The sequence below is a fragment of the Nicotiana sylvestris genome, chromosome 8, assembly GCF_000393655.2.
Source record: "Nicotiana sylvestris chromosome 8, ASM39365v2, whole genome shotgun sequence".
Taxonomy (NCBI): Eukaryota; Viridiplantae; Streptophyta; class Magnoliopsida; order Solanales; family Solanaceae; genus Nicotiana; species Nicotiana sylvestris.
Window position 1 is genome coordinate 171,201,887 of NC_091064.1, and position 72,089 is coordinate 171,273,975.

At 38.4% G+C, this 72,089-nt stretch overlaps 1 protein-coding gene and 1 long non-coding RNA gene across 2 annotated transcripts; one reads left to right on the plus strand and one right to left on the minus strand.

Annotated features, from left to right (window-relative positions):
- Positions 1-23,721: 23,721 nt before the first annotated feature.
- Positions 23,722-25,083, minus strand: LOC104235253 (uncharacterized). The gene is made up of 3 exons (XR_713145.2): positions 24,994-25,083; positions 24,648-24,700; positions 23,722-24,076 (listed from the first exon to the last, which is right to left on the minus strand). It is a non-coding gene; the product is annotated as an uncharacterized lncRNA (long non-coding RNA).
- Positions 25,084-46,747: 21,664 nt separating this feature from the next.
- Positions 46,748-50,636, plus strand: LOC104235254 (mediator of RNA polymerase II transcription subunit 10b-like). Its single transcript, XM_009788975.2, has 5 exons — positions 46,748-47,200; positions 47,288-47,368; positions 47,450-47,552; positions 49,072-49,161; positions 50,270-50,636. The coding sequence occupies exons 1-5, from the start codon at positions 46,956-46,958 to the stop codon at positions 50,339-50,341; spliced, it is 591 nt and encodes a 196-aa protein (XP_009787277.1). The 5' UTR covers positions 46,748-46,955; the 3' UTR covers positions 50,342-50,636.
- Positions 50,637-72,089: the final 21,453 nt, after the last annotated feature.

Below are 72,089 nucleotides of genomic sequence, written 5' to 3' on the forward strand. Positions count from 1 at the left end.
GGATTTTGGATAGGGCTAGAAAGAAAGGGTATTAGCGGCTCAAAACGAATCAATTTGGGTTCAAAATTTACAACCTTCGGAACCAGATTTCTTTACATCAAACACAACTTCTGCCCCAGTTTCTTGCTTGGGGATTTTTGATTTTTTGTTATACTATGACCGAGCCGTGAAGCGCCTACGTATCCTCTTTGAGGAATCAGGTCAAACGTAGTTCCCAATTCCTTTTTTGTTTTCCTTTTCACTTATTATTATTTTCTTTTCTTTTTCTTTTTCTTTCTCTTTTCTCCTTTCTCCTTTCTCCTTTCTCTTTTGTTGTTTTGTTGTTTCTGTTGTTTTCTTTTCCTTTTTCTTTTTCTTTCTCTTCCATGTTTGTGTTTTCTAATCTTTGCTACTGATTTTGAACGAGGGGTAAGAAAGAAAACCAATAAGGCTCAAAGGGTTAACGAAGGATAGAGTGTTTAGATAGAAGAATAAAATGTCTTCGTCATTCCAATCTTCAAAACATGCCAAGCACAAACAACACAATTAAACATTCGCCACATCTTCTGATTGTGCCAGACTTGATAACCGTATCTTTTCATTTGTCATTTTTAAAGCACCGTTAGGCAACACTCTCACTTTCGTTACCATGAACGACCCCCTTGTCAATATGGCTAACTTGCTTTTATGGTTTTCTTTATGTTTTACTTGTCCCAATTTCACGTGGCTCGGGCTTCAAATGATTTCAAGTTGTTCCTATTTCCCTTAAGTGTCCCGATCATCTCCCAATGGCTTTATAATTTAACTTTTAAGATTAGGCCTAAACTATGCGCGCATGTCATGTCACTAGAATCGACGTTTGAATAAAAGAAAACACAAAAGGCTAAAAAGAACTAAAAAAGAAGATGACTGGAGGTAACAAAAGACCAGAATTTGCATTATACAATCGGTGAAACGGTTCGCACAACAAGACGAGTAAAGCAACTAGAGTACAACCTTGGAGCAAACCTGCAACAAACCTGGACAAAACTAAGCAAACTGCTATGAAAAAATGGAAGGATAAGAGGGTTTGACCCAAGACAATATTTGTATCACAACCCTACAATAACCCGGATAACATAAATGACAACAAAATAAGCCACCAAAATCTCTACTCCGGCTGACCCAGGAATGGAGCGTTTTCCCGATTATCAAGCACGGCATTTAGCCACTGAGCTTCGTATCAATATTGCCAAGACCACTATCCACTTCAACATCTTTAGCTTTAGTCAATATCCTAAGAGGGTTCACATGCTCTTTATTACTGTCGTCGATCGCAATCACTCCTTCGTGAATCATTCTTTCTATTTCCCTTTTCAACAAATGACAATTCTCAATGCTATGCCCTGGGACATTAGAGTGGTATGCGCATCGTGCAGTAGGATCAAAGCTTCTTGCACGTGGATCTGGAGTATATCCGGGGAGCGGCTCAATCAGGCCAGCATGTTTTAGCCTTTCAAATAGACTTGCATAAGATTCTCCGATAGGGGTGAGAGCCCTTTCTCGTTTCAGCAACCTCTCGTTCCTAAATGCCTGATTTGGCCTAAAACCTGATCCATGGGGTTTCTGGTGTGCTCGTGGGAGTGGATAGGCATTTTGTGGAGCTGGGTACTTGGAAAGTGAAGCATGTCTTTGGGAGTCCTGTGGAGAGAAATAACGTTGGGGAGGGGAATAGCGTTGGAAAAATATAGTTGGACAACGAGTGATGGAACTACTCGGGTGGCTGGGAAAGCTGTCATAAGTGGGTAGATATGGAGAGTATGGAGGATCATCCGTTATTGTGTTAGGTGTTTGGGTAAGGATGGAGTTCAGGAAGCTAGGCGGTGGCGGGGGTGGTGATTTCCCAGTCATCCATGCCCGATACATGTCTGCCACATGTTGTCTCAACATTTTAACCTCTTCTTCCAACCCGTAGCCCTGTTCGACCAGCTGTTTTCGGGCATCGGTACCAACCCGCTTAATTCTGTTGTTCTCTGCAATTGTATTTTGCCTTTGTGTTGCAGGGAAACGTTACTTTAGAACCACAACCAACCACCTTTCTTAATTGAAAGAGAACAAAAAGGGAGCAACCTGTTAGTGTTAGGGTTTTCAACAGATAGGAAAAACACACATTGAGGATGCAATGCAACTAGGCAGTTAACCCTTTCTATCATGCATTTGCTTCAGTTACGTGCGTCATTCCGGCTTCTTATAATTGTGCTCCTTTTGAACGCCTTCCTTTATTTTTTTTTGTTTTCTCCTTTTTTCTCTTTTCTATATATATGTATATTTTTTATGGTGGTCGAATCTTATGTGGATTGCCTACGTATCATGTCCCCGCATGAATCAGACCGTGCGTAGTTCTGACCACAAGTGAAAGAAGCAAAGAGACAATTTTGGGACATTTCTATTTTTCATTAATAAACATTCTATTATAAACCAGACGCTTTTGGAAAGGAAAATAACAGACTCGAAACCAAACCAAGTACGAACTCAATAACTTCGGACAGACTCTGATGCGAAAGAAAAAACAGACTCTAACAGACAACAGACTCTAAGGAACAAGAAAAATGCAGATTCGATCTATGAACACATTAAAGTTTTAAATTTGGGTGCCCGTGGGGCATCATTCGGCCTCGCCGCGGGCTTAGGTGTAAGGCCCCTCTCCAGCTGTTCCAATTCATACATGATTTGCTTCACAAATATAATCACCGCCAAGAAGAAAGTAGTGCGGGTCATGTTTTCACACACCCGACATTTCCTGGTAATAGCATGAGCAATAGTCAAAATCTTGTCCCTGGTTCGGTCTTTCTCTAGGAGTAGGCGTTCTATCTGATCCCCTCTAGCCTTCAAAACCCGAGAATCATGCAGATGTTGTTTCTGTAACTGCTGTATTTCATCTTCCATCGAGGCCATTAGATTATAGCAGTGTTTACTTTCGGTTTCAAAAGCCTTGGCTTGTTTAGCCGCCTTCCTCTCTAGGGTGGTCACCTTCCTTTTTAGACCGGCAATGATCTTTTCATAATCTTTCCTCGCCTGCTGTAAGTACTGTGTGCGCTCTTTTGTTCTTCTTGCCCATTGTGCCTGGAGTTAAGCTATGGTACCCTCAGATTTCGTCAAATCATTCTGGCACTCACTGATTTCTTTTTTCAACCCTTTTATTAATCGCTCATCCGATCGACTTCTTTGTTGGTTGTCAGCATCTATCCTTATTTGTCAGATTTGGGCTTTCAGCGCCTCATTTTCTTGGGCCAATTTGTTCTTTTCTCCCTGATCGGCATCAACTTGCAGACTATTTTCAAATTCCAGGTCTCTAATCTGTTGCTTCAGCTTGCCTATTTCTGCCCTGTAACTCTCTTCTTTTGCTAACCAACCCCATTGCTCTTGTGAATCATTAGTAAACTGTTGGACATGGGCTCTTTTGGCGGGCCTTTGGAGAATCTGGAACCTTTTCCCAAACCACGCATTATACTTCGGGTCCACTCACCTTTAGCCAGATCTCGGACCATAGTCTTAGGCTCGAGGAACCGGCATTCGTTCCACAATTTGCGAATTTTATCTTCCGGGAATGTGGCTCTCGGCCTTAACTCAATGACGTGTTTGCTCAAGTCTTCATCTTTGGGGATGACTTGAAACCTTCCCAGTTGGCGTAGTACCCGATGGGGAGCATACGGTTGGATACTCCGAACACCCATTAAAAGAATATGACACTCTCCTGCTGACATATATAGCACCTCGGTAATGGGCAACCACCCAAATGCCTATTCAATTTGATCGGCAGTCAATGACCTCAGTCGTATGAGCCAAGCTTCGGTACCCTCAGGAAATTCAATACCCCTTACCCGTTTTTCAAATTCTTCGATACAGCTTAACCCAGTCAGCCCATAGTTTATGTACCCCACCCGGTGGCACAGATGTTCTTGCATCCACAACTGAAGTAATAAATTGCAACCTTGGAAAAAATGTCCTCACTCCCTGCAAACAGTCAATGCTCGGTAAATTTCTGACAAAATCAGGGGAACTATAGTGATATCTGCCCTTTTAATTGCAACATCAACCATCCCCACGAGACCTGTCTCTATTTTCTTATCTACTCGTGGACAAATCACGATTCCCAAGAATGTCGTTATGAACACCAAGGTTCGTCTTGTTTCCCACTTACTTCTGTTCCTAGCATGGGTTAGTCCCAGATTTGGTTCTTCGAAACTTCGAGGATTACCATAACGCTGATACAGGAACTGAAGAGTGCAACATCCTCCCGACAAATCATCATTCTGAACACTCCGGCTGATGTTTAGCAAATCTAAAAATTTATACGGAGATACCGGTCTTGGTGACAGCAAATATTGACCCCTCATATTTCCATTTAGACCCGCATAACCCGCGACTTCCTCCAGCGTGGGCGTAAGCTCAAAACCCCCAAAGCGAAACACATTGCGGGTCGGGTCCCAAAATGGCATTAAGGCCTCGATGACATCCGACTTTGGCTTGACATTTAGTAGACCGACAAGACCTCCCAGGATTTTAGCCACTATTTCTTTGTTGCCTTCCCCCAGATCATTCCACCACATGTGGAGCTGGAGGGGGACCTCATTAAGTATGGTGAAAGATTCATTTGCATTTGTGCTCATCCTGCACATTTATTAAGGTGATTAAGAAAAAGGTAAATTTATTTGATTCAAAACAAAACTACTATTTCTTTTCAAACTAAAATGAAAGACCCGGCTTTTCAAACACGGCCTTTCAGCACTTCGGAGACGAAGATTTTAATGCTGTGTGGATTAACCGATCGAAATCTTAAAAATGACCAAAGGTGGCTATTTATGCAAAATCGGCCTTCCGGCGTCCCTTTTGGGAACAATCGGCTATTTTTGACAAAAACGGCATCACCCGACTTATTTATGACGAAATTAAAATTTGACATTTTTTGGCTATTTTTGCAAAAGGAGAAGTTGGACCCGATGAGGGTTGCCTACGTATCTCACATCCGGTGAGAATCAAACCTGCATAGTTCGGGCAGATAAAACAAACTTCTTTTGAAAACAAGACTCTTTTTCATTGGCAAATAAAACTATTTTTCATTAAAAAAATCCTTCTTTTTTTTTCTTTTTCTCTTTTTTTTTTCTTTTCCTTTTTTTTCATTTCTTCAAAAATTCGGCAGAATTTCGACACTATTTGAACATTGTTTTTTTTTCTTTTTTTTTTCAAAACATGCGATTAACTCTTTTAACCCTCGTACCTCTATCTCTCCTTCCTTAAAAATATTCAAAAGTCGTTCAGCATGTAATTTCGAAGCAAACAAATGCACAAGTAGCAAGTAAGATGCATCAGGATGGTCTTTTGTCATTTTTGGTACCCCTGTCCTAGACAGACCCAACCCCTGTGTTGAGCCTCCGAAGTCAAATGCACGTGATGCAAATAAGCGTTCCTACTAGGGATCCGTCATGAAGTTGAGTTATTCTAGGTTCAGAACCTGGGTGTTTGTTCTAGACCTGGCTTACCCGAGCGGACAGCTCGAGCCGAGGGGCAGCGTACCGGGAATACAGAAGCTTCACCGGCTTTGCAACTTGTCCGAACCTCGTTCCAAATATGGAATATGATTCTAACAGAAAAGAAGTCACACGAAGTGCACACTTCTTCATGATTTAGAAGACTCAGAGAGAAGAGGGATTTCGCAACAATTTATATACAGTTCACGGAATATCAAAGCGGTAAAAGCAATCAATTAGCACATTAGGCCCAGATCATGTAACAAAATCAAATAATGGATAAAGCCAACTATAACAATTATTCTAAGCTCGAATTCTTGAACCCTGAACCAGAGATTCTGGCTTTGATCCCCAGAAGAGTCGCCAGAGCTGTCACACCTCCTTTTTACGCACTACACCCCGCAGATGCATAAAGGGAGTTTTTCCAATTAAAGGGCAATCGAGACAGGATTTTATTTAAAGATTCAGAGTCGCCACTTGGGAGATTTATGGTGTCCCAAGTCACCGGTTGAATCCCGAATCGAGGGAAAAAATGACTCTGCATTACAGTCCGCGCACCAGAAATCTAGATAAGGAATTTTGTTAACCTGGGAGAAGGTGTTAGGCATTCCCAGGTTCCGTGGTTCTAGCACGGTCGCTCGACTGTCATATTCGGTTTATTTATCTGATTTTATACATGTTGAACCTATGTGCGAATTTTAACTTTTTATCGCTTTTGTTACTATTATTTTAAAAGGGAATTGCAACGTCGTGAAAATGCGTCTCAAACTGCACCACATAAATGTACCTGTCGTTATTGACACATTTCGACTCCGTTGAGATTTGGATTTGGGTCACATAAATGCGCACCCGAGTTTAAGAGAGTAAATTATTAAGAGCGCGCCTAAAGTGGCTAGCACGTTATTATTTTGGGGAAAACCGTGAAATTCGCTAAACGGCCCGTCCCGAAATATAAGTATTTTAATATATACATTTAACGAGAGCCCCGCGATTGTAGACACGTGATTTTTGACCCTCCCCGAGAATTTTCACATTTTTAGCGTGAATATGTGAAATTAGGTCTAATATAGCTATTTTGACTACTTTTACTTTATTTCGTCGCAAAAGGAAAAAAAAAATTACAAAAATATATATATAAATTTTAGTTTATGTATTTCTCATAAACTTGAAAAAATACAAAAATTGTACTTTATTTTTGTGCTTTATATAATTTCGAAAATTACCAAAAATATAGTTCTATTAATGTTTTGTAGTCATTTTAATTTTTGAAAAAAATACAAAAATATTACTTTATATTTTTTCTTTATATAAAAACAAAAATTACAAAAAAATAGTTTTATTAATATTTTGTAGTTATTTTAATCTTGAAAAATATTTAAAAAGATATAGTTTTGTTTCAAATATTAGTCTTTTGGTAGTTATTTTGCTTACATAGGAGTAGTTGAGCAACGTCGTGTTCTTAATCTCGGGTCCGGGCAAAAGAATAATATTTGGGTTTAAACTACCCGACTTTAGGCCTAATTTTCGGGCCTAGCCCATAATAATCCGAGTCCACCACACATGGGGGACACGCGTGGGGAACACGGACGGAACCCCACACACGGGGAACCCCACCACGCGTGGGGGACACAAGTCTTGAACCCCACCACGCATGGGGGTCCATTTTCTTGGCAAAGGGGTACAAAATACACGGACAAAGGAGGGGAAGAGGGGAGTTGGACAGATTTTTGAAAGGAGGGGGCGGGCATTGTGGATTCATCTTCTTCCTCAAGAAAAGAAGAAGAGAAACCCTACTACAAAAAACCCTAACGGAAACCTACCCCAAAACCACCCTCGCACCCCCAGCAACGAACCAAACACCACCTCCAGTCGCACCTCCCCCCGACGCCGGAACCACCATCAAACGACCCTTCCATCAGCTCATTCACCATCGTCATCACTGCCCGTCGACCACCTGGTGAACCAGCAAAACCCATAACCATCGTCACTCCTCCTCCTCCTAGCTCCATCACCCCGTCACCATAACCACCGCCTGAAACCTGCGACCACCATCCAGCGACGCCAGTCCGTCGCCTTCCCCATCGCCTACAACCACCGGCAGTCCTCCATTACTGCCTTATCGCCCACCAAACCTCCAGCTCAACCTCACGCCACAACCAGCCTCCCCGTCGTTTCCTCGCGCCCAGCAGTGGATCAAACGACCACTGAACTCTGCCTTTGCCAAACGACCCTCAATCGGCACTCCGTCGAACCCAGCCCTGAAAAGTAACGAGTGTCCAAATAACCATCTGGAAAAACCAGTAACAGCCATGGCTCGTTTTCAGTCCGTTCGTGTTCGAGTTTCTGGCGCGAGCTATTCCGTCTGAGCTTTGATGATCTTTTCTATGGTTTCCCGTTCGAGGTTATCCGTTGAGGTCGATGTTGAGGGCTGGTCCGTGGCTCTATCCATTTATGTTTGTTCAGGTTAGTAAACCTCAAGTATTAAATAAGGAAACGTTACGTTGAATGTTCAAAGATGCAATATAGAAATTGGTATGGAAATTTTCTGCCTATGTTTCACTGTATGCATTTTGGTTCATTTTTATGTTATGTTATTCTTGTTTATTTGATGTCATTTAATTAAGTTGGACTAGTTGTTCTATGACACAAGTTTGACGTTAATCTGTTCGTCCTTTCCTTTGCTTAGGTCATTCGGACAAAATTAGTATTAGTGCATGATGTTACTACTCCCGAAACACTCATTCGCTAAACTCCCTTTATTAAATTTTCTAACAAGTTATGGGATTTTAGTTGTAAAGAGGCTGTAAAGTTTAGTATTGTTAAAGGCATAAAAATGGCATCCTTTTAAAATAAAAATAAAAAAAACGAGACAAGCTTCGCCAAATAAAAAATGTACAGATTGCGGAGCCCTCACAAAAATATATGTATTAAATACTTAGATTCCGGGACGGGCCGTTTAGCAAATTTCACGGCCCTACCTAAAATAACAATATGCTAGTTCCTTTAGGCGCGCCTTTAATAATTTATTTTCCTTAACTCGGGTGCACATTTATGTGACCCATATCCAAATCTCAGCGGAGTCGAAATGTGTCTCTAACCACGGGTATATTGATTGTGATGTGGTCTGAGATGCAGTTCCATGACGTTGCAAATTAAATAAAAATAATGGATGAGACGAGCCTCAACAAACAAAAAATGCACAAGCTGCGGGGCCCTCTAAATGTATATATTAAAATACTTAGAATTCGGGACAGGCCGTTTAGCGAATTTCACGGCCCTTCCCAAAACAACAATACGCTAGTTGCTCTAGGCGCGTATTTAATAATGTTATCTTCCTAAACTCGGGTGCACATTTATGTGACCCAAACCCCAATCTCAACAGAGTTGAAATGTAGCTCTAACCACGGGTACATTGATTGTGACGTGGTTCGAGGTATGTTTTCCAAGATGTTGCAATTCTTGATAAAAATAACAGTAAATGATAAAAGCGGTAAAAAGATAAAATTGGCACATAAGTTCACATTTGTATAAAATCAGATAATCAAGCCGAATATAACAGTTGAGCGACCGTGCTAGAACCACAGAACTCGGGAATGCCTAACACCTTCTCCCGGGTTAACAGAATTCCTTATCCGGATTTCTGGTACGCAGACTGTAATATGGAGTCATTCTTTTCCTCGATTCGGGATAAAAATTGGTGACTTGGGACACCCTAAATCTCCCAAGTGACGACTCTGAAATAAATAAACAAATCCCGTTTCGATTGTCCTTTAATTGGAAAAACTCCCTTGTACCCTCGCGGATGCGTAAAAAGGAGGTGTGACAGCTCTGGCGACTCTGCTGGGGAATTTGACCCAGAACCACTGGTTCAGGGTTAGAAATTCGAGCTTAGATAAATTGTTATATTTGGCTTTATTTGATTTTTACATATTTTGATCCTAATGTGCTAAATGCTGCTTTTACCGCTTTGATATTATCTGAACTGTATATAAATTATGCCGAAAACTTTCTCTTCTTACCTCCGGGGATGTGCTTACTGGTTGAGACTCCCTATTCTGTTAGTGTCATACCTAAATAAAGAGGCTCGGAAAGTTTCTAAGTCGGCTGGCCTTTTGGTTCCCGGAAAGGAGCTCCTTCCTCAACTCGAGTTGTTCGCTCGGGTACACTGTCTAGAACACCGACCCAGGTTTTTGAACATAGAATAACGTGACTTCATACCAGATCCCTAGTAGGAACCCTTATTTGCATCATGTGCATTTGACTTAGGGGACTCAACACAGGGGTTGGGTCCGTCTAGGACAAGCAACCTGAAAATAATAGACCATTTTTTTTGGCATCCTATGTGCTACATGTTGTATTTATTCAAGGATGAATGGGTTATTTGGCGGACCAATGATAGTTGCGGACAAATGACACACCTGGTCATGCTGATCACGTTAAATAAGAAAGTTGCACGGTTTTTTAGATAAGCATGATATTATGTTAATTAAGCACATGAGGAACATTTGTGGAATTCAAGAAGCCTTGGTATTCCATATGTCCCCCACACTTCATTTTTGGGAAAAGCACATGGAGAACATTTGTGGAATCCAAGAAGTCTTGGAATCCCCTATGTCCCCCACGCTTCATTTTGGGAAAAGCACATGGGGACCATTTGTGGAACCCAAGAAGTCTTGGAATTCCCTATGTCCCCCACGCTTCATTTTTGGGAAAAGCACATGGGGAACATTGGTGGAATACAATAAGTCTTGGAATTCCCTATGTCCCCCATGCCACACTCTTGAAAATAATAACAAAAATAATAACAAATAAAAAGGAGCATTGAAAATTCAAAAAGATTTTATATGTTGTCATCATTCTCCACAAATTAGAAAATCGTGCAAAAGAGGAGAAAATAATAGTGTAGAGATATAACTACTTATTTTTAGAAAAAAAACCAATGTCCAAGTAGTGTTGAAACTCTGCCAAAATTTGAAAAAAGGAAAAAAGAAGGAATGTTTTATGTTTTTCGTTAGTTTGTTTTGTTTGTTATGAATGAAAAAATAATAGTTTGTTTGATTGTTGTGAAAAAAAATAATAGAAAATAGAAAAGGGTCTTCTCAAAAATAGTTTATTTGCCCGAACTACGCGGGTTTGATTCTCACCGGATGTGAGATACGTAGGCAACCCTCATCGGGTCCAACCCCACCTTTTGCTAAAATAGCCAAAACAAATAAATAATAAATAAAAAAACAAAAACATGTCAAATTTTAATTTTTGTCATAAAGAAGTCGGGTGACGCTATTTTATCAAGACATAGCCGAATGTTCCCGAAAGGGACGCCGGAAGGCTGACTTTGCATAAACAGCCACCTTTGGGTCATTTTTTAAGATTTGGTCCAGTTGACCCACACAGCCTTAAAAATCTTCGTCCTCGAGACGTTGAAAGGCCGTGCTTGCAATGTTGAGTTTTCTATTTTTGAAAAATGATAAAAAGAGTCATAAATAAGTCAGGGTGATGCTATTTTTGACAAAAATAGCCGAATGTTCCCGAAAGGGACGCCGGAAGGCTGACTTCGCATAAACAGCCGCCTTTTGGGTCATGTTTAGGATTTTGGTCCAGTTGACCCACACAGCCTTAAAATCTTCGTCCCCGAGGCGCTGAAGGCCCGTGTTTGCAACACCACGTTTTCATTGTAATTTGAAAAAAAAAAACAAAGAGTCAGCGGTTAGGTGAATACCGTTTGAATTTTTAGTCAAAAATAAGTCGAGCCAGCTTCGGCCGCGTCTTAAATTGTTCTTGCCGAAATAGCCTTAGAGTATCTTTCAGTTGTCGAAAGGCTATTTTCGTAAAAGAACGGACAAGTTTGTAAAGTGTCATAAAATAATCCTCCCCGACCCCAAAATTCATGTGAAATTTGGAAGGGGTCACATTTGCAAAAATAACCGTTTGGTTGCATTTGTCGAACAGAGAAAGGGAGCTAGCCTTTTGTTTTTGAGTTTATAAATCTCTTGATTAGAATATATGGGTTGTTTGATTTTCGAGTTTGTAGGTCATCTTTAAACTTTTGAAACCCAGTTTGTTTTATTATGCAAATTGATAAGAAAAAATGTTTATTATTGTTTATCTTTTATTGGTCCGAACTACGCAAGGTCTGATTCATGCGGGGTCATGATACGTAGGCAATCTCCATAATATTCGACCACAACAAAAAAAAGAGCAAAAAAAAAAGAGAATGAAAAAGAAAAATGAAAAAAAATCGAAAAAAAATCGAAAAAAATCGAAAAAGAAAAAAAAGAAAAAAAAATTGAAAAAGAGAAAAATGAAAAAAAAAGAAAAAAGAAAGAAAAAAAAAAAGAAAAGAAAGATGTTGTTAATAATGAGGACTGACTTAGTCCATTCTAACCTCTTTGTTTTGCAAAGAAAGTTAAGGTGGTTGGTTTGTAGTAAGCCAGACAATGACACCCAGAATCCTTTACTTGCACCTCATGATACACACTCTGCTATGATCAGGCCTGATAACAGAAGCACTCGAATCCTATTGGGGACTTGTTGACTAAGGTTGATGATATTGAAGTTGGTAATGGTCTAGGCAATACTGATGCGAAGCTCAGTGGCTAAGATGCCAAGTTTGATAAAATGGGAGGACGCTCCGTTCCTTGGTTAGCAAAAGAGAAGCTGGTGGTGGCTTATTTTGTTGTCATTTCTGTTGTCCGGATTATTCTTAGGGTTGTAATCCGAATATTGTCTTGTGTCAAACCTTCTTATCTTTCCATTTTGTCATATCAGTTTGTTTAAGTTTTGTCGAGACTGTGTTAGGATTTTATTCTGGTTGTTTTGTTTGTTTTATTATTCAGACCATTTCGCCGGTAGTCTAATACAAAAGCCGGTCTTTTGTTTTTTCCAGTCATCTTTTTGTTTAGTCCTTTTTTCATTTTTGTTCAATGCCGATTCTAGGGACATGACATGCGCACACAGTTTGGGCCTAATCTTAAAAGTTAATCATAAAACCCTAGGAAGGTGATCAAAGCGTTTAAAGGAAATAAGAACGGTTTGAGATTATTTGGATCCCGAGTCATGTGGAACTGGGGCAAGTAAAACATAAAGAAAACCGTTAAATGCAAGATTCGCCAAATTGGCATGAGGGTCGTTCATGAGAGTGAGAGTGTCGCCCAACAGTGCTTTAGAAATGACAAATGAAAAAGCAAATGTTTAATATAATTGTCAAGTCCAGCACCATCGGAAGAGGCTACAAATCCTTGTTTAAATTGTGTTGTTTGCATTTGGCATGTTTTGAAGACTGGAATGGCGAAGGCATTTTGTTCTGCTACCTAAACACTTTATCCTTCGTTTACCCCTTTTGAGACTTATTTATTTTCCTTTCATACCCCTCATTCGGAATCGGTAACAACAGATTAGAAACACAAAACATGGAAGATAAAAAATAAAAAAAATAAAAAAAAAAGAGAAAGAAAAGAAGAAGAAAAACGACGAAAAAAAAGGAGAGATGAAAAAAAAATGATAACGAAAACAAAAGAAAGTCAAATGAAACAGAGGAATTGGGAACTACGTTTGACCTGATTCCTCAAAGAGGATACGTAGGCGCTTCACGGCTCGGTCATAGTTTTGAAAAAAAATCAATCAATTAAGATATCCCCAAGCAAGAAACTGGGGCAGAGGTTGCGTTCGTTGTAAATAAATCTAGTTCCGAAGGTTGTAATTAATGACCCAAAATCGATGAATTTTTTGAACCTTTAATACCCTTTTTTTTTTCTAGCCCTATCCAAAACCCACATTACGGTCCAAAGAAAGACCTTCTGATCAGTCTTCAAAAGATGACAAGTCAGACAAATGAAGAGTCTTACCGGCGAACATAACATTCTATTCCACAGCAGAAATGACTCTAACCTCCAGCAGAAAGAGTCATACCGGCGACACTCCAAATCCCAGCTGGGAAGTGATACAAATGAGAGAGTCTTATCGGTGAAAACCTTCACGGGCACCATAAGGCGATGAAAGCTGAGATAAAAACCAAAAATGAGAGAGAGTTGATAGTGAAAACCCTTCGGGCACTACAAGTCGAATAGGATTGAGACTCAGATGGGGAATTACCAATTGAAGATCTTGAAGGATGATTGGCGGTAGAGGATAGGCCATATGTGCATGTCATGACCATTAGAGTCGGTATCTGCATTTGATAGGTTTTTATTCATAGTTTCTTTTGTTAAAGAGTCATCTTTTTCCTTTGTCTTTTTATTCTGTCCTCTTTTATCTTTTTCCTTTCATAGAAAAATCCCCAATAGAGTCTGTTTGGTCAGAACAAGTGTGAATTGACTTCAAAATATGCCATCAGCTTTCCAAATATGCAAGATGAGATCTGACTAGTACATCCAAGTGGTATAGTCAGCAAGGAACAAGCGCGAGGCCAGTGTCAAAAAAGATATCCCCAGCAAAAGGGAATTGACAAAAAGATTGACAAGTGTCAAGAGGGATACCCTTGCCAAAATCAAAGGTTATAAACCTCAAGGCCAAAGCCCGTGGGCAAATCAAGGAGAGCAATGAGCATGATTTGGGAAATTCATACTAGACTAAAAGGTCGGGGAAATGCCAGTTTCCGAGCTATGTCACAAAAGAATAGGGATATCCCCAGCAGGAAGGGATTATCCCCAGCACATAATATCATCCCCAACAAGCTGTGGAACGCAGAGCAAAGAAGGAGAAAGGGAAAAGCCATCCCATTAGGAGTATCACAACCAACCACCGCGTTTTAAACTAACAAATTTTGTTTGATTTGAAACAGGTAAAGGAAACGGCATTGATTCCAGAAATGCATGCACCGGGATATTATCAAACTGGGGAAGAAAATTTTCCTTCCATTTAGAAAATTTTCTGGAAGTCAGGTACCCATTCGGGGAAGAATAAAAGATAACGCCAGTCTCGAGGGAAGTGGTCTTAGAACCAGTGTTGCCCCCAACATAATAAGTTTCAATGGAGGAAGTTGTTCCCCAGCAAAGAGATGAAACTTGAGCTCAGAAAAAGAAAGAGGCCAACATCATTCTCAACAGCCTTCCGAAGAGTGAAGCACTAGTTCTGAAGGAATCAAAATCCCCCGGCAGTGTTATCCTCAACAGCGTTATCCCCAGCTGATAACATTTTACCCCCCAACAGGTAAGTAACTAATTCCCCAATAGTGTTATCCCTAACAGTTTCGAGGAGTCCAACACAAGGTTGGAAAGTCGGTATCCTTAGCGGTTCCTTTCGGGGAAAGGCAAAACTAATCTCAAGGGAGGCAATCTTCGAAGGAAAAAGCTATGCAAAAAAAAAAAAAGAAGAAAACAAAAAGAATAAAAAGTATATATATATATATATATATATATATATATATATATATATATATAAAGGGGAAAGTCATCCCCATCAGAAAGAAGGAAATGGTTCACGCATAGGAGACGCACTTCCTAAGTGAATTTTTCATTAATAGGAGACGCACTTCCTAATTTGAAATCATTAAAGTTTTACCCATAGGAGAGACATTTCCTCCTGAGTTTGTTTTAGTTTCACCCATAGGAGATGCATTTCCTCCTAAGTTTGTTTTGCCCATAGGAGATGCATTTCCTTCTAAGTTTGTTTTCCCCATAGGAGATGCATTTCCTCCTAAGTCTAGTTTTCCCCATAGGAGATGCATTTCCTCCTAAGTTTTACCCATAAGAGACGCATTTCCTCCTAAGTTTGTTTTAGATTCACCCATAGGAGATGCATTTCCTCCTAAGTTTACCTTTACCCGTAGGAGACGCATTTCCTCCTAGGTTTAAGTTTTACCCATAGGAGACGCATTTCCTCCTAAGTTTGTTTTAGTTTCACCCATAGGAGATTAATTTCCTCCTAAGTTGTTATCAAAATCTTAGTCTGATGAATCTTTCTCCTAAGATACCAAAAAAAGACCTAGTCTGATGAACCTTCTCCTAGGATCAAAATCTTAGTCTGATGAATTTTTCTCCTAAGATAGAGACCTAGTCTGACGAACCTTCTCCTAGGATCAAAATCTTAGTCTGATGAATCTTTCTCCTAAGATACCAAAAAAAACAAGACCTAGTCCGATGAACCTTCTCCTAGGATCAAAATCTTAGTCTGATGAATTTTTCTCCTAAGATAGAGACCTAGTCTGACGAACCTTCTCCTAGGATCAAAATCTTAGTCTGATGAATCTTTCTCCTAAGATAGAGACCTAGTCTGACGAACCTTCTCCTAGGATCAAAATCTTAGTCTGATGAATCTTTCTCCTAAGATACCAAAAAAAACAAGACCTAGTCCGATGAACTTTCTCCTAGGATCAAAATCTTAGTCCGATGAATTTTTCTCCTAAGATAGAGACCTAGTCTGACGAACCTTCTCCTAGGATCAAAATCTTAGTCTGATGAATCTTTCTCCTAAGATACCAAAAAAACAAGACCTAGTCCGATGAACTTTCTCCTAGGATCAAAATCTTAGTCTGATGAATCTTTCTCCTAAGATAACAAAAAGACCTAGTCTGATGAACCTTCTCCTAGGATCAAAATCTTAGTCTGATGAATCTTTCTCCTAAGATAACAAAAAAACAAGACCTAGTCTGATGAACCTTCTCCTAGGATCAAAATCTTAGTCTGACGAATTTTTCTCCTAAGATAGAGACCTAGTCTGATGAACCTTCTCCTATGATCAAAATCTTAGTCTGATGAATTTTTCTCCTAAGATACAAAAAAAAAAACCTAGTCTGACGAATTTTCTCCTAGGATCATTTGAAAAAAAAACGTTTGAATTTGAAAAAAAAAAAAGAGTCTTTTTTTAGTTTTCTTAAGACAATCAATGTTTAGTTTTCCTAAAGCCAGGCGCCCACCTGTATAACGAGAGGAATATATTTCAGTCTTTTCATTTCAAGTGTTGAAGCCAGGCGTCCACCTATATAACGAGAGGAATACTTTTCAGTCTTTACATTTTCATGCTAGGCGCCCACCTGTATAACGAGAGGAATACATTTCAGTCTTTTCATTTCAAGTGTTGAAGCCAGGCACCCACCTGTATAACAAGGGAATACGTTCCATGTCTTACCAATAGGAGGCGCGCTTCCTAGCTTGGCTTTTTCAGGTTATATTTTATTTTAGGAGACTCACTTCCTAAATTGAGATTTTTACTCGTAGGAGATGCACATCCTAGTCTAGTCTTTAGTTCACTCTCAGCATTGCATCAGTAGTGTCGGTGGGTTACGATTTTGCTAACGACTCACAAACCTTCCCAGTGCAAACTGGGTTAGGAAATTTCATTTGTGTTGTTTGTTTTGGTTGTCAGGAGTCTGCCTGTAGAGCGGAGGTTGTTATATGTCAAAGATTGAAGAAGTTAGGGGTCCGCCTGTAGAACAGAGGAACATCGTTCAAGGTCAAGCCGTAACCCATTGGAAGGCAGAAGGCTACAACAAAAATCCCCAGCATTCAATCCAAGTTAGAAACAACAAGAAGCTCGCCTCAAGAATGCGAGTCAACAGTCTGAGATAGTCAACAAAAGCTAGTCACAAAAAACAAAACAAAAAAAAGATATCAAAAAGAAGAAAAAGAAAAAGAAAAAAGAATCCAAAGTACAGAAGGGGAGAACATATGTGGTCTGCTCAAGAACTAGCGCCTACAACTAGCAAGTATCAAGGTTCAAATCCAAAGTCTGTATGAAGCACCATTCAAGACTCAAGATCAAGTTTCAGAAGACTTACAGATAGGAATCCTTGTAACTAATAGCTGATAGGTTTAGTTAGTCTTTCTCATTTTTCATTTTTGATGTAATGACAGGACCACGGACCGGAACATCAACGGAACGGCCCCTCGATCGGCTCTTCACCTCGGTACACTCTACCATCTCTCCCATATCCGAACTACACGTGGCATGATTCCTGTATAACCAAGGATATGTAGGCAGCTCGGATACCAGGGCTCGGTCACATCCCCTTCCTTTCCTTGGTATAGTCCATCCAAATAATGATCGGGTCAAAAACATGTCTAGTCGTTCTTTGTCGGAAAACTCTTCGTGTTTCCAGTCAAAGAGGGGCAGCTGTAGACACGTGATTTTTGACCCTCCCCGAGAATTTTCACATTTTTAGCGTGAATATGTGAAATTAGGTCTAATATAGCTATTTTTACTATTTTTACTTTATTTCGTCGCAAAAGGAAAAAAAATTAAAAAAATATATATATAAATTTTAGTTTATGTATTTCTCATAAACTTGAAAAATACAAAAATTGTACTTTATTTTTGTGCTTTATATAATTTCGAAAATTACCAAAAAATATAGTTCTATTAATGTTTTGTAGTCATTTTAATTTTTGAAAAAATACAAAAATATTACTTTATATTTTTTCTTTATATAAAAACGAAAATTACAAAAAAAATAGTTTTATTAATATTTTGTAGTTATTTTAATCTTGAAAAATATTTAAAAAGATATAGTTTTGTTTCAAATATTAGTCTTTTGGTAGTTATTTTGCTTACATAGGAGTAGTTGAGCAACGTCGTGTTCTTAATCTCGGGTCCGGGCAAAAGAATAATATTTGGGTTTAAACTACCCGTCTTTAGGCCTAATTTTCGGGCCTAGCCCATAATAATCCGAGTTCACCACACATGGGGGACACGCGTGGGGAACACGGACGGAACCCCACACACGGGGAACCCCACCACGCATGGGGGACACAAGTCTTGAACCCCACCACGCATGGGGGTCCATTTTCTTGGCAAAGGGGTACAAAATACACGGACAAAGGAGGGGAAGAGGGGAGTTGGACAGATTTTTGAAAGGAGGGGGCGGGCACTGTGGATTCATCTTCTTCCTCAAGAAAAGAAGAAGAGAAACCCTACTACAAAAAACCCTAACGGAAACCTACCCCAAAACCACCCTCGCACCCCCAGCAACGAACCAAACACCACCTCCAATCGCACCTCCCCCCGACGCCGGAACCACCATCAAACGACCCTTCCATCAGCTCATTCACCATCGTCATCACTGCCCGTCGACCACCTGGTGAACCAGCAAAACCCATAACCATCGTCACTCCTCCTCCTCCTAGCTCCATCACCCCGTCGCCATAACCACCGCCTGAAACCTGCGACCACCATCCAGCGACGCCAGTCCGTCGCCTTCCCCATCGCCTACAACCACCGGCAGTCCTCCATCACTGCCTTATCGCCCACCAAACCTCCAGCTCAACCTCACGCCACAACCAGCCTCCCCGTCGTTTCCTCGCGCCCAGCAGTGGATCAAACGACCACTGAACTCCGCCTTTGCCAAACGACCCTTAATCGGCACTCCGTCGAACCCAGCCCTGAAAAGTAACGAGGGGATAAGGGTTAGAGATTCGCAACGGGGAGATCGAGGGGAATCAGTGGTGTAAAGATGGAGTCGTTTGGACCATCGGAACCGCCGTGAGGCGATTTTCGGTGGGCGGAGCACGGTGGTAAGGGGCGGAGCATGTTTGGTCTCTGAAAAGAGATGGGTGAGGGGGGAGAAGGTTTTGAGGGGGGTGGGGTCTGTTTTGCAAAATATATACTGGGGGTGAAATTAGATCCAGACCGTTCGATCAAACTAGATCAATGGCTTGGATTATTTGATTAATTTGAACGGCGTCGTTTATTAGGCTTAGAGGCTGGATCGGGTTTAAAGGGAGTCGGTTCAGGGTCGGGTTAAATGGGTACTAGGTTGTATCTTAGTCGTTGGATGTGAGGATTGGAAGGTTGAGATTGGTTGACACTGAAACGACGTCGTTTGAGTCGTCTTTGAGGCCTGAATTGAACGGACCGGGTATGGCCTGGGTTTTGGGCTGGTTTTAGTTAGGTATTAGGTGTATTTGTGTTTGGGCTTGGGATTTAAATGGGATTTTAGCCCAATTTTGATTTCCCCCTCTTTCATTAGTCATTTTCATTTTCTTTTCTTCCAAAATTAAAGCTAAGATCCTAATTAAATTTTAAAAAACCTAATTAACTTAAAAAAGATTAATTAACTTTAAATAATACCTATCACAAATAATTGAACACCAAATTAAAATAAAATAAATCACAAAATTTGACATTAAACACTAATAATGCACAAATACGTTATTTTTTATGAAATTTTCATTTTTGTAAAACAACAATTTACTTAATTAATGTAAAAATGTAAAACTAAATTCTAAATGCAGATGCTATATTTTTTGTATTTTCAATGCATTAATAAGATTAAAAAAACGCATAAAATATGCAAACAATCAGGAAAATTGCACAGTAATTCCTAGAATAACACATAATTAAAGAAAAGGACCTAATTTTGAGAATTCTTTTGGAGTAATTCATGTGAGGCAAAAATCACGTGCTCACACTCATAATTTTCAGGCATAGCATTAGACTGTAAACTTAAATTCACTGTTGTAGCAGCTATGGATTTTTGACTTTCATCACTCATAATCATGGAATATGCCTTATTGACTGAAGGTAAAGGATACATCATTAAAATTTGACTTCTAGCCTAGAAATAAGACTCATTTAATCCCATCAGAAATTGATACAATTTTTGCCTTTTCATATGATTCACATAATCCCTAGACTTTTCACAATCACATGGAGCTGGGATTAGTGCTTCAAACTCATCCCACAGATCTTTCAATTTCGTGTAATATTCAGAAACAGAAGATGTACCTTGATACAGTGTTGCAATCTCCATATGTAGGTTGAATGATCGAGAGCCATCAATTTTGTTAAATTTCTCACGAAGATCTTCCCACACTGCATGTGTATCAGATCCATATACTACTCCTCCAAACAACTGTGGAGTTACAGCACTCATAAGCCAGGAAAGTACTATTTTCCCATTACTCCCACAGATTTTCATGAAATTTCTCTTTTTTCCATGTTCCTTCTACAAGTCCTAGCTTGTTCCTCCCGCGTAAAGCTATTCTCATCGAGCGATTCCACAGAGTATAATTGGCCGTACCAGTTAACTGAAAGGAAATGAGTTGTGCTCCACTTGTATCTGAAGGCCCGAGATACAGAGGATAATTATGTGGCAAATCAACTCCAAATTCATTGCAAGCTTGAGTGCCAACACTAGATCTACTTGTTCCTGTAGCTCCAGCTCCAATTATTCCAGGATTTACAGGTGTATCTGTAGGTGTATCTCCCATGGCTGCTCTGCTTCATTGCTTGAAATTTTGAGGAATTGAATTCTTCAAATTCTGAATTCAATTACTCTTACTCTGTTCCAGCTTCGACGAACAGCTTAGATCGAGTCAAGGATCTCTAATCCTGCTCTGATACCATGCTAGAATTGTGAGTAGAAGATTAAGAAGAAGAGAAGAGAGAACATGCAGAGATAAAGGCAACAATGGAGAGAAATTTTCTATGTATATTTCTATGTTCAAAGCTGTATATACAAGCTACAATATAACCGCCTCTCTTACCCTCTTAACAGTCCGCTAACTGACTTAGTATAAATAGACTAATCTACCCTTGTCTAACTAACTAACTTAAAGTAGTGTCCTTAGTCTCAACACAAAAACTCACCGACAGGGTTTGTCCAACAAAAAATATATGTACGATTAATAATATCTATAAAAAAAATTCTTTGAGATATATTTACGATTGGGATCGGATATTAATTAGAACTCTCTCATAAGATGCGTCCTGCAAATAGATAAAAAGAAATATTTTCATTCGATTAGGACAAGAATCTGAAAAGTGTTCACAGCGTATTAAACAATCCAAAAAGTATTCTTGTAGTCTGAAGTACATTCAATATTGCTAATTTTGGTAACCTTTTTTATTCATTTTACATTTTATCACAATCTCATTCATTAGAACTCAAAATCAAACTGCACTCTTTCTCATACTTCCATCGAAATATGACGACGTAGTGGAACTAAACCTCAAGATGATATTCAAGTTGGTACGACAGTGATTCTTTCGCAACAGTCAAAGTATGTTTTGCTATTAGCTTAACAAATCAGTACCTTTTTCCCTAAGGGAAGAAGGGTAAGTAGCCGGAAAAAATTCACGTGATGAACGAATCACGTAAAATTCTAAACCTACTCATGCATATCTGTTATGAACAAGGTAGACCAAACCAAATGGATTGGATTTGGGAATTGGTTTCGCGTGGGTCAGAAGCCCAAAAAGAGGTTATTAGACTACAATTGGGACCCAGGTTGAGGTACATGCATGTTCCAATTGTAGCCTCTAAAGCTTTACTATTTCAGTCCAAAGTTCCTATAAAATTTTGGGGTTAAAATAGCACGGTATAGTTAGTTTTCGGACTGGTCATTCAAAAATAGTCACTGTTTACAAAGTTAATGAAAAATAGTCACTATTTTGCTGCAACAGAGACCGGTCCCGCATAATATACGGGAGTTCGGTGCATCTGTGTACGAACTCCAGCATATTATGCTGGACCGGTATACTTTGCTGACTCTTGTATAATATACGGGAGACTGGAGCACCGATGCTCCAAACTCCAGTATATTATACTGAATATTTATATTTGCTGGAACTCCAGTATATTATGCTGGAGTTCTAGTGTACTTATGCTGGAACTCCAACATATTATGCTATGCTGGAGTTCTAGTGTACTTATGCTGGAACTCCAACATATTATGCTAGAGTTCTGACATAGTTATCCTGGAACTCCCGTATAATATGCTGGAGTTCAAGCATACTTATGCTGGAACTCCAGTATAATATACGGGCGTATTTTCCGGGTTTTGAACAGTGTTTTCGCTCAGATTTATCTTTACATGAAAAGTGGCTAAATTTCGATTACTTTTGAAACTGAGCTATTTTTGAATGACCAGTTGTAAATCTGGCTATTTTTAAATTTCTCCCGATTTTGGGGGGATTGCCTATTAACAGCTACCTATATCATCAATGGACTTCCTTCCAGGTTACTCAATAATAAATCTCCCTATGAATTATTGTATGGTAAGGCTATTACCAAGCTACTCTCATCTTAGAACTTTTGGGTGTCTCTGCTATGCCATTGTTCCAATTTCCCACGGAGACAAATTTAAACCTAGAGCCTTTCCTTGCATGTTTCTGGGCTATTCTTTTGCTAAAAAAGGCTACAAATTGTACAATTTACACATTAAACAATGTTTTATTTCTAGAGATGTGGTATTTCATGAACACCACTTTCCCTTTTCTTCTGATTTTTCTCTTCCTCTTCTGAACGCTCTTTACCACATGCATCATACTCTTCACCTTCTGTTATTAACACTGATCCCACATTCCCTTCTGAAGCTCCTAATGTTACACCACATTCCATTCCTGTTACTAGTTCTGATCATTCTGTTCAACCTCCTGATCCCATCTTGCATGATCATGTTCCTAAGGTTCCCCCTTCTCCCACTTCCTTCAATCCTGATATCAATCCTACTATTATACCTGCCACTTTTCCTGATGTAACCCCTTCTTTCCCACACTACAACATAATGAATCTACAGCTACGAAATACATTGTAGCTAAATATAAAAATTTCCGTGGCTAAACACTTTAGCCACAATATTTTTTCCGTAGCATTCGTAGCAAAATGTAGCGTAGCTAAAAATTAGCTACAAACTTTACATGATCCGTGGCTAAGGACTAATACTTATTGCCACAAATTATTTTATGTTGTAGCTGTAATGGTAAAAATTTCTTGCCACAAAAAATATACTTGTAGCAAGTGATTTTATTCTTTTGCCACGACAAATAAAATTTGTAGCTATCTTCATAATGTAGCCACAAGATTTGGTGTTGTAGCAAAAGATTTAATTTGTTTGTCACGCAAGCTCAACTTCCGTGGCTAAACTTATAATTTACTCTCGTAGCAATAGTACTTGTGATTAGCTATGAATTCAAAAGTTCATAGCAACACATTAAAGTATTTGCCACAATAATTTTTATATCGTAGCTAAGAATTCATACTTTTAGCTATGAATTCCATAATTTCGTAGCAATAAACTGAAGAATTTGTCACGATCAACTTTAGCCACAAGAATTTATGTATTGTAGCTAACAATCCATATTATATCATCAAATATATAAAAAAATTAGCAAAATATTTTTAATATTTTTAAATAAATGATATACATTAGTAAGAATAAATAATTAAAGGTTCAACAATATCATTCAAGATAAATTAGAATACTAAAATGTTGTTATACTCAAAAGTACGATATTTTTTACAAGAAAAAGAATAATTTCATACAGATCCACAGTACATAACTCTTTTACAACACAGAATAATAAAGTTCTAAAAAAATTAGCTAATGTGAGTCTGGATAGGGATGGTAACCATCAGCGGACAGTGAAGAGAAATCAAAACTCATAACTGCTCCAATGCTTTTCTAATACCAGGTTCCGATGGCGAATTGAAAGACATTAGCCGATTGTATTTGTACCCTGTGCGTGAAAGAAATTGTTGTTTTTGCGGATATCAAGAACAAGGACGCAACAAAATAAGATCTTATAGCACTCCATCGATTACTTCACCTGGTGACACCACCTCCTGATCCAGCAAGATTGCCATGTTACCCTCTTGATCTTGCAGGACTGCCACCTTCTGTTTCTACAACTATGAAGGAGTCATAAATTCTAACCTGTATATAAAAAAAATGACATCCACACCATAAGTTTAGTACATTAGTTAGTTGGGACTTGTCAATCACATTTGAACTAAATAACATTTCCTTTTTGTAGGGTAAGATTCTGCCAGAAACAACAACCTGCTTCTTTAAAACCTTAAGATTATTTGTGCAATGTATATATCAAAAAACTACAAACCGTTCAAGACATAAGTCTTATTTAGCAGTTCTTAGTTTGAAGCACAGCACTATAAGAAAATACTACCAATCCCATAAGCTGCATTTCTTCTTAGTATCTGATAACTAGGTGTTTCCAAGTCTGAAGTCTTGTAAATTCTTAAGTTTGTAACTGCCAAAAAAATTATATTCTCATATTTCTCTGCTCAAGAAAGGAGCATAAGCTAAACCAGTTTAACATCACACTCGTTTCATAAAAACAAACATTACTAGAGTAAAATATTATTATTCTAAATAAAATTTCAGAAGTCCTAAAACTTTTAACAAGAATTTTGTAAATACTCCATCCTTCACTAGGTAGTATATCCAATTGATTTTGTTTTCAGAAAGAGTAAAGTATCATACATACCTCATGATTATTACACTTGTCTGTTTGTACGTTGATGCCCATAACACAAGTGCCTGAAAAGACAAATTCGGGTTTACTTAAAAAGAATAAACCTAATCACCATACTGCAACATAAATTTGGAGCATATGCCTACAAATGGTTGTGCTAATGCATCCCATAATTTCATCCTTATAAGCTGTTGGAGTATTCTTGACACTTATCAATATAGCTAAAGTCGGGATTGCCATTTCACTGTCACAATGTAATGATGAAACTGAAAGGAACTATTCTCGATCAAGAATCCTAAGAAAGCATGGCAAAATTGAAATAATTAAGAAGAGGAAAAAAAAACTAGGGTGGCCATACCTTGACAATTTCTGTTTTCCAAAACAAGAGGAACGAGGGTTTTAGGGATAGTTGCTTAGAGTGGGGAAGGGTTAGAGTGGGAGATGTGCGGATATTTTTTTGGGGAATGGGTTTGGGAGTCTAAATATTTTAGGTCTTAAGGGAATGGAGAGATTTGGGCTTTAATCTTTTTCTTTTTTTTTTCGTTTATATTTTTTATTTGTAACTTTGCCTTTAACTTTTCATATATTTTTGCACACAAATGAATACCTACACGATATTATGTAAAATACTAAAAACAAAACTAATGTAGTAATAATAAAATTTTGCTAGCAAAACAACAAATAAACAAAATGGGAACTAAGCTATTGTGTATATAATGTTTTGAGTTTAGATTGTAGAAAAAATTAAATTGTAATAAAAAATTCATTTAAAGTATAAATAGAATATTTTTTAGAATTAGTTGCAATACTTATACATCTATAAGGGATCGTTTGGTTTGAAGACAAGTTATGATGAGATCAATTATGCGAGGATTAATTGTCCTAGTATTATTTCTTGTTGATTGTTTGGTATATCGTATTAATCCTGGGATTGTCAATTTTACTGCTTTATCATGGGATAACTTATCCTGGGATTACAATTCTACCCTCTGGCATGTATAAGCTATCCTGACATTTTTACTCTTGGGATAACATATCCCAGGATTAGTAACCAAAAAAGGAATATGGCGGTACTAAATTTTTATTTCAAAATTATTTTCCTTATCCATCATATCAAACGACCTTTAACAATTTGTTGCCTTTTATTGAGATTGATTTTATAAACATATATAACATTTAACATCTAAATTTTATTTTGTTTTTGATTAAAATATATCCAAAAAAATTTTAAATTTATTTATGTCATAAAAGAAAATAATATAGTTTGTTTTTAAAATTTCAAATGATATTCCAATTTTATTAATTAAAAATTTAAAAATCTAATACAATATCAATAAGGTGGAACGTATGAACAAATATTAAAATATAAAAAGTTTCTACTTTTATATTTTTCAATTTTTTTCCCCTAGTTAACAGAGTTTTTTTCTGTTCCCGATTTTTTCACTAAAATTTATTAAAGGTACGTCTCCAACAAATATAATTATATTATTTTTTTACTTTATAAAATAATAAACAATTAATATATAGATATTTAACCAATGATGTTATAGAGAGATAGTTTTACATGAGTATACTATTATAATGATGGATGTTGATAATATAATAAAATATTGTTATAGAGATATAAAATATAAAACAAAAATCAATTCCTAAGAAAACTTATTGTTACAGTGAAATAATGGTCTAAAAGATGACTATTATAGAAAGATCAGATTGTACAACAAATGATCTATTATTAAAGAGTATTGTTTAGATTTTAATTATATATTTTAAATTAATAATTTTTTTAATTGTATACAATTATTAACTTTTCTCTATTATACCAAAACTCTAACTCTTTATGTTAAAAATTAATTAATTAAAATATTTCTCTAACTTGTTACAAGATTATAGTTGTTTAAATTCTATATTTCACACATCAATTGTAAATAGTTTGATTATTTTTTAGTTACAAATGGAAACTTACAAGTTATATTTATTTAATAAAATTATAATTAATTTTCTATGGACTTAGATATCAACAATATTAAATTCATAATACTTAATGTAATTAAATATATGAAAATTATATAAAAATGTAACAACTATTTCCACATTTTTTATATATCTTGAAGCAAAAATATTCATTTAGCTACAACATGTAATTCCAATAGTTTAATGTGGCTAAGAGTTTACTATTTTTATGGTTAGTTTTAACTCATGGAAAAAAATTAATGATTAGCTACAAAATTTCATCATATCAATAAAATTGTGGATATGTCGTTTCTCATAAAAAAACAATTATATCTGCTTATTAGCTAAAAATTGCCATAATTTTTAAAACTTGAAGAAAATTAGTTTAGGACAAATATAAAATTGACCGGTTGGGCAAAACTAATTGCATTCTTTAGCCAAGTATATAAAATAAGTGTATTATATGTATATGATACACATATATACAAAAGAGATTTATTTTGTCGATTATTATTTTTGGGAACGGCTAAAAATATATATTTCTCATTATTATTTATTTAGATACAACATTTAATGTCAAACATATTTAGTTTGGTAACAAGGTTACTTGTGCTATAGAGAGCTTCAACCGTAGCAAAAATGTATAATTAGCTACAAAATTTTATCATAGTAATAAATTTGTGGCTATATCATTTAGTCATGACAACAAACTGCAGCTATTAAGCCAACTATTGCAATATTTTTTTTATAACTTGAAGCAAAAATATTTATTTATCTATAATATTTTATTTTAAGTAATTTGTTATGGCTAGAAGGTTACTTTTGCTATAAATTTTAACTCGTGGCCAAAATATGTGACTAGTTACGAAATATTATTATAGCAATAAATCAGTGACTATATAATTTCATCATGACAATTAATTGTAGCTATTAATCCAAATGTTGTCATGTTTCTTTTAAATAATTTGAAGTAAAAATATTTATTTAGTTACAACATTTTGTTTCAAATAGTTTATTGGGGCAAAATGGTTACTTTTGCTACAAGTAAGTTTAACTCGTGGCAAAAATATATATTTAGCTATGAAATTTTATCATACAAATAAATCTGTGGCTGTATCATTTTGTCATGATAACTAATTGTAGTTGTTAAGCCAACCATTGCCACGATCTTTTATAACTTGAAGAAAAACAAAATATTTATTTAGCTTTTCATTATATGAGCACTTATTTAAAAATGAATTATATAAAATCATATATATATATATATATATATATATATATATGAATACGTTTTTGAAATAAATAAGTATATTTATTTAAAAGTAATAGAGTATATGACATACATAAATATCCACAACTATTAATAATAGTTTAAATTTTACATAACAAAATATGTAACCAACAACAACTGCAGTAAAATAAAATATGAGCTTGATAAGTCTAAAAAGACAATTGATAAGTTCTGCTGATATAAGCAAGTAAACAAATGATATATTATTTGAGAATGAAGATTAATTTTGCATTTTAAACAATTATTTAATCTCATATATAATTACTATTTTATTTCTTATGGTGTTTTGGCCAAGCTTTTCAAGAGGCCAAAATTGTTTTCTTTTCTTCGTAAAAGCACTTTATTTTCCTAACTTGAGGTGTTTAGCCAAGCTTTTTTGGGAAAAAAACAATGATTTTGGAAAGAAGCAGAAGCACTTTCTGAGAAGTAGAAAAAAGTAACTTCTCCCCAAAAACAGAAGCAAAAGCATTTTGACTTTTCGTCTTACCAAAAATACCCTTAATAAAATATAGTAATATATACTAAAATAACCGTTAAACCTAATACTTAGCAAGAGCAATATTTTATTTTCATATTTTATTTAAATAAAATGAAAAGATTTAATTATTGCTTGTAATAACAAAATTTTGAGATTATTTATTTACTTATAATATTAACTATATATTAAGTAAATCTATTCGTGTCCTTATTCGTAATTTGATACTTAAAAGTATTTTTTGAAAAACTTGGCCAAACACAAATTATTGTTCAAAAGTACTTTTCAAAGTGATTAGCCAAACACAAACTGCTTCTCTTTTTCAAAAGCAGTTTTAAAAAAAGTACTTATCAAAATAAGTTGATTTCTCCAGCTTAGCCAAACAAGTTATTAATCATATACAACTACTATTTTTCTATCTTAAGAAAAATACAACGGTTACATTTGACATTAATATTTTATTACCTAATAGTGTTAGACAACTCTTCGCATGATTTTCATAATCAAGCAAAAATATTCATCACTTTTGTCGTGACAACCATTTTCATTTTTTTAAGCCAACTATTTTTATTTTCTTTCTAGTTTGAAGCAAAAATCATTAGCTACAAGATTTTGTTTCGAATAATTTCATGGGCCTTTAAGGTTATTATTACTATAGTAAGTTTCAACTTGTGGTAAAAACTGACGATTAGCTACGAAATTTTATCAGAGCAATAAATTTGTGGCTAGATTAATATGTAATGAAAAATAATTATAGCTATTAAGCCAATCATTGCCCTCAATTTTTAGAAATTGAAGCAAAAATATTCTAGCTATAATATTTTATTTTAAATAATTTATTATGGTTAAAAGGTTATTTTTGCTACAATAACTTTTAGTTTGTAGCAAAAACTAACAGTTAGCTACAATATTTTGTCATACCAATAAATCCGTGGCTATATCATTTACCTATTGCCACAATTTTTTATAACTTGAGGCAAATATTTTTCTTCAGCTATAATATTTTATTTTAAATAGTTCATCGTGGCTAAAATATTACTATTGCTACAATAACTTTTAATGTCTGGCTAAAACGCCTAAATTAGCTACGCAATTTAATTGTAGCAATAAATTTGTAGCTATTTAGACAATTATTGCTACGATTGTTAGCAATTATAGCAAAAATAAAGAATTAACTTTACCAGTTTAATTTTCGTGGCTAGCAAATTTTACGAATGTGTAAATAGCCAGGAAATTCTAATTTTTGTAGCTATTGTTAGGTATTAGTCATGATTTTCAAATTTGTAGCTGAGATTTCGTAGCTATAAATACCTTATGTTGTAGTGGGCCACTTTTAAGGAAATCCAGTAGAGTCCGTTCTCATCCCTCCTATTTGAAGGATTATGTTTATCAACTCCCTTCATCTCTTTCTTGTTCTGTCACTCAGCATACAGATTTTGAGCCTTACACATACTCTCAGGCAGCTCCTATACCAACTTGGCAAGATGCCATGAGGAAAGAATTTGAAGCTTTAGCACTAAATCACACTTGGGACATTGTTGAGTTACCACAGGGTAAGAAGCCCATTGGGTGCAAATGGGTCTATAAAATCAAATACAAGGCTGATGATAGTGTAGAAAGATATAAAGCTAGGCTTGTCATTAGAGGGGATACCCAAGTTGAGGGGGAGGGACTTTAATGAAACCTTTTCTCCTGTGGTGAAAATGTTTACTGTGAAATGTCTTATTGCTGTTGTTGTTAAGAAAAAGTGGTCTTTATTTCAACTTGATGTTAACAATGCATTCCTTCATGGTGATTTGGATGAAGAGGTCTACATGAAGCTACCTCTGGGTCTTTCTGTTTCATCTTCCACTTCTTCTACTTCTGCTCCCCTGGTCTGTAGACTTAGGAAATCCCTTTATGGTTTAAGGCAAGCTTCAAGACAATGGTATGCAAAATTGTCCCATGCCTTATGTTCTAGAGGTTATAACCATTCACTTAATGACTATTCTTTATTCATAAAAGGTTCTCCTGGTCATCTAGTCATCCTGGCAGTCTATGTTGATGACATAATTCTCACAGGTGATGATTTACATGAAATTGCTTCTTTGAAACATTTTCTTGACAATGAATTCAAGATTAAAGATTTGGGGTCCTTGCATTATCTCTTGGGTATTGAAGTCAGTACTTTGCCTGGGGGTATTCTCCTTAATCAAAAGAAGTTTGTGACTGATTTGCTATATGAGTATGACTGTTCTGATGTGAGTTTTGTGGTTAGTCCTTTGGAGTTGAACAACAAACTACATGCTGATGTTGGTGATGTCCTTCCTACCCTAGAGAAGTATAGAAGTCTTATTGGTAAGTTGTTGTTTCTTACACACACAAGACTTGATATTTCTTTTGGGGTTCAACACTTAAGTCAATTTTTGAAGACACCTAGACTTCCTCATATGACTGCTGCTCTTCACCTACTTAGATACCTCAGGGGTACTGCTGATCTTGGACTATTTTATTCTGATTCCTCTTATTTGCCTGTACATGCTTACTCCGCAAGTGATTGGGCTGCCTGCCCAGATACACGCAAATCTTGATGACAGTCTTGTTGATTGGAAGTCTAAGAAGCAACCAGTGGTTTCTTTGTCTTCAACTGAAGCATAATATCATGTTGTGAGCAAAGTCATTGCTGAATTGACTTGGTTATCCAGATTATTGCATGACATTTACGTTCCTGTTTCATCTCCTATTCCTGTTTTTTGTGACAATTTGGCAGCCATTCATATTGCCAAGAATCTGGTATTTCACGAGCGTACTAAGCACATCGAGGTAGATTGTCATTTCATTCGGACTAAGTTGCTTGATGGAATGATTCAGCTATATCATGTACCCACTGCTCAACAACTTGTTGATATCCTTACCAAACCTTTACCTGATGCTCTCCATCATTCTTTCCTAGGCAAGTTGAAGGTGCTCTCCCTCTTCAACTTAAAGGGGGGTGTTGGGCTATCTGCATATTTGGCCTCAGGCCCAAAGTGGAGAACGTGACACATCTGCAGGCCCAATGTTTATTTATCCGTATAGCATTGTTTTTGTTCAGAAAATAGAATAGTATTTTTCCTTTTGTTTAGCTTAGTGAGTTGATATTGTAATAGACTAATTCCGGGTATTGTATATAAAGGAGTAGGCCCAATTCTAATGGGTTGACCGACTTATTTCTCATTCTCACACTTTTTGTTAATTAGAGTTCTCTCTCAAAAGAACCTTCTCGAACCCTAACTTCCATTGATGAAAACCTTCATTTCCTCTGATTTTGTTTGTTAACACATGTGTCAATGAATTACTGGACAAAAGGGATACAATTATTATAATAATTAGTTCGTGTAAGTGTACGCTTATGCAAATTGTTATAGGGAAAACTTTTCCCTCCTTGTCTCTCTCCCTCGTCTATTTCTCTCTGTGAATCTGTCTTCTCATCCCATTTCTTTCTATTACTGTCACTTTTTAGTGTAATTTCTATGTTCTCGTTAACAATATATCAATCTGTTAATTAGGTATATGGTTGTACATATTGGATTCATTACATTGGTGCTTTCATTGATTTGGACTCCATGGATCTCTACTCTTCTACCATTGTCCACTATCACCTCAATGCCATCCAGGATTTGATAATGGCTATGATGGACAATAATGCTCGTATGCTCAGGCACCTCGACAACATGGAGCAGATGATGTCTGCCTCTTCCAAGAAGATCCCTAACACTACAGAGCACTCAGACGTGGTTGTGTCTTTGGACGATAAGTGTGAGTCAGAGGAAGTCTCGACACCTCTTGTTATTGCAGAATCAATGACTAATTTTGATTTGGATAAAGGACTCTCCAGCCCTGTGGACGATCCCGAAGAAGAGGCTTATTTGAGAAGCTATGCCTACCAGGTGTTTGCTGAAATACCCAACGGGGAACTTAACATGGAAGTTAAAAATTCAGTGAAGAATGATTCAGTCATTACAGCAACCCAGCTGTTTGATGAAGTGTTTGACGTAGTTTCTGCAGTTAAGTGTGCTTACAATGATCTTGTCATGTTTGATAATCAACTTACAGTGCCTTGTATGCTTTCCGCTTGCCGACACAACCAACTTATCAGTAGAGGTATACTTGATTATTTGTATAAACTCGGTTGTGCTGAACTTTTATTCACTTTGCATCAATTTCCACCTAATCACTCTGGATTAGACTTTCCCTTTGATCCTGGCTCCAGTTTGCCTTCCACATATGTTGGCGCTACAAGAAATTTTGTATTTACCTAGTGGAATGCTTGCATTGTGCCCTTGACCCTTCCGTTGCAATATATTGCAATTGTATGCAGACGGGTAATAACAAATAGTGTGGGCTCAAATGTTCTCATAGGGATTGCAATTCATGGTTTTCACATAGATATTGATGATGTTGTTACGTTGGACGAGCAAGGAGCTTATGGTGAATGGCCACTTGGCCTACCAACAAAGGATTCCCTGGTTGCTGATGATAAAAGAAATAACATTGCTGCTTATATTCATCTAATGGTCAGGGTGTGGTCATTTTTTATTAATCTTCCGAAAAATGCACTGGATATTAAGGAGGATGAGAGGCTAGGAATGGCCAAAAATCTTCGATGGTTAAGGAGCATCTTCACTGATGAAGATGTATATTTTTATGTTCTTCTATTTGAACTTCCTACAATATCTTATATTAGTCACAAGCTAGATGAGCTCCTGTTCCATTTTAAAAAGAAGATCTTGAAAACCTTCCTGATGGTTTCCTCTTTCCGTCACTCTTGGTGTGCAATTGATTCTTTCCTGATTAAAGCCCTTGTCCATTCTTACTTTCTTTATTATGAGAGTATTACTGTAGCGACCTTCCAATTGCATCTTCCAAGAATTTCTGATTCTATGTGGGTGGCGGGGGATAGTATGAAAAAGAATGGATATTATGGAAGTCATTCATGGGACTATACAAGGTTATGTGAAGAACACCAAATCTGGAATCCAAATGTTGAAATAGCTTTTATATGTGAGAAGTTGCAGCTAGTCTATCATCTTCTAATAATAAAATTATCAACTCAAAATATTTTGAGTAATCATGGAGCTATAAAGTTGCACCAGTTTCCAGTGCTACTATGTATATTGTTAGTCTTGGTGGAATCGTGCTTCTTAATTGTGTATGGGATCCAGGAATCAATTCCAAGACCATGAATCTATATGTTCATACAGAGACCTCGGAGGCACAACTATTACTGGGATCTCGGGGCAATTTTTGTTTCTGTGTATATTCTGATTCTATGACTAAGGTGTGGGATCCCGGCAGACAAAGGGATATCTCATCTCACTCGACGGATTTGGCTAAAGGGAGAGTGAAATATGGAATTTATCATCTGACATATTTAGACATATTTAGCTTTGATATAATCCGTGAGGGTAACCTCGTTCTTTGCAATCAAATGGACGAACCTGGTATGTTTAGCCTAATTGCAAACAGGTTTGCTGATGCTTTTATTTCATGGGTTTCAATTTGTACTAAAGCTCACTTGCCGTTCTTCATGTACTAGAAAACTACATATGTCTATGACCCTTTACCTAGTCTGGTAATTTCAAGGCATGAGATTGTGATTGATCAAAACAAGTTGGAGTTAAGGAACAGAGGAAGAGAAATGCTTTTCTACTGGCAGAGAGCTAGTAGCTATGGTCAAATGAGGATTTGTCACATTTTGCAGTATCTTGCTTCGCAGTCAACTCCGCCATACCCACTTCAGCAACAACGACAAGGCAGCTTAATTCGACCACATGTCAACACTCATTCCTTATTGATAAGGCTATACTCGAACCTTGAGGACAAGGTTCTCTTTGAGGGCGGGAGTATTGTTATGAACAAGGTAGACCAAAACAAATGGATTGGGCTTGGGAATTGGTTTCGCGTGGGTCAGAATATTAACCAGCCCAAAGAGAGGTTATTAGACTACAATTGGGACCCAGGTTGAGGTACATGTGTCAATGAATTACTGGACAAGAGGGATACAGTTACTATAATAATCAGTTCGTGCAAGTGTACGCTTATGCGAATTGTTATCGGGAAAACTTCTCCCTCCTGGTCTCTCCCTCGTCTATTTCTCTTTGTGAATCTGTCTTCTCATCCCCTTTCTTTCTTTTACTATCCTTAGTTACTGTCACTTTTTAGTGTAATTTCTTTGTTCTCGTTAACAATATATCAATCTGTTAATTGGGTATTTGGTTGTGGATATTGGATTCATTACAATATCATGCAACTCTAGAGTGTGTGAAAGAGAGAGAGAGGGAGAGAGAAATTTACATGTTTAAAATTATTATTCCCGATCGAATGAGTTGTGAATTGAAACAAATTTTTTCAATAAAGTCATCTGAAATACAATTTTATTATCATAAGGCAAGACACCGGGATAAGCCATAAATCATCAATCATATCACATATTTAAACATCAATTAAGACTTTCACTAAATTAGAAGGCACTATAAATTAGAGGCAAACAAAACAAAACTTTAAACCCTAATTAAAGATGTAAAAAGAAGAAGTTATATGTAGTTGATCAGAGGGTCGTGCGTTTAGGATTTATCTTTGTAAATTGTAACCTACAGATTAGTTGATGAACATAATCAGACCTCTATGCACATCATTTAAATCAGCTTTGTAATCTTGAAAAAAAGGGGGAAAAGGAAGAAGAACCAAAATAAAAAATATATGAACTTTTAACACATTCCAACGACAATGGTGCATGTGCCAGTGGAACTCAATATAAGGGTGGTTCGAAGAATTGTTTTTCATGATGTTTTGGATGTGGACTGTTCCAAATTTGCACCTTGGTTCTGATTTCTGGTTTTAATCGCTTCTTCTGAACTCAAGAATATGTAAGACATAGTAATCGAAATAGCTAAAACGTTGACGTGGGCAACCTGGACAATTATTACCATTTTTTGTAGTTGGATTTATTAAGTTATATAGTGATAGCGTAAGGATTTCTAATCTCTCTCAAATGAAACTCCAGAATCATGAATCCCCAAGCCAAAAAATACCCAAACCACTTGATATTGATCATGACATTTCCATACAAACCAACCTACAAACTAAACTATCCTTCAAGGACATGTTAACAACATCTAGTCCAATGATGTTTGACTCTACTCGAAATAAAAAAAAAATTGGAGTTAACAGAGAATTCTCATATAGAAGGTAGGGCTGAACTTCCAGAATCCCCCAGTGCATAAGGAATCAAAGTTATTGTTTTGTCAGATGAAAACAGACAAAGAATTTACGAGCCCTGGAAGAATGATATCATAGTGAAGTTAGTGGGCAAACGCATGTTGCACCACTACTTGAAAAAGAAAATCTAAGACTTATGGAAGCCAACGGAAGATTTCCAAATGATTGATCTAGGAGAAGATTACTACATAATCAAGTTCAAAAATAAAGACAACATGGAGAAGGCTATTCAACAAGGACCTTGGTTCATTAATGGTCATTTCCTCTTCATCACTAAATAGAAACCAAATTTTGTGGCTTCAAAAGAGAGGCTAACAACAACGGCAGTATGGGTTAGACTCCCACAACTGCCTACGGAATTTTATGATGGCAAAATACTTGAAAAAATTGGCAATGCAATTGGTCGATTGATGTTTGTACTTCAACCACATCAAGGGGTCGATATGCAAGACTTTGTGTTGAACTTCCTCTAAAAATCCCAGTCCAACCATTCCTATATGTTGGACAACATAAACAATACATTCATTATGAAGGAGATAACTTCCTATGCACAAACTGTGGCAGACTAGGCCACACAATAAAACAGTGTTCTTTTATTAAATTGGATGCTAAGGCGGTTAAGGAAACAACCAAGGAGCAGGCGACATCCTCAAATCTGGAAAATCAACAAGAGGAGTGGAAGACAGTTTCCTTTAACAAAGGAAGGAAACAAGTCTCAAGAAGCATCCAACAAGATACCATCAAGCCGGTCAAAAATAACAAAGGTCCAGGTATCCCCGTTAAGATGTTCAATGCAAGCACTGGTAAATACCTCGATACTAAGTATTTACAATACAAATCAAAGGATCCGAAGAAATCCATTACTCCAATGGACATAAAGATAGCAAAAAATCCTACTACCACTGCTAAGGTAAGGAATCCGGCTACCATAGCTAAACCAGGAACCTCCCTACTAATAAAAAGTAATTTTATTCTCTTAGAAAATGAGCACATGGTTTTAGATGAAACCACTAATGAAACCACCCAAGGGAATAAGTTATTTTTTAATGATCCTAATAATAGCCATGCAAATGAACAAATGTCCACTCCAAATGAAGATTTTGACATGCTGGAAAATAACGTGTCTTTCCCTAAAAAAAAATTGAAAATGAGTCCATGCAAGAAAGTTGGCAAATGACAAATCTACCCCTACTACTAATACCAACTCTATTGCCCTTTCTACCAATGAAATAAAATAATTTGGTAATTACTCTAGCTTAACCAAAAATCCGGACAAAAATCTTTCATTAGGATTTGATAATCTTTTCCTCCCTGAGCATGTAAGCCAAATGGCCAAAAAAGATGGCCATGTCTTACATTTGTACAATAGCCATAGCCAAACAATGGATACTACATCCATAGAAGAAAAACCTATAAACAATGGCATTGGGCAACCAAAAGCCATGCAATCGAAATCCCAAATCATTGCCCTATCACCCAATCCCTCACACGCAACTCCTAGCCTTTCTTCCACGCCTAAGTTGCAGACCTTAAGTATTCCTATCTCCATTCAAAATGCCCAGACTTCCCTCGACCATAAGGAGACGACCCAGACTTATACAGATTCTAAGGCAACACAGAGCAATTGCCATGGAGAATCTACCACCCTTTCCTCTCCAAATAGAAAATCCATAAATAATATATGTCCAACCTCCAAAAGCACAGGACTACTAGCTTGTGTCATGGATAGAAATGGGATTAATGGGCCATGCAGTATCGTTCAACCTACAAATCAATGGTCAGGACTCAATTGTCATACTATACAACACTCAGTACTTAGCTCAACTAGTAGCGGAGGGAATGAGGTTAGACATAAACAACTACCTCAATCAAGTATGGCTAAACAACATCCTACAACCCCTAGCTCCCTCAGTAAACCCTCAACTAGTGCATGCTATGAGAAAACATTGGAATCTACTACCCCATTTCAACTCCATATACCCACAGAATGCTCTCCTAGATATGCCATTCTTTCCCTCAGAAACACTAACTCAACTCAATCCCATATTCATGCCATGGGAGAACCCTCCACCAGTTCAGGAACCCCACATTCCTCAACCACCCCAACAACCCCCATCACCACCTCATCAACCTGCTCAAAACCAAGAACCAGTAGAGGCAGAGATGGAGGAGGAGGAGGAACCACTCAATATAATCTTAGAACGAGTCCTAAAATTCTCAAACCTAGACGGGGTAAAAGTATTTCTATTTACAGAGATGCAAGAGAAGAGGCACGTACTCAACTGCTCACTAGCATTATACAAATGCTCGATGGACATCAGGCCACCCCAGGACCCAACGGTGGGAAACAGGGCAATGATATCAGTGCCTGCATTGAGAAGGAACCCAATACTAGGGCAGTGAGGGAAAACGGGGAGCCACCAAATCAAAACCTTAATGTCTCTATGAATCGACCAACTAATATCATCATTTGGAATATAAGAGGTGGTAATAATGAAAACGTTAAAAGAAATATCAGGGAAATGGTCGACACTCATAAACCATGCATGGTGGCTTTAGTGGAAACTAGAATGGGTAGCCATGTTGAACTGCTTAACGACTTTGGACTTACGGAGATGATAGAGGTTCCATCTGATGGCCAGACAGGAGGAATTGTGATACTATACAACCACGAGGTGGTGACTGTCCAAAACTTTGTCCGTAGAAATCAAGAAATCCATGCAACGATTGAGGTACTTCCTATACGTAAACTATGGCTTTTTAGTACAATATATGCTAGTACTGATATCTATAATAGAAATACTATATGGGAAAACCTAGAGAATATTAGTAGAAATCATATAGGCCCTTGGATGGTGGGAGGGGATTTCAATGATGTTTTTAGTTCTAATGATAAGTTTGGAGGCAGACCTCTCAATGACTCTAGAGCCAAATTCCTTTGGTCTAAACTTAATAGTTGTAAACTCATTGATCTTGGATTCAAGGGATACAAATTTACTTGGTCTAACCATAGGCATAAAAATAAAGGTCTAATAATGGAAATGTTGGATAAAGTATTTGGGAATGATGAATGGATAGATTTATTCCCTAAAAGTTCAATAATTCACCTTCCTAAAACTTACTCGGATCACAACCCTATCCTAGTTGAACTAATACCTAGAATTAGAACCCTCCATAAACAACCCTTTAGACTAGAAACATTTTGGTGCAAACACCCGAAATTTCTACCTATAGTGAGAGACAATTGGTGTGACCCAAACTTCCTTAGAGCTAGTCATAATTTTGTTCAATGCATAAGATATTGGAAAGCTAGAACATTTGGTGATATTATGGGAAAAAAGCGTAAATTTTTAGCTCGTCTAAATGGTATACAAAATTCAAAAAAGTATGCTACAAGCATTTTGCTACAAAACCTTGAAAAGGACTTAAAAAGTGACTATAATGATCTTCTGATGATAGAGGAAGATTATTAGAAAATAAGATCTAGGGTAATGTGGCTATATGAAGGTGACTCTAATACAAAAAATTTTCACATTTGTTCCTCAAATAGGAAGAGACGAAATAAGATAATTTTTTTTTAAAATGATGCTGGAAATTCGATCAATGATCCCCTTTTAATTATGTCTTATGTCCAAAATTATTTTGAAAATATTTTCACCACTTCTCACATCAATACAAGTAGGAAAAATCCTCTAAACCATAGTTCAAATATTGGTCTTGTAAACCTTAGTACATTAGATAGACCCTTGCTAGACATAGAAATCAAAAGGGCCATTTTTTCTTTCAAAGCTTTTACAGCTCCAGGACCTGATGGACTCCACCCTTTTTTTTTACCAAAAATACTGGAATATTATAGGCCCTTCAGTTGTGAAACTATGTCATGACATTTTAATACGCAAGTAATCCCCCTATTATTAACAAAACCTATGTTTGTCTAATACACAAAATTCCAAATGCTAACAACATTAGGAATTTTAGGCCAATTGGACTCTGTAACACCATTACAAAATAATCACAAAAATTCTAGCAAATAGGCTAAAACCATTCCTAGATCACCTAATTAGCCGCTTTCAATCTAGCTTCATGAAAATAGAAGAGCTTCTGATAATGTCGTCATTATCCAAGACCTAGTTTTAAACTTAAAGAAATTAAAAGGAAAACAAGGTCAAATGATCCTTAAAATTGATTTGGAAAAGGCTTTTGATCGACTTGAGCGGTCCTTTGTACACATACCCTCCAGTATTTCAAATTTCCCCCCAAATTCTCAAAACTCCTATTAAATTGTATCTCAACAAGTTCAATAGCAGTCCTAGTTAATGGCTCCATTACAAACTCTTTTGAGCCAAGTAGGGGGATTAGGAAAGGGGACCCCATTTCTCCCTATAGCTTCATCCTTTGTTTGGAAATGCTTCCAAGATACATAAACCATCAAGTAGATATTAGGAATTGGGATCCAATAACCACAGGGAGGAATTGTCCAAATTTTTCCCACTTATTCTTCGCAGATGATCTCACTTTGATGGCCAAAGCCAATAAAAAATCATGCCACACCATCAAGGTAGGGCTAGACTATTTCAGGATAAAAAATTAACCTTACCAAATCAAAAATTATGTTTTCAAAAAATTGTTCTGAAACTGTCGTAAAGGATATTACTCACATACTAGGAATTAAAAAAAGTGAGTCCTTTGGTACTTACCTAGAGTTCCCTATCTTAAATAACTACCCTAGACCAAGGGACTACCAATTTATTGTGGATAAAATGAGATCCAAACTAGTTGCTTGGAAAATAAAATTCATAAATATAGCAGGTAGAACAACACTCTCACATTCTTGTTTAAATTCAATACCTAACCACTATATGCAATACACTTTACTGACGAAAAAGACCCTTAATAAAATAGATAAGGTACAAAGAGATTTCATTTGGGGGTCTACAAATGAGAGAAAACAAAATTCACCTTATAAGTTGGTCTACCATTTTCCAATCAAAAACAAATGTAGGTCTTGGTATCCATAGTGTAAATTCAAAAAATTTATGCACATTAGCTAGTATGGTATGGAGAATGCTCACCAATGCTACCTCTCCTTGGGATACTCTATTAATCTCTTCTTATGCTTCAAGTAATGCCAATAATAAAAATTCTTTCATTTGGAAAAGCATTAAAAAGGGTTGGGATTTATGCTCTAAAGAAATTATTTGGTCTCCTCACATCTTCTCTAACATGAACAATGGGAAACCAATTGGATCCCAAAGGTAGGAAGTCTAAGGGAAACAGTGGAAGGACCACTCCAAAAAAGGGATCAATCTTTAAAACTAAAAGACTTATTTAATGGAGAAAAATGAGACTTTGATAAAATTTCTCTTAATATTCCAAACAATATTAAGGAAATCATTAGTAAGGTTAGAATTCGGCTAAAGGGACCAAGAAGTGATATTCATATATGGCCACTAACTACTAAAGATTTTTTCACAACCAAATCATGCTACAACTTATTAGAGCCTCCTAAAAACAACCTAGTAGATTTCCAATGGATTTGGAACCTTAATTGTCCCAACAAAATAAAATTCTTTATGTGGCAATGCCTCCATAATAGGATTCCCAGTAGACAATATCTGGCACGAATTGGCTTAAATGTCGATCCAATGTGCCTGGTATGTAGAAATAACGAAGAAGAATCTATAACCCATATTTTCTTTAATTGCAAGGCGATCAAACCTTTTTGGGATAATGTTGGGTGGCATCAATACTATAAAGCACCAAGTGGCCACTGGCTGAACCAATTGAAATCTTTTAACTACCCAATTAGGAACACTTTTATAAATTGGCCCTTTTCTTTCCTTTTATTATATGGTACACTTGGATAAATAGAAATAATAACAACCATAATAACACGACTACTCCCATCAATGGTAATTTTATTATTCAAAAGGCTACTGAATATAAACTCCTCACTGAAAAAAATATGTACACTCCTCCAAAAATTCACATCAAAATTGCATGGCAAAAACCACCAAAAGGATGATCTAAACTTAATATTGATGCTAGCTTTGACAGTGTTACACAAAAATGTGGATTGGGAGGTATTTTCAGGGATGCCAAAGGACACTGGATTGTGGATTTTGGTAAACAATCATATGCAGGTGGTTCACTAGAAGCGGAGATAAAAGCTCTACTAGAGGGACTCAAAATGGCTGAGGAATGGAGAATATACCCGCTTGTTGTGAGCACGTGATTTTTGCCCTATATGAATTATTCCCATAGATTCAACAAAATAATTTTTCTTCATTATTTGCAATCTCGTAGATTTTCGTAGCATTTTTGTTATTGTTTGCATTTGTCTCTATATGTTTATTTTATTCATGAAAATACAAAAATACACTGCATTTGTGTTTAGGATTTATTTTCACATTTTAAGGTTAATCATTAAATTAGATGTTTTATTAAAAATGAAAATCACAAAATTGGTTTAATTCTGCATTTCCAGCATTTTAATTATAAATCAATAATTTCCCTTTTAATTTAGAAATAATTAATTCTTGTAAATATTATATTAGGTTTTTAGCTTAATTTAGTAAATTAATTATTTTTAAGAGTTTTAATTTAGGTTAATTAATTAAAAGGGGAAAAGAAAAACAATTAAATAAAAGATAAGGAATGGAAATGAAGGAATGGAATTTGGGCCAAAATTAATTGAACTGTATCTATGCCCAAACATTTTGTCCTGGAACCCACCCAATTTTGGCCCAAACCCGCCCCAATATCCGGTCCAGCCCCACCGCCCAACCAAACGACGCCATTTGATATCCCCAGATCTGAGCCGTTGATCTCTTTCAATCCAACGGAAGGGAACTAGTTTTCCGTTAGTATATTAGTGTCCAAACGCACCCCCTAACCCCCTCATCGTCTCTTTAACAGAAACCCCAACCTACAAACCCTAATGACGTCGCCCCATTTCCACCGCCTTAGCCCGGCGGCGCCACCTCAAATCCACACCAGATTCACACCATAACACCCTCATCCCCCCTCATGTCGAATCCGTCGTTGGTTTTCCTCGAATCACCATGGAACTCGTCGAATCTTTAATTGGAAGTTAAGACCAAAAACTTAACTTCTCCCAAATCACTCCCAAATTGATATCCGAAACCCCAACACCTCCCTCAGGTTGAATCCACAAATATTTTCCCTCGAATGTCCCTTGAGCTTCTCGAATCTTAGAGTAAGGCATAACCCTAAAGCCCCAATTCCTCCCACTCAAGACCTTTGTGAAGAGTTCAGGTTCGGTCAGACTTTATTCGTGCATTTTGTTAAAAACACATGATTAATCTCTGATTGAGCCGAGATTCTGAAGATTCAAAGTTCTTCTGCATTTCTTACGGTATAGGCTGTTTTTAGGTATGATGTCTTTAATTTCTGAGTTCGAATTTTTTGAGCTCCTTTGTTGTCTGTTTCTGTTCTTGTGTGTGAATTTCGATTTTTTTTATTCTCTGATCTTCTGATACTTTGAACTTTTTGCATGTTTACCCATTTTGAGTTAATTAGTGTTTCTGAGCCTGAATTTTAGTTTAAATGGGTTTGCCCTTATATTTGGGCTTTTAAAGCTTTGGGTCAAAAACCTGTTGTTTCTGTTCCATCTTCTTCTTCCTCTTTTCTTTGAATTCCTCTATAAGACCTCGAGTCAAGCTGGGCTCAAAAGAAAAGGTCTGGCCCAGAGATTACAAGCCGAGACCCGCTAAGTAAATTTGGGTCAACTTGACCCAGTTGGTTTAAAAGGTAAATGGTAGTTGTTTAAAGGGTAGTTTGGGAAATTGGGGGTAGGGAATCTTTTGATAACTGTCTAGGAAGCTTCCTAGAAGCTGAAAAAGGCCTTACTTGGCCAGCAAGTCAGAAGTTTAGGGATTAAGCAGCAAAAATGAGAATTGAAAAGGGATTAAGGGAGTGAATATTAAAATCTAAGGTCTGCCCTAGTCCCTTGCTTATAAAGGCACCCTAAACTTTCCTTTCAAGGCAGACCAAAAAAAAGACCCAAGAGATAAAAGTTCTAAAAAAACAAATGGCTGAAAAATTACTGTTCCATTGAGTTTTCTTCTGTAATTTTGAGGTTTTCAACTTTCTGAACCAATTTTTGATTTGCCTGGGTTAGAAATGGATTGAACTCGGTTATTATTTAAAATTCCAATTGGTTCTAGTTGTTTGGTTTGGTTAGCTGCATCCTCTGATGATTTAGAATTTCTGGAAAAACTGATGAACTTGTACATCTGAGTAGAAAAATGGTTTAAGCTTGTTTTGAATCAGTTTTCTGAAGATCCCTTCCTGTTCCATTGGTTTATCCTGGGCTGTTCGCCATTCGTTTGGTCAAATTTGAGCTAACTGCTGTTGCTTACTGCTGATTTCTCATTTTCTGTTTTCTTTTTGCTTCCTAGGTATTTCTCTATCTCTGAGCAACAAGCAGATGTTGACTATGTGATTCAAGTGAAATCTGATGAAATGCAAGCCATATTTACTTAGTTTTCTTTATGTTTCTTCTATTGCCTTCCATGTTCTGTAGTTAGAACTTAAATTGCAAGTGTAAGGTTAGACTTTTACCTTTACTGTTTGCATACCTTGAATCTGCGAGCAAACCTGTTGCTTGTAATGAACTTTGGACTCTAGTCTTAAAATAAGTTTGGGTGTGTCGAGTAAGGGAGCTGTTAGAACTTTGCAACAAAGGTTTAATATCATGATTTGGGTTGGAGATTTTGTTTGGTTTATGCTCAAGATCATTCATGTTCTAGCTTTGGCTTTACTTGAATTCATTGAAAGGCTAAGTGTTGGCTGTTGATTCCTCCTCTACTGTTTGGAGTTTATAAATGTAGAGATGAACACTCATTTGTCTCCATAATGACAAGTTGTTGGTTTGCTTGCATAGAATAGGTTCTATTAGTACGAGAGTTATTTGAGGTTTAAATTATCTGAGGCTTTGAAAGTTAAGGTTGCCTATTGCATAGTTATTAAAATTGGATCTTCAATTGTTCTCCAAATGCATGTCATATAAATTGGAAGCTTAGCTAATAATAAAAACTCAGAATTAAGTACTAGTTCAATTTCATACTTTCACATGATTTTTTGGGTTGATTGGTGCTTAACCGATCTTATACTAACAATGGATTTCTGAAATCTGGGCTTAGGTTGGCCCAGCAAAGAACGACCCTCTTCGGACTCGTGTTGTGCGTCTTGAGTCCTTGATTTTGTTCTTTGAGGATTGGGTTCACCTTGGGCCCAAGTTGGAAAAGACTTGTAAGAACTGGTTATGTGTTTTGTACCGTGTGGGTTTGTTTAGCTCTGTCGGCCCAAGTTCCTTCGTCTGATTAGCTGTTGAGGAAGTAACTTTTCTTTAGATAATGGCTCGTTAAATAAAATGCCTAGGGGTAGTTAGTTAAGTTGAGCTTTGGCATAAAGGCATTTCGAGTCCTTTTAGTTTTTTTCTTTAATCAACTAGTTTTCTTAAAATAATTTGAGGTGCGCCATAATTAGATAACTCATAGCTTATGGCCCTCATTTAATTAACATGTGAATTCTTAGAATTCGAGGCGTGTCATTTAGCGAATTTTTATGGCCCTTGCAAAGTTGCAAACGCGTAGTTGCTTTAGGTGCGTGATTTTAATAATTTACCTTCCTAAACTCGGGTGCGCATTTATGTGACCCAAATCCAAATCTCAATGATGTTAAAATATGTCAAATACCACGGGTACATTTATGTGACGTGGTTTGAGACGTGTTTTAATAACGTTGCAATTTTCTCTGAAAAATGAATAAAAGCGGTTGATAAGTTAAAATTGAACCACAGGCTAAACATGTATTAAAATCAGATAATAGGCCAATAATAACAGTTGAGCGACCGTGCTAGAACTACGAAATTCGGGAATGCCTAACACCTTCTCCCGGGTTAACAGAATTCCTTATCCGGATTTCTGGTTCGCGGACTGTAATACAGAGTCAATCTTTTCCTCGATTCGGGATTTGAACCGGTGACTTGGGACACCATAAATTATCCCAAGTGGTGACTCTGAATTTTAAATAAAAATAATCCCGTTTCGATTGTCCTTTAATTGGAAAAACTCCCTTATATATACCCCTTTCGGGGGGTGTAGGTAAAAAGGAGGTGTGACACTTGTAATAGAGACAGATTCTGTGGAGGCTATCCAATCCATCCTACAGGGCAATAGGTTATATGACGATATTGTTAATGAATGCAGGTGGTTAATGCACCAACAGAAGGAGATAATCCTCCAGCACACATTCAGGCAAGGAAATAATGCAGCTCATCACATGGCAAGAAAGGCAAAGGATCAATTGGAAGGCAATAAGACTTTTGTTAAAGCTCCACCTTATGTAAAATATTTTGTGGAAAAGGAACTACTGAAACATTATGTTTTTGACAAATTTCTATCTTATGATGCTTGTAATACTCTAGCAAGCCAAGGTAATCAAAGTGTCCTTAGAGACACCAAGTATGCGTACAATGTACTGAACCCTACTTAATTACTAATATATATATTTCCCGTTTGCTAAAAAAAAATAGCTAAAACGTTGAACTTCACTCCCTATTCGAATAAGGGAAGGATTCATATTACAAAATTGGAGTACGTTGCAGAAATTCTATTTACTTCAAATTAAGTACTACTAAATATTGGACAATACTAAATAGTACAAAGGTCGTAACAATTAATTAATTTTTCGGGATATTTTTGTCGAACAAAATTTAGAGATACTCAAACCCCTTTCGAATACTTTTGGTACGGTTGTACTTGCTTTGTATTATGCTAATATTATCATTGTACGGACAGGGGTTCCAATTTCTCACCTTTAATATGGTTCTGTGTAGGAATTTACAGTCGTGTAGTTTAATCGAAAAAGAACTTCATCCTTGGATAGTTTTTTAAATATTATAAATATATCCACCTTTAACTTGCTTTATTAAACAAATATTTTAGCTACTTAAGGGCATAAAAGTCTAGTAATATTATGAAAATATTTTCGTCGTTCAATATTTAGTGTAAATTATTTGTGTTTTTATAATATATATATATATATATATATATATATATATATATAAAAGAAATAAAAAATATTTATAGTGAAAGGTATATATAACCTGAATTTGAAAATAAGTTTACTTAATTTTTTTTATATTTATTATTCAATCAATCTTACTTATACGAGGCATATAGCAAATTGAGTTGGTCCTAGCTCGATTAACCGACCAAACCTATATCTAGCACATCGCAATAAGTGACTAGCAAAGCAAAACCATCTATTCTCCAATTCGCAGTTCTCTTTGCGTCTATCCGCTGATCGGTTTTGCAAATCCAAACATAAGCACATGGACTCATCGCAGAATAACTTTGTCGGCGGCAACGGATTAATAAACCCTAAATCCAACGACGCATCACCCGCCGATTCGACGGCCGCCGCTGCTTCCACCGCCGGTTCACCAGCCGAGGAGTCAAAACAAAATCTCAATCAAGTCATAAATTCAATCGACAAAACCCTAGGAATTCTCCACCAGCTTTATCTCACCGTCTCTTCTTACAATGTTTCGTCTCAACTTCCCCTTCTCCAACGTCTGTACGTATAATTCTCTTTTAGCTTTGTACTTTCGATAATCTTAAATTCATGTGCCTTTTCTTTATTGCTTTAATTTTTTATTTTTAGGAATAATCTTGTGCTGGAGCTGGATAATATGGCGAAATTGGGAGAAAAATGCAATATTCAAGTGCCTATGGAGGTTCTGAAGTAATATACTTGTTTATGCTAAACTTTCTTTTGCTATTATGTTTTAATTTTGGTATTCATATGTGGTAATTTTTGTTATAGCTTGATTGATGATGGGAAGAATCCAGATGAATTTACGAGGGATGTGTTGAATAGTTGCATTGCCAAGAACCAAGTCACTAAGGGGAAAACAGATGCATTCAAGGTTATTTTTCACTTCAATGCCTGTAATACTGTTTAGAGTGTACCTTTGGCCTAATTGGTTCCTGGAAGTCTTAGAAATTTGGATTTGTATTTGGCTGTCTCAGTTTGACCTGAACCTTATTTTGGACAATTTATTGTGTTTTGTGCTTGTTTTAGCTACCTAAAGATCCTGAGGGAGAAAATGACCGGTGACAGAGTGTAAGATCAGTTGTATGTCATTTGGAGATAAAAAGTAGTCACAAAGAAGAGTATGCTAAATAAACAAGAAAAATATCATATAGAAATGAACTGGTAAAAGTTTAATAAGAATGGAAGGAAGGAGAGAGGCCTTTACCAAAAAGTGTGACACTTCTCATCTAAATGGTCGCGGAAACTTGTATTACTTCTAGTTCAAATACTAAGGACCTATGAAATGCCCCTTCTTTCTGAGTCATTTTTACTAACATATGCAATGGAGAAACATGATATAATATAATTGTCTTAGTGTACCTATATTCCAGACGGTCTTATGGACGTTGATGCCCATATAAAAATAAACCATTGAGTTTTCGCTCCTTGCTTTCTTGATCTGTTTTATGGAAAAAGATATGTTTGAGCGGTGTTCTAGTTTTTGCGCATCTCCTTATTGCTCTCAGACCAAATTTAAAGCTCAAATTTAAAATATTTGTCAATTAAATAATTGTTTGAAGTTATTTTTGTTTTTTCTTGATTAAAAAAATAACTGCTTGAATGGTTTAGGGTTGGAAAGAATCTGAAGCTCTTAGAGCTAATCTAAAGCTCACTGAATAGATTTATTGAATGATGGAATGAGTTTGATTGGAAAAAAATTGGATAGTGGGGATTCTTATAGCCGTGCGCAGCTAGTTTACGGTTCAGGCTTACTTCTTATTGTTTTTCTCGTAACTGCTCGAATGGAAAGAGCTAGTCCTGCAACAGCTAAAGACTTCTACAATTAATGAAACAAGGAAAATAATCAATCCAATTTAAAATGATATTACTACTGAAAAAATTTACTTCATTCCGCTATAGTGCTGCACGGATAGTGCCTGTTAGAAGATATTCCTATAAGAACCTTCTGATATGCACTGGGAACTTTTACTGTGCAGGTTTAATAGGGAAAAAGGTGGAAACACTCATTAGGTTTATCATTTTGTCTTCGGCGTTCAACCTTGAGAGCGTAGACTTGAGGATAACTTTTGATATGCTACTTATCTCTCCCTCCCACTCCAAACCCCCTCTTCCCTTGCCTTAGGAAAATTTATATTGATCTTATTTACTGTTTTATCTTCTCGTGCGAATTTCTCTTCGGGAAAATCTCTTCCTAATGCTAACCTTGACCTTGCTGCGGATTATATGACAGCAACTACTAGTCTACTACTCTAACTTCTTTGCACTGATTGCATTGTTGGATTCCTTCAACTGTGGTTTTCATTCTAGGGCCTTTTCCTTTGTTTTACTAGAGTTTTCCGTCCAATTTTGAAAAGCCTGGAATGTATAACTTATTTTCTCTTTTGTCACAGGGTTTGCGAGGGCATCTCCTGGAGGGGCTTGAACAGGCTTTCCCTGAGGAAGTGGAAGCTTATAGAGAGATTCGTGCAGCTTCTGCAGCCGTAAGTTTCATTTGCTTGTTCAACACTGCAAATGTTATGAGCATTTCAAATTAATATAGCGAGTGTATATCTATGAATAGCTGAAAGGTTTATGCTCCCTTGGTGACCATCTTACAGATTCAGCACAAATTACTTGATTTAGGAGATGTAGATGACCTTTTTCTAGAAATGTAAAGTCCTCTCATTGCCTGGGTTAGTGAAGGCCTGATCTCTTCTAGGATTATTTGGGAATGTTGAGACTCCATCTAAGGATGATGTTACCTTACAATGTACCGGAAAAAAAAGAATGTCAATTATCTTTCTGATGGGTCCTCAGATGCAGAGAATAAGGAAAATGCCTGAAGCTAGGCGGTTAATTTTTGATAGTTAAAAAAGTGTTAGTTGGTCACACCCTCATCTAAAAGTTTTAGCTGCTAGATAGAGGATGCATTTTTGCAACACACGCCCATGCAGGGTTGACTCTTTCTTTTCCTTTTTTAATTCTGGGGGGCCAAGCACACTGAAGTTCTTTCCGGTAATGGGTAGTGATGTGACTTGAGCCCAGGTTGTCTGCATAGATACCATGTTAAAATGTGTGACCACTTCATCTAAAAGCTTAAGCTATTAGATTGCGGGTATATTTATTTTTTTTAAGTTTGCAAAGGTAGGTTGTGGTGGTGGTTCTTAGTATGTTCCCCTCCTTTCCTGTGGAACAATTAACTGGTTTTATATAAATGTTAGATTGTATGCTTAGATCAAATTTCCTAAGTGAGGAATATTAGGAATTTATGCCCTCTGGAAATTATAGCTGGACAAAGTCAGTGCTGGAATTTCAGTTTGCAGTTTTTTGTGCAGCTTGACAGCATTGCAGTGTTAATTCAAGGAACATTCACTGCTTATCAAAAGAATTTGTCTTATAAGGTTTCACGATATAATCTCTGTGAGATTGATGCATCATTGAGAAGTATTTTTTGAAAGACTGCTATATACTTATTGTCTTGTTCAATTTTTTATGACACTGGGTAGTTGATATGCTTCTACCATAGAGCTGTTCTTGAAACTTTTGCCTATGTTATTGCTAGTTTCTGGTTGTCATAGCAAACATTTTATGTTGTTTCCATATGAGCAGGAAGCAAAACGCTTGGCTCAAGCACAAAGTCTGTTATCAAATGGAGACGTTAAGGTGAAGCCTGAAATTTAACAGCTACCTAGATGATGGAATTTGTATTTTCTAAGGTTATTTAGCTTGTTATAGAATTTAAAATGTATGTAATAGATCTACATATCACGATCAGTTTCATGATGATCTTCGTTGTCACTGAATGATGAAACATTGCATTATGTATAATCAACGTCCCCTCTGCTGCCCTCACCAGTGGAACTTCCAGAATAGAAAAGATTTAATTTGTGCAAACCAAGGTGGATTGGTTAATTGTAGACATTGCTGTTTTTATTAGATGTGACATGTGGAAGGGTGGGAGAAGAATGTTACTCGACTTTCTCTGGTTTCTTCTTAATGCATCTATTGCGTTCCTGAATAATGTTTTATGTGATCATGTCGTCTCTGATGAATGTTAATAAGCCTTTGAGGTCATTAAAATTACTATTTAGTTTTTCTCTGAATTCCATGCACCATACAGTTCAGGAAATTGACCTCATCAAATCCACCACCTCACCTGGACCTGAAAATGGTTGCATGAGCCTATTTTCTCATATGGTTAAAACTGCACCTTGGTGGACCTAACATCCTGACATCAGTTAATGTTGCCCTAATCCAGGTGACTTACTAAGTTCCCCTTTGTATGGCGAGAGATTGCAGAGACAGGAGTATACTAGTTTTGGGACTTGGAGTTGAGTAACCAATAGAGCGAAGATAGCTAACTTCTGGAAGTTAGGATTGGAGCCTTTCCGGGGTGGGGTTTTGGGGGGGGGGGGTGAAACCAATAAAATTTCCGTTATGGTGACCAATAATTGATATATATTCAAAGTAATGCAATTATCTAAATATTTAAGATTTAGAAATTACTCTCCAGGGGTGTCACCTGTCCAAGGAACGGGTACTAGTTTCGTGTGTGCAACTCGTTTAGATATTGAGCAATGAGCAACCACAAAAGCGAGAAAACCACTTTTACAGGCAATGATCAGTGCCGAGATTTCTCGCATTGGCAATTAAACTGTATTCAGCAAAATAATCCATGTACAAGCCCGTCGACCATGCGCTCTTGACTCATTAGGAAATGAGTTTCTAATATAGTACATTTAGGTAAAAATCTCTTAGGAAATAGCCCATGAATCGTAAGCTATATACCTGCCAGTGTTGTTACCGCAATTTTCATGGCCCAAAACATACAGCATCTCTTCAATCCAAGTATTCATGTTCTAATCTGGGTTGATATGACCTATGAGAATTCTTGGGCATGTAGTTTGAAGTGTTCTGGAAAAACTATTTCTGCATCCAAGTACTTTGGAGTATGTGAGAGAAATAACCTTAGTTAGACATCTTAAGTTTAGATGGTGCTTTTTTATGATTAGTTTCACCAATGGTTCGGTTAAAAATTTAACATTTTTTTTTTTTGGCGTTGGGATGACCAATTACGAGGAAAGGAAAAACGAAAATCAGAGTGATAATTCAAAAACTAATTTTCTACCTCTAGGATGCACCAAGTAGTAGTTGCTGTAATTCTCAACTATCTTACGTTGAAGTATCTAATCTAATGAAAGGATTTTCTCTCCTCCGTTGCAGTTAGTATTTGCCCTAGCATAGACAGTTATCGCTCATATATGAGGGTGGAGAAATCTCAACCCTAAACCTTACACGTAGCAAATTACTAGTACTTGAACTTCTGTTATAGTTATATATTTATGCTGTATGCAATAATAAAAACTAAAAAGAACGAAAAGAAGAAAACAACGTAATACAAAGAGCACATATGAGTTGATAAAAGAATAGTATATTGTTCATCGTACGGGGTATTTTTTAGGACACGTAAAAGCAATAGCATGAGCACCAAAGGAATGTAAAAGTTCTCGTTCAAATTTTAAAATTACTTGGGTTCTCAAATACGTCGGGTCGGGTCAAAATTGAGTAAAATACTACTTATGTTATGACTTATTCTACCACTAAATTGTGCGTAGTTGGAATTCCTTTACCATTAATTACAAGTACTAGGTATGAGTTCTAAGAATAGATAACTTCTTAGTAGGAAGTGTTGTATGTCCACTTTTCGTGCCAGACTCGAACCCAAATTAATCGGACCAATGAGTTTTAAATACTGGAAGCATATTAAAGAACCTATTCCACCCACAATATGGTCAGGTCAAATGTGAGTTGATTAACGGGTTGGAACGTTAAATCTTTTAGCGTAGAAATTGCGTGGGGTAGCCACTATTTAAGGTGGTATTTATTTTTTATTCAGAAATTCTAGTGTTGAGCAAAAATAGCCACTACTCTATTAAAATTAATATGAAAAGATATTTTTACCCTTTCTTCCATTGCTTTTCTTCCCAAACCCTCGCTTCTCTCTCAAGTTCGATACCCACTCATTTTTCGTTTTCTTTCCAGGAGATATCCTAGTTTCAATTTCGTTTTCTTTCCACGAGATATTTTTACCCTTTTTATTCATTATGCTTTGCTTTCTATCAGAATGTCATTTTTATTGACATTTAAAGAAAAAGGCAAATGTGCAAGGTCACAACAGAATGTGTTAGACCATTTGAACGAGAATTCACCAATTTGAGTTTTCACTTTTTTGACTCTAATTACAGATATCTAAGTCTTTATGTGTTAACCAAAGATCTTGGAATTATTGGCATGGAAACTAAGATTTCAAAAGTTAAGGACACTTGGTCCAGAACTTAGACTAACAAGCTCAAAAGTTAAGAATAATAGGTCCTGAACTTGCAGTTACAAATTCAAAAGTTAAGGATAATAAGTCTTGAACTTAGGCTATAAGAAGCCCAAAAGTTAAGGACAATAGGTCCTGAACTTAGACTAACACGCTCAAAAGTTAAGGACAATAGGTCCTGAAGTCCTGAACTTAGATTAACAAACTCAAAAGTTAAGGACAATAGGTCCTGAAGTCCTGAACTTAGACTAACAAGCTCAAAAGTGAAGGACAATAGGTCCTGAACTTAGGATAAGAAGCCCAAAAGTTAAGGACAATAGGTCCTGAAGTCTTGAACTTAGAGTTAGAAGTTCAAAAGTTAAGGACATGTAGTTCTGAAGTTAAGTTCAAAAGTTAAGGACATGTAGTCCTGAAGTCCTGAACTTAGAATTCCAAGTTCAAAAGTTAAGGACATGTAGTCCTGAAGTCTTGAACTTAGAGTTACAAGTTCAAAAGTTAAGGACATGCAGTCCTTGTGAGCACGTGATTTTTGCTTCACGGAAATTACTCTAAAAGAAATAAAAAAAAATAAAACAAATGGTTTTGTTGTACAATTTTTTGAATTTTACGTGACACTTTTGGCAGTTAGCTGTAGTTTTGTCGGTGATTTGTTTGGTTTTGTCAAAACAAAATACAATAATATATGTTTAATATGAGTGATAGTTGTTGTTTGAATATTAATTAATATTTGTGTGATTTTTGTATTTTTTGATTTTACATTTTTTAGTTAGGAATTTCATTTAAATCAAAATTAAAAGAAGAAAAAAGAAATGAGTTTAAAATCGGAATTGGGCCACTAAATTGGACCCAAAATCAGGCCCAAAAATATTGCCTTTGCCCAGTCCAGTTTGGTTGGCCTCAGGGGCACCCAAACGACGTCGTTCTAATCATATTTGATCTGGGCCGTTGATCTCAGAATGATCAACGGCCAAGATCACATATCCATACCCATTATTTAAACCCGACCCGTTCAACCCCGGACCAACCCAACCCCCTTCAGTTGGAACGACACCGTTCCTCATTAGTTAAAAGATCCTGGCCCTCAATCTCACTTCATCCAACGGCCAGGATCTAATTACTCACTAACTATATAAGCCCAAAACCTTACCCCACGCCCCCATCCGAACACCCCCTCCCTTGAGTCATCTCCCTCACCAGACCCAAACCCCACGAAACCCTAGCCGCCTTAGTCCCCTCCCGTTTGAAACCCGGCGGCATCAACGCCGCCGGCTACCATTTTAACACCCTAAGACCACTCAACCACCCTGAATCCAAATCCACCAACTGTTTAGTTCGAATCAATCCCTAGATTCTCGAATTTTCATTTGAAGATTCGAACCAAACCTCGACCTACACCAAACCCCCCCAAATCCATGCCAGGTACTCCCCTAACCTCCCTCGTGACTAAACCAGGCTTGGTTTGGTCCGAATCCAACCAGGAAAACCTGAATCCCAAATCCGCCCTAGGAACCCTAGAAGTCCTGAGTCCGAGTTTTTGTCCGTTTGAACGAGAAGATTAGGGTCTAATGGACCTTAATCGAAGTGTTCTCAGTTGAGAACACTTCGATTAAAGTCTGTTCAACCCCAAAAGAAGTTTTGATTCGAAATCTGAGATAGGGTCTTCTGATTTTTTCAAACCTTTAAGGTATTTCTGCTTTTCTTTTCCTTGTCAGTTCATTTTGTTGTTTTGTTATAGTTAAATGTCTGTTCATATGTCCAAATGTTTCGTTGATTTATTTTGAATTTTTGTGTCGACTGTTCTGTCCATCTTGCCCGGACCCTTTATTTGGTCGAATCCCTTTTGCTATTCATTGACGAGTGTATGTGTTTGACAGTGCAATCGATTGAAATGAATTTCGATCGATTAATTAGTTCCCAGGGTCATTTCTTGTTTTGACAGTGCAATCTGAACCCCCTGTTCAATACTGTTCGATTCTGATCATTAGCTATTGATTGTATGTGTTGTAATTCGCGTAGTCGATTCAACGTATGTCGTCAATTAGTTTCAGCTTGGGATGACAGTAATCTGACTCATGCTTTTTAATTTTACTAAGCCATTGTTTGAGTTAGCTAAGAATTGATTTTAACTGCTCATGGTCTGGTTAGTTGAACCAAGAGTCATTTAAGGATTGGATTATAGCTGCAGTTCAGGGTTGAGTCTGAATTAATGGCATGTGCACTCTTGGGCAGCATGTGCATTATAGTTTCTTTATTGAATTAGAGCAAATTTGACAGCATGTGCTGCCAGGGCATATTCAGGCTGCCCATATTTGCTAATTAGAATAAGGGACAGGCCACTTTAGCAGTAAAGAAAGGGTCTGTCAGGGGAATCTCATGGGGAATACTTTTATTTTAATCTTTTGAGTGGAAAAGCAGGAGGAGAACATGGGAGGGGGTTCAGTTTGTTAAACAGGCTGTTTGAATGGGCTGATAGAGGCTATAAAAACAGAAGGGTTTCCATTAGTTCAAGGGGGGAGGACATCAATCAGACAGTGGAGAGTTCAGAAAGAGAGAAGAGAGAAAAACCGAAAAGAAAAAGGGGTTTGGGACCAAAAGAGATTTGAGAACAAAAGAAGAAGCTGAAAATTCTACATTGGTTCACTTTTTCTGTTTGAAACCAGCATCAACTGCTTTGTTCTATTCGAAACTTGGGTTTCTTTCCTTTGAGTGTCTGAAAATCAGAAACTGTGTTCTATTATTGTGTCTGATTCATTTATTACCTGTTGATTAACATTGGAGTTTCCTGGGTCTCAACTGGGGCTTTGTTGAGTCTTTTACTTGGACATTGGGTACTGTTTCATTGAGCTACTGCTAGTTTATTCTGCCTGGGGGTGCCACTGCTGCTGCATTTGTTGTTTGTTGCTGTTATCCTTTGCTACTGCTGCTGACTTCTCTACCTTCTTCTTCTTCTTTGCATTTCAGCATCCAGGTACACATTTTGAATCTCACACTGATGTAACAGTAACAATGAGTATGAAATGAAAGACGCGAAGAATTTTTCAGTCATTTGGTGTTGTACCTATAGTCTTATAAAGTGTTAGTAGATTTGTGCAAATCTTTAGGTTGTAACTCAATAGGAAAATACAACAGGTAGTTTCGTATCTAATTGAAAACTTATTTTGTTTAATTATTGTGATTTACAATGGTTTAGCTTGTTTAGTTGTACGTATGATGCAATTATGTAATTCGTGGAATGCACTAGTAGTTGGTATATCGATAACTAGACTTCATTTTTAGTTATATTCTGTATGTATAAGGTAGATTGCTACTAACCTGGACAAACGCAATATAGCTTTTAATCATTTAATTTAACTCTGTCACATCCGGATTCCATTAGGCAGTTTCGAATCCAATTAGTAGCATCTTCTAATAAGTAGTTGATTCCATTAATCAAGCCCAAATAAGTTAGTTTAAATTCGAACTTGAAGAACATTTAGTGTAAGTTTAGCATTTTTATTAATCTTGCATGCAATCTCCTTTAGCAAATTAACAGCATGTTCACCCATGAAATAAGGTACGAAACAATTCCCGCCTCATAAACAACTAATCAAATAATCAAACAAGAATCCGGAGTTGGCCAAGCATGCAATTCAATTAGAATGTATTTTCTTTCTTCCATTTCTTAGAGACGAACATAATAAAGATGTAGTCATTGTAGGTTTACCCGTTTCATAAAATGAGACAAGCCTCGCCAAATGAGATGCACAAACTGCGGGGCCCTCATAAATGTATATATTAAATACTTAGAATCCGGGATGGGTCATTTAGCGAATTTCATGACCCTCCCCAAAAATAATAACGTGATAGTCTCTTTAGGCGCGTTTTAATAATATTACTTTCTTAAATTCGGGTGCGCATTTATGTGACCCAAATCCAAATTTCAATGGAGTCGGAGTGTATTAACAACCACGGGTGCATTGATTGTGACGTGGTTCTAGATACATTTCCACGACGTTGCAATTCCATAAAAAATAATAATAATAAAAGCGGTCTAAACTTAATGAAAGCACATAAGTCATAACATGTATTAAAATCAGATATTTAGCCATTATAACAATTTAAGCGACCGTGCTAGAACCACGGGATTCGGGGGTGCCTAACACCTTCCCTCGGGTCAACAGAATTCCTTACTTAGAATTTCTGGTTCGCAGACTTCATTTGGAAAGTCGAATATTTTCCTCGATTTGGGATTCAAGATAAACCGGTGACTTGGGACACCAAAAGCCAAACCTTTCCCAAGTGGCGACTCTGAATTAAATAAATAATCCCATTTCGAATATTGTCACTTAAATTGGAAAAACTCCCCTCGTGCATTTAACCCTTCGGGGCGGGCGCGCAAAAAGGAGGTGTGACAGCTCTGGCGACTCCGCTGGGGAATAGTAACCCAGAACCACTGGGTCAGGGTTCAAGAATTCGAGCTTAGAATAATTGTTATATTTGGCTTTATTATCTGATCTTTATTACATGTTTTGGCATAACGTGATAAATGTTGTCTTTTACCGCTTTGATATTATCTGAACTGTATATAAACTGTGCCGAAACCCTTCTCTCTTCACCTCCGGGGATGTGCTTACTGGTTGAGACTCCCTATTCTGTTAGTGTCAATACCCTGAAATAAAAAAGAGGCTCGGACAAGTTACGAAGCCGGATGGCCTTTTGGTTCCCGGTATGTTGCCCCCTCCTCGACTCGAGTTGTCCGCTCGGGTACACAGTCTAGAACATATACCCAGGTTATAAACCTAGTATAACGAAACCTCATGCCGGATCCCTAGTAGTAACGCTTATTTTCATCACGTTGCATTTGACATAGGGGACTCAACACAGGGGTTGGGTCCGTCTAGGACAGGCAACCTGAAATGAAAAGACCAACATGCTGCATCCCGTTTGTTTGGCGCATTTATTTGCTTCAAATCTGCATGCTGACCGATTTCTAAAAAAAAAAAATTCAAAAAAAGGGAAAGAAAAATAGCAACGTAGGGAGATAATTACCTTTTTTTGGAAAAATAAAACCAATGTCCAAGTAGTGTCGAAACCTCGCCGGAATTTTCAAAAAAAAAAAAAAGAAAACAAAATTTGTCTTTTAGTTTGATTTATTATTAAGAAAAAACATATAAATTTTTTTTCCCTTTAATCACTTTCAAAATCAAAAAAAATATATTTATTTAAAAGTAAAAAGTGAGAAAATTCAAAAAAAATGTTGTTTCTTTTGTAGTGTCTCTTTTATAAATTCAGATTAATAGTCCAAATACTTCCCTAAAAAGATTTTCTTTAGTCTTTATCTCTTTTCAAAAATAAAAAAAATATATATATAAAAATCCAGAAAAATATTTTTTTTCTTTCTAAAAAAGATTGTATTCAGAAGGGGTTTAGTTTATTTACTCTACGCTTGATCAAGCCCGAACTACGCCGGTTTGATTCTCACAGGGTGTGAGATACGTAGGCAACCCTCATCGGGTCCAACCTCCCCTTTTTTCAAAAATAGCCAAACTGTCAGAATTTTAATTTATGAGTCGGGTGATGCCGTTTTGTCAAGAATAGCCAAATGTTCCAAAAAGGGATGCCAGAAGGCTGACTTTGCATAAACAGCCATTTTTTGGTCATTTTTTAAAAATTTTGACCAAGTCGCCCAATGGCCTTAGGATCCTCGTCCCCGAGGGTCTGCGAGGCCATGTTCCCAATGTCGGGTCACCATTCTGAAAAAAAAGAGTCATAAATAAATCAAGTGATGTTGTTGTTGTCAAAAACAGCCGAATGTTCCCGAAAGGGATGGCGGAAGGCCGACTTTACATAAACGGCCACTTTCGATCATCTTTTAAAGTTTTGATCGATTGACCCTCACAGCCTTAAAATCTTCATCCCCGAAGTGCTGAAAGGCCGTGTTCGAAAATCGGATCTTTCTTTCTAAAATATAGTCAAATCATTTTTAGTCAAATCATTTTTGCTTAACCACCCTAATAAATGTGCAGGATGAGCACAATACAAAACAAACCCTTTTCAATAATGACCAAGATCCCTTTTGAGTTGCGATTATGGTGGAATGACCTAGGCAAGGAAGGGCAAGACAAAGTAAAGAAGTATCTGAAAGATCTCCCGGATTTACTAGACATCCAGCCTCGGGGTGACGTTATCAGATCGTTGGTCACTTGCTGGGATTCGGCACACAATGTATTTCATTTCTCAGACTTTGAGCTCACCCCGACATTGGAAGAAATAGCGGGATACATCGGAAGTGATGAAGCTCCACTAAGGTTCAAGTACTTGATTGCACCTAGGGCCGTCACTGTACACCGGTTTTTGGATTTCCTAAAAATACCCCGAACCTTTCATCATCCAGATTTTGCAAATGGTTTCTGCAGTCTCCGCCTCATATATGCTAGATACGGCCACGTGGGCGGGTTCAATAAGCCAGACTTCAAACTATGCAGTAGAGGTAACCGACAAAAGTGGGATGAACACAGGCTGGTAGCTTTTATGATAGCTTTTTTGGGTCTTATAGTGTTCCCAAGGAAAGACGGAAACATTGATCTAAAAGTAGTTGGGGTCGTCAGTACCTTGCTCACCCATGATAAGAGTACTCTGGCACCTATGATTATGGCTGACATCTTCCGGGCTCTCACTGCTTGTCGAGCAGGGGGCGACTTTTTCGAAGGATGTAACCTATTGTTGCAAATGTGGATGACCGATCATTTGTGCCACCGCTCCCCGCTCTTGGGTTACGGTTCGCCCGAGAAGACTTGTATTGGAGAATTCTACACAAGAATCAAAGGGGTTAGTCTGCCCGAGGGAGTCACAGCTTGGATGTCATTCTTCCGAACTCTAACTGCCAACCAAATTCAGTGGACGCTCGGATGGCTGCCTATTGAGGAAATCATATACATGCCGGCAACCAGGCCCCACTTTCTGTTGATGGGACTTAAAAGTATCCAACCCTATGCATCGTATCGGGTTTTGAGGCAACTTGGGAGGTATCAAGTAGTGCCAAAAGATGAAGACTTGAGTACCCAAGTGGTTGAAATCAGTCCGGACGGTCGGTTCCCCGAAGAAGAAGTACGCCAGATCTGGAGTGAGTGTCAACATCTGACGGCAAACACTTGTGTGTTGGATGTGGCTAAAGGAGAAGTTTCCCCGGGGTATCATGCTTGGTTTAGAGGTGACATGTCCTGCGAGAGACCAACTAAAAAACCTCATCTCAAAGATTTCGCTGAGTCATCCCAGGAGCAATGGAACTGGTTAGCAAAGGAGAAAGGTTAACGGGCAGAGATCGGTGAGTTGAAACAACAGGTTGAAAGTCTGAAATTCAATAACAGTATGAAGGTCACTGCAGATCGAGGCGAAAAGAATAGATTGGCCCAAGAAAATGAAGAACTTAGGGCCCAAATCCAGAAATTGAGAATGGCTCTTGATAAACAACCAAGGAGTCGTTCAAACGAGCAGTTGATAAAAAGGCTGAGAAGTGAAGTCAGGGAATGGCGAGATGGTTTAGAAGAGTCTGAAAACGTCATGGCAGAGCTCAAAGTACAGTGGGGAACGAGAGCAGATAAGCATCGCCGATACTTGAATCAATTGAAACACGACCACGAGAAAACTGTTGCCAACATGAAGAGAAAAGTGGCTGCACTTGAGGTTAAAGCAGTTAAGCAGGCCGAAGATTTCCAAATTGAAAGCAAACACTGTTACGACTTGTTGGCCCAAATGGAGGTAGAAGTACGACAACTGAAAAATCAGCATATGCAGGATTCTCAAGCGTTAAAAACATGCAGTGATTAGATAAAACGCCTGTTTATAGAAAAGAGGCAAACCAGGGATAAGATTAGGACCATTGCCCATGCCATCATCAGAAGGTGTCTACGGTGTGAAAACATGACCAGCATTACTGTTCTCTCGACAGTGATGGTTTATGTCAAACAGACCATGCATGAGCTGGAACAACTTGAAAGGGATCTCACACCTAAGACCGCGGCGAGGCCGAACGATGCCCCGCGGGTACCAATTTTCGAAACCTTAATGCATTCATAGGTCGAGTCTGTATCTTAGCATCTTCTGTCCATCTTTTCGCATCAGGGTGCATTAGTCCGTTTGAGTCTGTACTTATTTTCAAGGTTTGTTATTTTCCCTTTTTCAAAATCTTGGTTGTAATAGATTGTTTCAGTAATAAATGTGTGCTTCTTTTACACTCATCTGTTTTGAACTACGTAATGATCTGATTCACGCGGCATCGTGATACGTAGGCAATCCTCATCGGATCCGGTCACATTTTTAACTGCGAATAATAATAATAGAAAAAAAAAACAAACAAAGAAAAATGGTGATAAATAAAAGGAAAGCCTAAAGAGAAGCCGGAATGACGCATGTCTTTGTGGCAAGCATGTAGAAGCCCACCTAACTGTGTAGGTGCATCACACCCCAATGTGAGATTACCTGTCTGTTGTTTGTTTCGAACTAACCATTTGTTTGCTGATAAGTTCCACGTTCCTAGAAAAGTGATTTGGTTTTGTGGTAATCTGGCCTCACATTCATACTTCACGAGATCAAAAGGAAGCGTTCAGCCACCCGTCGCTAAATCAAGAGGAAGTGTTCATACATACTTCACAAGGTCGAAAGGAAGTGTCGAAATGTCTTCAGAAGCTCCTCTGCCAACGGTTCCTATTTCGGAGGAAAGTTCAATCTCAGCCATCCCAACTTCTGAATCAGCAACGGTCGAGGAAAATAGAATTCTACGTCTCCGCATGATGGAAATGTGGGACGCCTGGGCTAATGGAAAAGAGCCACCAAGTGCGATCCCTGGATTCCCTGAGCTTTTTCCTAGGGCAAGTGGGACCTCCAACATCCCCATAAGTTATCCAAATACCCCACTGGGATTTCCTACCATCTCAGCCTACTTTACTGGAACACCTTCTGAGTCTCGCCCCCAGGTGTTAGCTTCCGGTGCGGCTTCAAACATATTCACTGCTCCACCTTGTTCAGCTACGGCACAACCAATTTTACCCAGGCCTAACTTCGATTCATCATCCTTCACATTTCAAGCACCACCTCTTCCATTGGAACCTAGCCAGTTCACTACCAATGCTTACCCTCAGCCGTCTCGGTACGAGTTTATCGCAGGGCAGGAGAAAGCCGAGAAAACACCTGAACAAGAGGAAATGACCAGAAAAATGAGAAGCATGGAGTAAACTCTCAAAATATACAGGGTCTGAGCGGGCAAAAGAGCGCATCGTACGCTGACCTGTGCATGTTCCCGCACGTACATCTGCCCTTGGGTTTCAAAACCCCAAAGTTTGAGAAATATGATGGGCATGGGGACCCCATAGCCCACCTCAAAAGGTACTGCAACCAGTTGCGGGGAGCGGGCGGAAAAGAAGAGCTTCTTATGGCTTACTTTGGAGAAACTTTGATCGGCATTGCTTCTGAAAGGTATATGGATCAAGAAGTATCTCGTTGGCACATTTGGGACGACTTGGCTTGGGATTTTGTCAGGCAGTTTCAATATAACATCGACATTGCCCCCGACAGGAATTCATTATCGAATCTAAAGAAGAAGCCTTCGGAGAGCTTCCGAGAGTATGCTGTCAAATGGTGCGAACAAGCGGCCAGAGTCAAACCTCCGATGGATGAAACAGAAATGGTCAGTGTTTTCCTTCAAGCCTAAGAGGCTGATTATTATCAAAACATGATGTCTGCATTGGGAAAGCCATTTGCTGAAGCTATCAAAATCGGTGAAATGGTGGAGAATGGGTTGAAAACAGGGCGAATCTTGAGTCAGTCTGCTATAAGGGCCACCTCCCAAGCAATCCAAGGCGGGTCTGGAGGAGGAGCAAACCGAAAGAAGAAGGAAGAAGCAACAATGGCAACTTCGAGTGTAAGAAAACCCCATCCGTCCAGATTTCATTTCTCTGAAAGAGCCCCGCAACACTACTACCCCCATCAAGATGCGACCTATGCTATGAACCTTCAGCCCTACACAGTAATGAATGCACAACCATATATTAGGCCACAACAACAATTTCACCAAAAGCGAGCTCAATTTCCAAGAAATCAACCTCCTCACCAAGCTCAGTATAATCCCCGACCTCCACAAAATAATCTCCCCTACAACGCCCGCACTCGAGAGACGCCCAGGAAAACGGACTTCACACCTATTGGTGAGTCATATTCCAACCTTTTCCCTAAACTGGTCCAAATGGGTTTGTTACAACCCGTACCCCCAAATAGGCAAAACCCAGAGTCACCCTCTTACCAACCTGGTGCCCGGTGTGCCTATCATTCTGGAGTGGAAGGGCATGACACTGAGAGCTGTTGGACTTTGAAAAGGGTTGTTGAAAACCTCATAGAACAAAAGCGGATAGTGTTAAAGGACGAAAACATTCCTAATGTGACCAACAACCCGTTACCGGCTCACAACAATGGACCGATTATTGGGATGATCTACGAAGATAAAGAGTTTGATCCTGTCTTGAAAGCCATCATTGCAATCGCCGACATTGAGAAAAAGCCCAAGACGTATGCAAAGCAAGAAAAGGGGGACAAGAAGAGTAAATCCCCCCCCTCAAAACAAAGAAAAAGCAGTAGAAACCAAAACTGAGGTAGTACCCTCGAAAGATGCCGTCCTTTATGTCCCCCGAGGTCCAAAGAAAGGACAAGTGACATTGAGCCCTCCAAGAAGGTTTGAGCTGAACAAAGGATCTAAAATGTATATGCCCAAAGGGACCCATACGGAACGGGGGCCAATAATTTCACCAAGGCTGAATGAGCCCGTGATTATTGGATGCGCACCGCAGAGGCCTATGACAGATCCTACTACCGTCCCGTGGAATTATAACAAGGCAGTAGTAACCTACAAAGGAAAAGAAATCCTGGGAGAAGTAAATGAAACTAACCCAACTGAGAAATACCTCAACCTAGTGGAGTTGAATGATTCTACAAAGAGGCGTTTCCCACTCAAGAAACCAGTTAGTGTCGAGGAAACGGAAGAGTTTTTCAGGAAAATGAAAACTGCGGACTACGAGATAATTGACCAACTCCGAAAGTCTCCCGCTCAGGTCTCGTTGTTGTCTCTATTAATGAATTCAACTGAGCATCAGAAAGTGTTGATCAAGACCCACAACGAAGCTTACGTCCCAATTGAAACTACCGTGGAACAGCTAGAGAGGATGGCAGAAAGATTATTCATGATCAATCAGATTTCCTTCAACAAAAATGATCTGCCCCCAGAAGGGGCCGCTCACAACAAGTCCCTCCACCTAACAGTTAAATGTGAAGGGTACTATGTGAAGAGGGTCATGCTGGATGGCGGGTCCGGAGTAGATATCTGTCCCCTTTCGACTCTGCAAAGAATGAAGATCGAGACAGGGAGAATCAGGCCCAACAACGTATGTGTTCGTGCCTTTGACGGCATCAAAAGGGACACCCTAGGCGAGATCGATTTGATTTTGACTATTGGACCTGTGGATTTTGAGGTGACCTTTCAGGTCCTAGATATGGATACTTCTTACAATTTCCTTCTAGGAAGGCCCTGGATTCATGCGGCGGAAGCCATACCTTCTACTCTCCACCAGATGGTAAAATTTGTATATGAAAATCAAGAGATTATAGTCCACGGAGAGGATGAGCATTCAATTTATCGAGACCCGTCGGTTCCATGCCTCGAAGCTAAGGAGGGTAGTGAACACATAGTCTATCAAGTTTTCGAGGTTGTGGTCGCAGACCAATGCGAAGAAGGAAGCCCTTACCCTCAACCTTTTCTCTCAAAAGCGTCAGTTATGGTTGCCAAGGAAATGATCAGGCATGGTTATAAACCGGAGGAAGGGACTCGGGGCATCATTGCAAGGTATCACCGAACCTATCACCTTACCTGCCGCCGAAAAGTTCTTCGGTGTTGGTTTTTACGCCGAAGAAGCTGACGTAATGTGGGCAAACCAACGGAAGAGCAATGGTTGGGTTTTATCTCAGCAAATTCCGCATCTTTACAGAACATTCGTCAGACCCAAGTACATTGAAGAAAGAGAGGATGAGACCTTCACGACCGAGGAAATTGAAGAAATCTGTGGGGTTATGAGGCAAATGCTGTATGAAACCCATATGGTTCAGCCGGGAGATGGCTCGAGCACCGCTGAGGTGCTCTACATGGGGCCTGGTGCCAAATTGCAAAACTGGAAGGCTACTCCGTTTCCGATCAAGCGGGAATCCTGGTAGACCAGTCTTGCCACCTTTTCTGCATCACGAGTTATTTTGGGGTGTAACTCGAATGATTTCCTTTTAGTTTCCTGTCCTTAAATTCTGATGTAAACCCTATTATCTTCAAAATTCAATGAAATGAAATTAATATTTCATCTTTCATCTTATTTATTCTCTCTGATTTTTTTTTATTTCTTTGTTTTTTTTCTTTCAGTTCTAATATGCGGTTTTAAATAACATGACATGCTTGCGGACTTCATGTCCAGATCCAAACATGCAGTCCAGCTGCGAAATAATGAACCAAGAAATGGAATACGATGAAGAAGAGGCTTTTAAGGAAATAAATCGAGAATTGGAACACTTTGAGAACAAACCTAAGCCGAATCTGAATGACACCGAACCGGTTAATTTGGGAACTCCTGAGGAAATCTGAGAAACCAAAATAAGCATTCATACGGACGAGAAAACGCGAGACGCGATAATTCAACTCCTTTTTGAAGTTAAAGATGTGTTTGCTTGGTCATACGATGATATGCCAGGATTAGGTGTTGATCTAGTGGTTCATAAATTGCCAATTCACCCTGATTGTCCTCCAGTTCAACAAAAGCAAAGAAAGTTCAAAACTGATGTCAGTGACAAAATTAAAGAAGAGATCACCAAGCAGCTGAAAACGGGAGTAATTCGGGTAGTCCAGTACACCACGTGGTTGGCGAATATAGTTCCAGTTCCGAAAAAAGATGGGAAGACTCGGGTATGTGTGGATTATCGAGATTTGAACAGGGCGAGTCCCAAAGACAATTTCCCATTGCCCAACATCCACATCCTTGTTGATAATTGCGCCAAACATGAGATCCAGTCTTTCGTAGATTGTTACGCTGGATATCATCAGGTGTTTATGGATGAAGAAGATGCCGAGAAGACTGCCTTCACTACACCACGGGGCACTTACTATTACCGGGTTATGCCATTCGGTCTGAAGAATGCTGGGGCAACTTACATGGGAGCCATGACTGCTATTTTTCATGATATGATGCATCAAGAAATAGAGGTATATGTGGACGACGTGATAGTCAAATCCAGGACTCGGGACAATCATATCCAAGACTTGAGGAAATTCTTCGAGAGACTGAGAAAATACGACTTGAAGCTGAACCAGGCCAAATGCGCCTTCGGAGTCTCATCAGGCAAGCTTTTGGGTTTCATAGTAAGCAGGAGAGGTATAGAGTTAGATCCAACAAAGATAAAATCTATCAGAGATCTACCTCCCCAAGAACGAAGAAAGACGTGATGAGTCTGTTGGGAAGGTTAAACTATATCAGTCCATTCATTGCCCAGCTAACTAGCACGTGTGAGCCCATATTTAAGCTATTAAGGAAGGATGAAGCGATCAAATGGACGGTTGAGTGTCAAGAAGTTTTTGACAAGATCAAAGAATATCTTTTAAATCCCCCAGTTTTGGTCCCGCCAGAGTCCAAGAGACCCCTGTTCTTGTGTCTGACAGTCTTGGAAAATTCTTTCGGTTGCGTCCTCGGGCAACATAACATAACCGGAAAGAAGGAGCAGGCGATCTACTACTTGAGCAAGAAATTCACCGGCTACGAGGCCAAGTACACTCTACTGGAAAGAACGTGTTGTGCTTTGACGTGGGTTGCTCAAAAATTGAGATATTATCTCCAAGCTCACACTACTTACCTCATAAGCAGGCTGGATCCTTTGAAGTATATATTTCAAAAACCAATGCCTACTGGAAGACTGGCCAAGTGGCAAATCTTGCTTACTGAATTTGACATAGTCTATGTTACCCGCACGGCAATGAAAGCCTAGGCATTAGCAGATCATTTGGCCGAAAATCCGGTTGATGAGGAATACCAGCCATTGAGTACTTATTTTCCAGATGAAGAAATAAATACCATAGAAGTGGTCTCGGAAAACACTCACGTTTGGAAGATGTTCTTTGATGGGGCCGTAAACGCCAAAGGAGTAGGAATATGGGCAATCTTGATCTCACCTGCTGGTCAACATTATCCGGCTACAGCTAGGCTTCCTTTATTTTGCACGAACAATACAGCTGAATATGAAGCCTGTATCATGGGCATGAATATGGCGATCGATCAAGATGTTGGGGATTTGTTGATTATGGGGGATTTTGATTTGATTATCCAGCAGGCCCAGGGTGAATGGGAAACTCGAGATGTCAAGCTTATTCCTTACCGGCAGCACGTAGAGGATCTCAGCAAGCGGTTCAGATCAGTAGAGTTCAGGTATATCCCGCGATGTCACAATGAATTAGCCGATGCACTTGCCACTTTAGCTTCAATGTTACCTTATCCAGGCAACGCCCACATCGATCCCTTGGAAATCCAAATCAGGGAAAGGCATGGTTACTGCAATGCCGTCGAGGCAGGACCAAGTATCCAGCCATGGTACCAGGATGTTAAGAGGTTCTTGAAAACACAAGAATACCCCGAACATGCTACTGGAGATCAGAAGAGAACTATTAGGCGGCAGGCAAGTGGATTCTTTTTGAGCGGTGAGATATTGTATAAAAGAACCCCTGATCTCAGCTTATTAAGATGTGTTGACGCCAAAGAAGCAGGCAGAATCATGCATGAAGTACATGCAGGAGTGTGTGGACCTCATATGAACGGGTATGTTTTGGCAAAGAAAATCCTTCGGGATGAGTATTATTGGATAACTATGGAGAAAGATTGCTTCAGCTTCGTCCGAAAATGTCATCAGTGTCAGGTGCATGGAGATCTAATTCACGCGCCTCCCACAGAACTGCATCCCATGTCTGCACCTTGGCCATTTGCTGCCTGGGATATGGATGTCATTGGTCCGATTGAGCCCAAAGCTTCAAATGGTCACAGATTCATATTGGTCGCTATCGACTACTTCACAAAATGGGTCGAGGCTGTCACTCTCAAATCGGTCACTAAGAAAGCCGTGGTGGATTTCGTACATTCAAATCTTATCTACCGTTTCGGTATTCCTGCAACTATAATCACAGATAATGCGGCAAACCTGAATAGTCATTTGATGGAGGATGTGTGCGAACAGTTCAAAATAACGCATAGGAATTCCACTCCTTATCGGCCCAAGGCTAACGGCGCTGTTGAAGCGGCGAACAAAAACATCAAGAAGATTTTGAGGAAGACAACCCAGAGTTCCAGACAATGGCATGAGCAGTTACCTTTCGCCCTGCTGGGATATCGCACTACAATACGCACATCAGTAGGGGCAACCCCATACTTGTTGGTTTACGGGACCGAGGCTGTGATACCGGCAGAGGTAGAAATCCCTTCTCTCCGGATCATTGTTGAAGCTGAAATTGAAGACAGTGAGTGAGTCAAAACCCGTTAGGAACAGTTAACGTTGATCGATGAAAAGCGAATGGCTGCGGTCTGTCACGGGCAGTTGTACCAACAAAGAATGGCCCGTGCTTACAACAAGAAAGTGCGACCCAGGAATTTTGAAGTAGGTCAACTGGTGTTAAGGCGCATTCTTCCACATCACCAGGAAGCGAAAGGAAAATTTGCTCCTAATTGGAAAGGTCCATACATCATCAGGAAGATATTGCCCAGGGGAGCATTATATCTAGGTGATATTGAAGGAAAAGATCTCGACACAGCCGTGAATGCGGATGCAGTAAAAAGATACTATGTCTGAACTTGCTCTGACGATGTTTTTGCACAATTGAGAGGACGAAGGCATTCATTACCGCTTCCCAAACACTCAAATCCTTTGCTAACCCTTTGAGCCGTTTACCTTTCTTTCATTACCCTCTTTGGAACCCGGAAGTGCTAGTAAAATAAAAAAATAAAAAATGAAAGTTGCCTGAACTACGTTTGACTTGATTCCGAAAGGATACGTAGGCAGTCTCTCTATGGGGTTCAGTCACACCAAAACAAAAATCCAGTTTTTCCCCAAAAGTTAAACTGGGGCAGACATTATAATAATTCGGCGATAATCCTGCCTGGACGGTTCCAAAGTTGTAATTCGATCCAAGTTCTTTTGACCCCAAACCTGTTGCAAGTCCTTCCGATCAATCGGCAAAAGTTTCTTCAAAATCAAAGGACGCAGTTGCTCGGATCTGACGCAGTCAGGATGAGAGAAATAAAATAAGAGAGTCTTATTGGTGAAAACCTACAGGCACCATAAGGCGATGGCGAGCAGAGAAATCAAAATGAGTGAGTCTTGTTAGTGAAAACTCATGACAAGCACTATAAGGCGACGGTAAGAAGAGAAATGAGAGAGGTCGGCTAGCGAAAACTCGCAAAGGGCGCTGTGGGCCGAAAAAAGGATTTCACCGCAGAAGGTTCTGGCAAGGTTCCCTAGTTTGGAAACATAGATCCGTTTGGTTCGTGAGAAAATGTAGGTTCGTGAGATTTGGGCATCCAGTCCAAAAGGCAGGTTATGTCAATTTAAAGCCAGCATGCACCTCAGATAAGTCTTTCTTTTCCCCGAAAAGGACGCTTCTCTTTTAAATTCATTTCCTCGCTCTTTGTTTACCTTTGTTTGGATTCCTTTTCGGTTTAACCCTAAGCCCCAAAACATGCTAGAAAGAAAAGGTGGCAGGACCGGTTTCACAGGGCTCTGTCTGGCAAGAGGTGGAGAACATACCCGGCCTCAGTGATGCGTCAGTCCAATCCCGACTGATCGTGACGTTTGATTACCTCAAAATCCCCAAGCAGAGTTGAGACGGAAGAAACAGAGCCTTACACGCGCAAATCATCGTGAAATCCTGAAATATTGAGTCTTATCGGTTTGAAAGGAGGTCGCCTTGGAAGCCAATCAATGGCGAATTTTCTCAACAGAAATGAGGCTTGGAACCAAGAAAAACAATGAAGGCCACAAAACCGACCACAATTTCAAACTAACAATTTTCCTTTGTTTGAAGTTGAAGCAGTTGCAATACAAAAAGAACTAAGCAGGAAGCAGGTACAACCCTGCGAGAGGCAGGTGCAGCCAAAAGGAAATGCGCAAGGATTAGAAATAGCTATGCTGCAATAATCAACCCAAAAGGGAAGTCTCCTCCCGATTCTTTCCTACATTTTTTTTCCTAACCCGATGATTTCCCCGGCATAACCCGAGGACTCTCTCCCTTTTCCGGCATAACCCGATGACTTCCCCAGCATTACCCGAGAACTCTTTCCCTTTTCCGGCATAACCCAATGATTTCCCCGGCATAACCCGAGGACTCTCTCCCTTTTCCAGCATAACCCGATGACTTCCCCGGCATAACCCGAGGACTTTTTCCCTTTTCCGGCATAACCGGATGACTTCCCCGGCATAACCCGATGATTTCCCCAGCATAACCCGAGGACTCTCTCCCTTTTCCTGCATAACCCGATGACTTCCCGGCATAACCCGAGGACTCTCTCCCTTTTCCGGCATAACCCGATGACTTCCCCGGCATAACTCGAGGACTCTTTCCCTTTTTCGGCATAACCCAATAATTTCCCTAGCATAACCCGAGGACTCTCTCCCTTTTCCGGCATAACCCGATGACTTCCCCGGCATAACCCGAGGACTTTTTCCCTTTTCCGGCATAACCCGATGACTTCCCCGACATAACCCGATGATTTCCCCGGCATAACCTGAGGACTCTCTCCCTTTTCCGGCATAACCCGATGACTTCCCCGGTATAATCCGAGGACTTTCTCCCTTTTCCGGCATAACCCGATGACTTCCCCGGCCTAACCCGAGGACTCTCTCCCTTTTCCGGCATAACCCGATGACTTCCCCGGCAAAACCCGAGGACTCTTTCCCTTTTTCGGCATAACCCGATGATCTCCCCGGCATAACCCGAGGACTTTCTCCCTTTTCCAGCATAACCCGATGACTTCCCCGGCATAACCCGAGGACTTTTTCCCTTTTCCGGCATAACCCGATGACTTCCCCGGCATAACCCGAGGACTCTTTCCCTTTTCCGGCATAACCCGATGACTTCCCCGGCATAAACTGAGGACTCTTTTCCTTTTCCGGCATACCCCGATGACTTCCCCAGCATAACCCGTGGACCTCCCTGGCATAACCCAGGGACCTCTTTCCCTTTTCGGCATAACCCGAGGACCTCTTTCCCTTTCCGGCATAACCTGAGGACTCTCTCCCTTTTCCGGCATAACCCGATTACTTCCCCGGCATAACCTGAGGACTCTTTCCCTTTCCCGGCATAACCCGTGGACTCTTTCCCTTTTCCGGCATAACCCGATGATTTCCCCGGCAAAACCCGAGGACTCTCTCCCTTTTTCCAGCATAACCCGAAGACTCTTTCCCTTTCCCGGCATAACCCGTGGACCTCCCTGGCATAACCCAGGGACCTCTTTCCCTTTCCGGCATAACCCGAGGACTCCCCCTGCATAACCCGATAAGTCTCCCGGCATAACCTGATGAATCTCCCGGCATAACCCGTGGACCTTTTCCGGCATAACCCGATGAATCTTCCCGGCATAACCCGATGAATCTTCCCGGCATAACCCGTGGACCCTTTCCAGCATAACCTGGCAATCCTCCCAATTTAGGGCTCCGATCCCTAAGTTGAGCAAGTTTCCATTTAGCCAGCATTAGAGCTCCACTCCCTGAATTGAGCGTTTTCCTGTTAGCCAGCATTAGGGCCCCAATCCCTAAACTGAGCATTTTCCTGTTAAGCCAGCATTAGGGCTCCAACCCCTGAACTGAGCATTTTTCCTGTTAGCCAGCATTAGGGTTCCAACCCCTGAACTGAGCGTTTTTCCATTTAGCTAGCATTAGGGCTCCAATCCCTGAACTGAGCGTTTTTTCATTTAGCCAGCATTGGGACTCCAATCCCTGAACTGAGCGTTTTTTCATTTAGCCAGCATTAGGGCTCCAATCCCTGAGTTGCACATTTTTACCTTTTGCAACATTAGGGCT

What these genes read in the sequence shown, in the direction of transcription:
- LOC104235254 (XM_009788975.2), top strand. Translation starts at nt 46,956, where the DNA reads ATGGACTCATCGCAGAATAACTTTGTCGGCGGCAACGGATTAATAAAC. An exon ending in CTTCCCCTTCTCCAACGTCT is followed by an intron (nt 47,201 to 47,287) that starts GTACGTATAATT and finishes TTTTATTTTTAG; the next exon opens with GAATAATCTTGTGCTGGAGC. An exon ending in GTGCCTATGGAGGTTCTGAA is followed by an intron (nt 47,369 to 47,449) that starts GTAATATACTTG and finishes TTTTTGTTATAG; the next exon opens with CTTGATTGATGATGGGAAGA.